The sequence below is a fragment of the Gymnogyps californianus genome, unplaced genomic scaffold (assembly GCF_018139145.2).
Source record: "Gymnogyps californianus isolate 813 unplaced genomic scaffold, ASM1813914v2 HiC_scaffold_76, whole genome shotgun sequence".
In the NCBI taxonomy this organism is placed as follows: domain Eukaryota; kingdom Metazoa; phylum Chordata; class Aves; order Accipitriformes; family Cathartidae; genus Gymnogyps; species Gymnogyps californianus.
In genome coordinates, this window is record NW_026114469.1 from 218,888 (window position 1) to 290,976 (window position 72,089).

The 72,089-nt window shown below is 45.0% G+C and overlaps 1 protein-coding gene across 3 annotated transcripts; it reads right to left on the bottom strand.

Moving 5' to 3' along the window:
* Positions 1-5,124: 5,124 nt before the first annotated feature.
* LOC127029113 (transmembrane emp24 domain-containing protein 7-like) lies at positions 5,125-41,936 on the bottom strand. Of its 3 annotated transcripts, none has more exons than XM_050914760.1 (3): positions 41,659-41,936; positions 40,253-40,498; positions 5,125-5,363 (listed from the first exon to the last, which is right to left on the bottom strand). In XM_050914760.1, exons 1-3 carry the CDS (start codon positions 41,824-41,826, stop codon positions 5,352-5,354), a joined length of 426 nt encoding a protein of 141 aa, XP_050770717.1. In that variant the 5' UTR covers positions 41,827-41,936; the 3' UTR covers positions 5,125-5,351. The 3 variants fall into 3 exon arrangements, with proteins under 3 accessions (XP_050770717.1, XP_050770716.1, XP_050770715.1); XM_050914759.1 differs by lacking the exon at positions 5,125-5,363 and adding an exon at positions 32,163-34,406 and having other exon boundaries at positions 40,253-40,309; XM_050914758.1 differs by lacking the exon at positions 5,125-5,363 and adding an exon at positions 32,163-34,406.
* Between the last annotated feature and the right edge of the window lie 30,153 nt (positions 41,937-72,089).

Consider the following 72,089-nt stretch of genomic DNA (forward strand, 5'->3'; position numbering starts at 1 on the left):
CAGTACAAGGAGTAGATCATTAAGGAATCAGAAGAAAAGAGATTATGGGGAAAATTGTGGTCTCTGTTACCTTCTCAAATATGCCATGTACACTGTTGCTGAATCACAAGTCTGTCTTATTGACAACAAGAATTTGTGAGTCTGTACTCATAAAAACATAGTATTTTGATTTTCAACATTTATTTTTTGAAATATATTTGCAAGTAAGAAGTTCAAATTAATTAGAATGTTTTTTTTTAAATGCCATTTTCCATGTTTTTCCTTTTTTAAGGCAAATTAGTGAAATAAACATGATTTGAAATGTTACAAAACATGTTTACATTACATAAATATGCTTCTACACTGCCACAACAAAGCTCAAGATATCCCAGAGCAGTGAACCATTGCAGGGTTCAATTTTTTTTCACAAGTTCTGCCAAATTTGCATGTTCACAATTTCAGACCTTGCAGACACAATGTCTTTTCTTTAGCTGCCTTCCATTGTTTCTGCAATACACAAGAGGGAGCTATTGTTTACAGCAGCTTTCCAATGCTCAGTTTTTGTTGAAAGTATACTCTGTGCTTAAGCTTTCCTTAGTATCAAATTTGCTCTTTCAATTGACTGATAAATGTATATTGCAAAGTTAAAAAAAACACTGACAGTCTTGGTCATACATAATGTAGGCATAGATCTAAGAAATGCGTTATAACACCAGTGCGTAATGCCTCAGACTTAAACACTAGTCAGGCTTCCAGTTGGTCGGTGAAATCCATGTATCTATTACTTTAGGTACCAGGACTCCCTGTATAACATGTAGGGATCTCCAAGAGTGAGATTCACAAACAGCAGCATTCCGAGCAGAGAGCTGCAAAAGCTACTCAATATGAAATGAAGAAAAAGATCATCCAGGACAAACATGGCTTGCTCTTGGCAATAGAAAGGAATTAATCTCCGATTAACATTCACAACTCTCTGTCCTCTCCTGGGGATAGGTACATACACCAGCCTTTTTTCACAGTGTGTAGTACTAGGATGAGGTGGTGGTGACTGTCCCTGAGAATTCAATTTCTTCAGGATTGGAAGGCTCAGGTAAGAAAGGCACATTCAAGTCTCTTCTCTGACTGAGGCTGGACTTCAATTGATTTTGTGAAAGGGAGAGACCTGGGGAAGGTCTAAAAAAACCTCAGAAAAAGACAGAGAATGAAAACTTGACTGCAGTGAAGTAGATATGAATAATAAAAGATAAACTGACCAGATTTTATGTAAAGAATCTAAAGCTTAGGTATACTTTCTGCATTGCTGTGGTGGGTTGACTCCCCTCTCTTGGGGGATGGGGAGAAAAATAGAAGGAAGACGAAAAGACTCGTGGATCAAGATAATGACAACTTAATAAGAAAAGCAAAAGCTGCGCACGCAAACAAAGCAAAAAGAGGTATTCATTCCCTACTTCCCATCAGCAGGCAGATGTCCAGCCACTTCCTGGGAAGCAGGACCTCAGCACACGTAAAGGTTGCTTGGGAAGACAAACACCATAACCACAAATGTCCCCCTTCCTCCTCCTTTCCCCCAGTTTTTTTTTTCCTACTCAAAGATATGCAAGCCATCGGTAGATTATTTTTTTTTTTTACAGCCTCAAGGATGATTCTCTTCTAGTTTTGTTTATAAAGAAAACCAAAGGATCTGAAAAAACATTGTCCTTAAGATTACCATTAACTTTTTGCCTCAGTTTGAAGGTCTGACCTTACCAAGTGTGCAATCACTGTAAGACACCCTCAGCTGTCACCTTTTTTTTCATATGTAAAAACCCAATTTACCCAACTGAAGTTATCACACAATTAAAATCACATTCTACTGTGCTAGTTCTACAGCAATAATTGCACTTGCACACAAAATATTTTGCTATCGGTCCTCTTTAACTGTCAGATACCAAAACCTGGTAAGGGAAAGGAAACAGCATGGGTTCTGCCATACAGTGAAGCAACTGCTGCTATTTGCACAACCCAGCACAGCAATACAGTAGCAAAATCAATAACCCTGCATGGTTATGGGATGGATGAGGAGCCAAGTAAGAGCTTATGGGTTAGGATTAAAGAGAGGACAGGTAAAGGTGGCATTGTAGTGGGTGTCTGCTATAGGCCACCTGACCAGGAAGAACAAGCGGATGAGGCCCTCTGCAGACAGATAGGAGCAGCCTCACTTTCACAGGCCCTGGTCCTCAAGAGGGACTTCAACCACCCTGATATCTGCAGGAGGAACAACACAGCAGGGCATAAGCAATCCAGGAGGTTCCTGGAGAGCATCGATGACAACTTCCTGACACAAGAGATAGAGGAGCCAAGGAAGAGAGGTGCTCTGCTGGACCTCATACTCACAGACAAGGAAGGGCTCGTTTGGGATGAGAATAGGATAGAATAGGATAGAATAGAATAGGATAGAATAGAATAGAATAGAATAGAATAGAATAGAATATTTCAGTTGGAAGAGACCTACAATGATCATCTAGTCCAACTGCCTGACCAATTCAGGGCTGACCAAAAGTTAAAGCATGTTAGTAAGGGCATTGGCCAAATGCCTCTTAAACACTGACAGGCATGGGGCATCGACCACCTCTCTAGGAAGCCTGTTCCAGTGTTTGACCACCCTCTCGGTAAAGAAATGCTTCCTAATGTCAAGTCTGAACCTCTCCTGAAGCAGCTTTGAACCATTCCCACGTGTCCTGTCACTGGATACCAGGGAGAAGAGATCAGCACCTCCCTCTCCACTTTCCCTCCTCAGGAAGCTGTAGAGAGCAATGAGGTCGCCCCTCAGCCTCTTTCTCTCCAAACTAGACAAACCCAGAGTCCTTAGCCGCTCCTCATAGGACATGCCTTCCAGCCCTTTCACCAGCTTTGTTGCCCTCCTCTGGACGCATTCAAGGACCTTAACATCCTTCTTAAATTGTGGGGCCCAGAACTGCACACAGCACTCAAGGTGAGGCCACATCAACGCTAAATACAGAGGGATAATCACCTCTTTTGACCGGCTGGTTATACTGTGATGCACCCCAGGATGCGGTTTGCCCTTTTGGCTGCCAGGGCACACTGCTGACTCATATTGAGCCTGCTGTCAACCAGCACCCCCAGATCCCTTTCTGCGGGGCTGCTCTCCAGCCACTCCTCTCCCAATCTATACTTGTGTCCAGCATTACTCCGTCCCAGGTGCAGAATCTGGCATTTGTTCTTTTTAAATTTCATGCCCCTTGTCCCTCGAGAGAGTCAACAGCACCTCCCAGTTTGGTATCATCAGCAAACTTACTGATGGTGCATTCAACTCCTGCATCCAGATCGTTGATAAATATATTGAACAGAACTGGCCCTAGAATTGAGCCCTGAGGAACACCGCTGGTGACTGATCACCAGCCAGATGTAGCCCCATTCAGGTCAAAGGCAGCCCCATGAAGGTCAAAGGCAGCCTTTTTAAAAATGGGTGCAATGTTTCCCTTTTTCCAGTCACCAGGGACTTCACCTGACTGCCATGACTTTTCAAATATCATGGAGAGTGGCTTGGCAACTACATCAGCCAATTCCCTCAGGACTCTGGGATGCATCTCGTCAGGTCTCATAAACTTATGTGTTCATCGGGGGGGTACACTTTCTTTGACCTTCCTTCTCTGGCTGACATACCTGTAGAAGCCCTTCTTATTATTCTTTGCATCCCTTGCCAAGTTCAGCTCCAGCTGCACCTTGGCCTTCCTGACCCCATCCCTACACGACTGGGCAGCGTCCCTATACTCTTCCCAGGACATCTGTCCCTGCTTCCACTGCCTGTGCATTTCCTTCTTGCCCTTTAGTTTGACCAGCAGATCTCGACTCAGCCATGCCAATCTCTTGCCTTCCTTTCCTGATTTCTTACACCTGGGGATTGAGAGCTCTTGCACTCTATGGAAAGCGTCCTTAAAGATCTGCCAGCTCTGTTCTGCTCCCTTGTCCCTGAGGGCAGTTTCCCAGGGGGGTCCTATTGACTAACTCCTTGAACAGCTGGAGTTATAAATGTTTATTCAGGTATTACAAGCAGTCAAAGAATTCTTAGTTTTATTATCTGTCTAATGTCATTCTCCTGATATCACTCTCTCATCCTGGAAGTATATTCATATAATGGATTAGGTGTATCAGCAAAGTTACATGCAATAGAATCATCTGTATCTGATATGAGATTTGTCATTCACTTTTTGTAAAGGAACCAGTAAGTGAAGAAGAACACTAGGTGTGCTCTTTATTTTATTTATATGTTTTTGTCACATATATAGAGAAGCTGTAAAGTTTGTTTTTAAATTAATTTAACTTTTGAATTATTTCACTTCAGAAATTTCAATCCTTTTTCCGTTGTGGGTCTTGAGCATGAAGAACAAAGGAAATCATGACTCCATGTCGTGGTTTAACCCCAGCTGGCAACTAAGCACCACACAGCCGCTCCCTCACTCCCCCCACCCAGTGGGATGGGGGAGAGAATCGGAAGAGTAAAAATGAGAAAACTCATGGGTTGAGATAAAGACAGTTTAATAAGTAAAGCAAAAGCCATGCATGCAAGCAAAGCAAAACAAGGAATTCATTCACCACTTCCCATTGGCAGGCAGGTGTTCAGCCATCTCCAGGAAAGCAGGGCTCCATCACGCATAACGGTTACTTGGGAAGACAAAACGCCATCACTCCAAATGTCCCCCCTTCCTCCTTCCTCCCCCCAGCTTTATATGCTGAGCATGAAATCATATGGTCTGGAATATCCCTTTGGTCAGTTGGGGTCAGCTGTCCCGGCTGTGTCCCCTCCCAACTTCTTGTGCACCCCCAGCCTCCTCGCTGGTGGGGTGGTGTGAGAAGCAGAAAAGGCCTTGACTCTGTGTAAGCACTGCTCAGCAATAACTAAAACATCCCTGTCTTATCAACACTGTTTCCAGCACAAATCCAAAACATAGCCCCATACTAGCTACTATAAAGAAAATTAACTCTATCCCATCCAAAACCAGCACATTCTCCACCCCTTATTCCGTACCATTTACATCATGCTCAGGTCCCACACTATCCAATACAACCTCATTACCCACCACCCCCCTTCCCAACCTTTGATACAATACACAGATATCATTCCATTAGTCTATGGACCACCCCTGTGAAATGTCTGTAAAATGTCCATAAATGTCCACAAATGTCCACAAAATGTCCACTGAGTTCATTTAGTCCATGACTTTGGGCTCCATCTGTTATGGTGGTCACTCAGGACAGGAGAGGTGGTGTGTTGCATGGAGTTATTGGGCACCAAAGCCAGCTCAGGTCGGGTCACTGCTGCGCTTGCACTGCTTCTTGTGAGGCTCATCCTCCATTGGTTCAGGTGGTTCCTGCTATAGTAATTCCTATAACATGCAATTCAAATCCTGGGTTACAACAATTTAAAGGTATTTCCATTACAATCTCCACCCCTGGTCCCTTTGGACCAGGTTATAGGGTTTAACATCGCAATGAGCTCCTCCCCTTGCCCCTGCTCCGGCTTGGACTTATCCACAGACTGCAGTCCCTTAGGGGAGTACCTGCTCCAAGTGGAGCCTTATCTATGAGCCACAGTCTCTTCAGGGGTATGCCTGCTGCGGCGTAGACTTATCCACAGCCACAGTCGCTTTGAGGTGCACCTGTTCCAGCGTGGCCTTCTCCTTGGGCCACAATCCTTTCAGAGGTATACCTGCTGCGGCACAGACGTAACCACGGCCACAGACGCTTCGAGATGTACCTGCTTTGGTGTGGACTTATGCATGGCCACAGATGCTTCGGGGTGTCCTGCTCCCATGTGGACTCATCCACAGGTCACAGTCCCTTTGACTCGAGTTCACACTGGAGTTCCAGCCTGTCCAGTACAGCAGCACAGAAACAGCAGCGATGCCCTGGCCATCTGCCAGCCCAGGCGCATGGCCATTGCTGTTATCAAAATGTTCCCAGGCACAGCAGAGTAAGATGATCAGCAGTACAGCAAGCAGCGAAAGCAAAAAGCAGCCACTAACGAGCACTAGACTCTAATATACAGTAAGGCAAGCAAGCCCCATGGCAAGCACAGAAGCCTGCAATTAATAGCTAAACAGCAATAACAGCTATAAATTCAATCTGGCATATTCCAATCAAATCTGTCATTATCTCGAACCCTTTGAGCCCCACATTGGGCGCCAAAAAGGACTGTCGTGGTTTAACCCCAGCTGGCAACTAAGCACCACACAGCCGCTCCCTCACTCCCCCCACCCAGTGGGATGGGGGAGAGAATCGGAAGAGTAAAAATGAGAAAACTCATGGGTTGAGATAAAGACAGTTTAATAAGTAAAGCAAAAGCCATGCACGCAAGCAAAGCAAAACAAGGAATTCATTCACCACTTCCCATTGGCAGGCAGGTGTTCAGCCATCTCCAGGAAAGCAGGGCTCCATCACGCATAACGGTTACTTGGGAAGACAAACACCATCACTCCGAACGTCCCCCCCTTCCTCCTTCCTCCCCCCAGCTTTATATGCTGAGCATGACATCATATGGTCTGGAATATCCCTTTGGTCAGTTGGGGTCAGCTGTCCCGGCTGTGTCCCCTCCCAACTTCTTGTGCACCCCCAGCCTCCTCGCTGGTGGGGTGGTGTGAGAAGCAGAAAAGGCCTTGGCACTGTGTAAGCACTGCTCAGCAATAACTAAAACATCCCTGTATTATCAACACTGTTTCCAGCACAAATCCAAAACACAGCCCCATACTAGCTACTATGAAGAAAATTAACTCTATCCCAGCCAAAACCAGCACGCTCCACAACTAAGAGGAGCAAAAATCAATTTATGAAGATAAAAAATAATCTTTGTTAGGTTATTTAAAATCTTGGTTACAGTTGGGTTTTTACTAATTGCTATTTGTCTTCAATAACAAATTATCATAATGAAAATAAAGCTTGGGGGGGGGGGGTTTAATCAACATTGTGTCCTTAGGAACTCATTATGATATCCTTTTTTCTCCCCAGTAACTGTCGAACAAGCTCCGAAGTCCAGTGTTTATATCTTAAACTTTTCAGGGTAGAATAACAGAGTGTCTTCCATTCCCATCCAAAACCTCTCTAACAATTAATTTTTCAGACATCCTCTGCATATCATATGAATGCAATATCATCAGTCATTGCCTTCCAGTACTCCATGTGTACCTAACACATCCATACAAAAGCAACCTTCCATATTGCTAGAGATCTGGTCAACGGTCATTTTTCCCTGCTAAAGTTCCAATTTGTTTCCAAGCAAACATTGTGCTCTAGCACACAAAACATGCATTTATTCTGATTAAACACTTTGGTTTTATCAGCAGGGTGTGCATAATCAAACATATTTCACTCAAATACAGAAGAATAGATTGGTTTACTAAGTTAAAAGCTTTAATCTGACAACTAGAGATTTTAGGTAGGGCTAAAGGAATCCACTGTGCTTATGGATCCTGGTTTACTTTTAGTCTCTAAAACAATACACTAAGGGTAGGCAGAGATTTTTTCATTGGCACTAATAGAGAATTTACTTCCTGAGAGCTAGAGATATGTTCTTGCCCCTAATAACTCTGCTTCTTGCCATGTTCATATGACCTTCCCTTGCTAGTCTGACAAAAATATGCTTCTAAATTATCATTATACCACACGTAACTATAAAATTCACAAGCATCACTGACTGTCTTAACTCAAGACCAAACACTAGCTGCAGGCTGTGAGACATACTCAAAAGAAATCCTGCCCTTATTCAAGCGGGCCAGGAGTTGCCTATTAGACATACCCTGGCTTTCAGATTTAATTCATTTCACTGGATGAATGAAGCCAAAAGAGGTAGTCATCAAAAAGTGTACACATATTTTTAAAATATTCCTTTAGGATGTGTTTTCTGTTCTAAGAATTATAAACAGTCAAAATACTGTGTTCCATCCAAAGAACTGCTGCAAAGGTAATATGAGATTTTTATGACCATTAACTTGAAATCAGCACAATGATTTAGCTATAATCCTCAAACTTACTGATAAATGTTTTTTCACCCAGTCAGCTTTTTGCTGGGAGGAGAAATGAGGAAAGCAAGAGATGGTTGTGTGGATGACAACGAACAAACCACTTCTTCGCGTTGAAAAACGTGTGTGCAACTGCATAAGCAAAATAGCTTTTTATATTCTGGTTGTAGCGTTTACCACTTGTTATCTTATTATTAAATTCTGTCTTATTATTTCTGTTTTCCTCCTTTATGTTAACTTAAAAACAAACCAATTATCCTCCCTGCCCAAATTTTTTTTTAAAGTGCATGCCACATTCCCAGGTGTTACAAGAAATTTAAGCATACAGATTGGTTTACTCAGGAGTTTTGGGTAACAAAGGTCAAGAGGATTGGGTTATAAATATGTAAATCATTAATTGTAGCATGTGTAACTCTGCCTTGGTGCAAGAAGGCATCTGTTCTGTTATATTGGTGTCCTGGTTTCGGCTGGGATAGAGTTAATTTTCTTCCCAGTAGCTGGTATAGTGCCACTGGGGGAGGGGGAGTGAGAAAACGGCTGTGTGTTTAGCTGCCTGCCGGGTTACACAATTGGTTGCTTCTGTCAGCTGTTTGAACAACCACAAAGAAATGGGGATTTCATTTCAATGGGGACTTCATTTACAGCCTGGATTTCACCCACAAGAGTTGGGGATGTGAAGATCAAAGGCAAGCTTGGCTGCAGTGACCATGAGATGGTGGAGTTCAGGATCCTGAGGGCAGGGAGGAGGGTGAAAAGCAAGCTCACAACCCTGGACTTCAGGAGAGCAGACTTTGGCCTCTTCAAAGATCTGCTTGGAAGAGTCCCGTGGGATAAGGCCCTGGAGGGAAGGGGGGCCCAAGAAAGCTGGTTAATACTCAAGGATCACCTCCTCCAAGCTCAAGAGCAGTCCATCCACAATGAGCAGGAATTCAGGCAAAAAAGCCAGGAGGCCTGCATGGATGAACAAGGAGCTGCTGGCCAAACTCAAACACAAAAAGGAAGCATACAGAAGGTGGAAGCAGGGACAGGTAAGCTGGGAGGAATGCAGAAACACTGTCCGAGCATCCAGGGATGAACTTAGGAAAGCCAAAGACCACCTGGAGTTAAATCTGGCGAGTTGATGTCAAGGGCAACAAGAAGGGTTTCTATAAGTACATAGGTGACAAAAGGAAGACTAGGGAAAATGTGGGCCTGCTGATGAATGGGGCAGGGGACCTGGTGACACAGGACATGGAAAAGGCTGAGGTACTGAATGCCTTCTTTACCTCAGTCTTTACTAGCAAGACCAGCCTTCAGGAATCCCAGGTCCCAGAGACCAGGGGGAAAGGCTGGAGCAAGGAAGACGTACCCTTGGCGGAAGAGGATCATGTCAGGGACTACTTAAGCAAACTGGACATAATAAGTCCACGGGCCCTGATGGGATGCACCCACGAGTGGTGAGGGAGTTGGAAGATGTCGTTGCAAGGACACTCTTGATAATCTAGGAACGATCATGGCGATTGGGAGAGGTGCCCGAAGACTGGAGGAAAGAAAATGTCCCTCCTATCTTCAAGAAAGGCAAGAAGGAGGACCCAGGGAACTACAGGTCGGTCAGCCTTACCTCGATCCCTGGGAAGGTGATGGAGCAGTGTGTTGGGTTTGTGTAGCGAGGGAGGGGCTACAGGGGTGGCTCCTGTGAGAAGCTACTAGAAGCTTCCCTGGCTCCAACCCGGACCCGCCTCTGGCCAAGGCTGAGCCAATCAGCAACGGTGGTTGTGCCTCTGTGATAGCATATTTAAGAAAGGGGAAAAAAGATTCCCGGGGGGAGAGCGTAAGATGGAGGAGGAAGAAGAGGAAGAAGAAGAACTACAGTAAAAAAAAGGAGAGGAAGAAGAAGATGGAAGAAGAAGAGGAGGAGCTCCAGTGAGGAGTGGGATGTGAGAGAAACAACCATGCACACACCAAGGTCAGTGAAGATGGAGAGGGAGGAGGTGTGCCGGAACAGAGATTCCCCTGCAGCCCGTGGAGGACCCCATGCCGGAGCAGGTGGCTGGGCCCAGAAAAGGCCATGACTCTGTGGGAGAGCCCACACTGGAGCAGTTTGCAGAGGACTGCAGTGCGTGGAAAGGACTTGAGTTGGAGAAACTCATGGAGGGCTGACCCCCGTGAGAGGGACCCCACGCTGGAGCAGGGGAAGAGTGTGAGGAGCCCTCCCCCTGTGGAAGGAGCGGCAGAGACAATGTGGGATGAACTGACCACAACCCCCATTCCCGCCCCCCTGTGCCACTGGGGGTGAGGAGGTAGAGTTATCGGGAGCAAAGCTGAGCCTGGGAAGAAAGGAGGGGCGGGGGGAAGGTGTGTTTTTTAAGATATGGTTCTATTTCTCATCATTCTACTCTGATTTGGTTGTTAACAAATTAAATTGGTTTATTTTTCCCCAAAATCGAGTCTGTTTTGCCTGTGACCATAAGTGGTGAGTGATCCCTCCCTGTCCTTGTCTCGACCCACGACCCACGAGCTTTTTTGCTGTATTTTCTCTTCCCCATCCCACCGGGGGGAAAGGAGTGAGCGAGCGGCTGCATGGTGCTTTGTTGCCGGCTGGGCTTAAACCACGACAAGCAGCTAATCCTGGGAACCATTCCAAGGCACATTAAGGACAAGAAGGTGATCAGGAATAGTCAGCATGGATTCACCAAGGGGAAGACATTCTTGACCAACTTGTTAAGCTTTTATGATGAAATGACTGGCCCAGTAGATGAGGGGAGAGCAGTGGATAATGTCAACCTAGACTTTAGGAAGGCTTTCGACGCTGTCTCCCGCGATGGGGCAGAGCGCACCCTCAGCAAGTTTGCTGATGATACAAAACTGGGAGGAGTGGCTGGTATGCCAGAGGGTTGTGCTGCCATCCAGAGAGACCTCGACAGGCTGGAGAAACGGGCCGAGAGGAACCTCATACAGTTCAACAAGGGGAAGTGCAAAGTCCTGCACCTGGGGAGGAACAATCCCAGGCACCAGTACATGCTGGGGGCCACCCAGCTGGAAAGCAGCTTGGCAGAAAGGGACCTGAGGGTCCTAGTGGACACCAAGTTGAACATGAGCCAGCAATGTGCCCTTGCTGCAAAGAGGGCAAACGGTATCCTGGGGTGCATTAGGAGGAGTGTGAGGGAGGTGATCTACTCGGGCCCTCTACTCAGCACTGGTGAAGCCCCACCTGGAATACTGTGTCCAGATCTGGGTTCCCCAGTACAAGAGAGACATGGACATACTGGAGAGAGTCCAACAAAGGGCCAATAAGATGATTAAGGGACTGGAGCATCTCTCCTATGAGGAAAGGCTGAGAGAGCTGGGACTGTTTAGCCTAGAGAAGAGAAGGCTTGGGGGAGGGGGGGAGAGATCTCATCAATGTGTGCAAATATCTGAAGGGAGGGTGGAAAGAAGACGGAGCCAGGCTCTTTTCAGTGGTGCCCAGTTGTATTGGGTCTGGCTGAGATGGAGTTAATTTTCCCCGTAGCAGCCCTCATAGTGCTGTGCTCTGTCTTGGTAGCTAGAAAGATGTTGATAACACACCAGTGTTTTGGCTACTGCTGAGCAGTGCTCACACAGCATCAAGGCTGTCTCTCCAACATTGCCCCCCCTCACCAGTAGGCTGGGGGTGGGCAAGATCTTGGGAGGGGACATAGCCAGGACAGCTGACCCAAACTGACCAAAGGGATATTCCATACCATATGATGTCTGCTCAGCAATAAAAGCTAGGAGAAGGAGGAGGAAGGGGGGGCATTTGTTATTTATGTTTGTCTTCCGGAGCAACCGCTACGCGTACTGAAGCCCTGCTTCCCGGGAAGTGGCCAGACATGGCCTGCTGATGGGAAGTAGAGAATAAAATCTTTTGTTTTTCTTTGTTTTCACGCACGACCTTTGCTTTTGCTTTATTAAACTGTCCTTATCTCGACCCACAAGCCTTTCGTTATATTTTGTCTTCCCTGTCCAGTTGAGGAGGGGGAGTGAGAGAGCGGCTTTGGTGGGCACCTGGCATCCAGCCAGGGTCAACCCACCACAGTCCTTTTTGGCGCCCAATGTGGGGCTCGACAACGGCAGTTTTGTATTAAGCGTGCTATAGCTATAGTAGTTATTAAGTGGCAAGCTCCTGTGCGGGTCATGGAGTTTGTTGGCTGCACTGCTTATCTCTTTATTTTGCTAAGCTTGGGAACATGTTAATAGAAATAATGGCTCTATGTGCTTTGCCCTGGCATTGACGGCCTTGCTGTGCTAGGGGAGCTATTTTGTGGGGAGGATGAAGGAACTTGGGAACATGCTGGTACAAACAATGGCTATGTGCTTTGCCCTGGCATTGATGGCCTTGCTGTGCTGCGGGAGCTATCTTGTGGAGAAGATGAGGGAATACATCTCCCTCTCCCTACCCGGGATTGATGTGGGTGGTTTTATTATGCAGGCTCCCGAGGTCCTTGTTCACCCTTATGTGAGCTGTTTAATACTACTAATTAATACTGTTGGCATATTATGGATTTTGTGGAATCTGGTCTCATCCTGGTGTAAGAGAAGACAACTTTTGGGTGAGGCAATATTGAAATGTGCCCTGAGGCGGCCAGTCCCTGGGTGGCAGGGTGTGTGGGAGGATTTGGGCAGATTCCTAGGACGGTTATCACCTCCCATAGCCTGGGACTTTACACCTGAACAGGCAAGCAACCCGGGCAAACTGACGCGCCACCTGATAGAAGGGTGCCTTGCCTACCCCAATGAAAACCAACAGCTTCTAGCACTGTACTGGGGCCTGGCTTGTGCCTATCAAGCCACAGTTCAGTACTCTCAGAGGACTGTGGTTGAGGCAGGGACCCAAACTGCATCTGAGAACACCATGGTTGAGATGATAGGCACCCAAACAACAACAACTACAGTAATTGCCCCCATAGTGAAAAAGAAACAGTGGACAAGGAGAACAACGGGTCCATATCATCGATGACTAAGGGAGGAGGAAGAAGAGGAAAGGTTTGATCAAGAAGCCGGTCCTTCGACAAAGAAATGGGAGGAAGGAATGAGAGAACTCAGACAGGAAGTGGAAACTACCCGGTCCCTGACCTCATCAGAACTTCAAGACATGCGGAAAGATTACAGCCGCCAGCCAGGTGAGCGGATTGCTGCCTGGCTGCTCCGATGCTGGGATAGCGGGGCTGACAGTCAGCAATTGGAAGGTAAGGAAGCCCAACAGCTGGGATCTCTTGCTAGAAACCGGGGACTTGAGAGAGGAATTGGAAAAGAGGCAGCAATTTGCAGTCTCTGGAGACGGCTCCTCTCAAGTGTGAGGGCAAGATATCCATTCAAGGAAGAGCTTGTGAACTCCCCAGGAAAATGGACTACTGCAGATGAAGGCATCCAATACCTGAGAGAATTAGCGGTGCTGAAAGTAATCTACAGTGATCTAGACGATGATGAGGTCTCCAAAGATCCAGAGGATGTCCTGTGCACATGGGCCACGTGGAGGAAGGTGATTCAAAGTGCCCCAGCGTCATATTCTAACAGCTTGGCAGCGATGTATTGCCCGGATATGGATACACCAACTGTGGAGAAAGTGTCTTCTTGGCTCCAAAACTTTGAAGAAAATCTCTGTACCTCCTCATCCCTACGGGCCAGCGCCTTGGCTGTTAGGGGCGCCCCAAGAAGTCAGTCCCCTCCTGCCCCAGTCAGAGGGAAAGGGAGCCCCAGGCGCATGCCACGTGGTGCACTCTGGTTCTTCCTGCGTGACCAGGGGGAAGACATGAGGGAGTGGGATGGTGAACCCACCTTTAAGCTGGAAGCCCATGTATGTGAACTGAGAGGGAAGAAAGCTGTTAAGAAGGGGTCACCCAAGAAGGCTGCCAGCTTAGTTGCTGTAGAGACACAAGAAGGCAATTGGCGATCTCCCAGACATAGAAGAACTGAAATCACCTCCCTTGATCCTGGTGAGGGGACTTCTGGTCTGGCACTGCAAGGGTCAGACAGTGAATACTCTGACCAGGAACAGGAATAGAGGGTCCCTGCCTTCGGCCAGGAGGAGGAAAGGGATGACCGGGTATACTGGACTGTGTGGATCCGATGGCCTGGCGCATCAGACCCACAGAAGTATAAGGCTTTGGTAGACACTGGTGCACAGTGTACGCTGGTGCCATGAGGGTATAGGGGCACAGAACCCATCTGGATCTCTGGAGTGACAGGGGGATGCCAAGAATTGTCTGTATTGGAGGCTGAGGTGAGCTTAACAGGGGACAAGTGGGAAAAGCACTCCATTGTGACTGGCCCAGAGGCCCCTTGTATCCTTGGCATAGACTACCTCAGGAGAGGGTACTTCAAGGACCCAAAGGGGTACCGATGGGCTTTTGGTGTAGCCACTGTGAACACAGAGAAGATCAAACACCTATCATCTACCCTGCCTGGCCTCTCGGAAGATCCCTTTGTTGTGGGGTTGCTGTGAGTTGAAGAACAGCAGGTGCCAATCGCTACCAGGACGGTGCATCGGCGGCAATATTGCACAAACCGAGACTCCCTGGCTCCCACCCATGAGCTGATTCATCAACTGGAGAGCCAGGGAGTGATCAGCAAGACTCACTCACCTTTTAACAGTCCCATATGGCCAGTGCAAAAGTCTGACGGAGCATGGAGGTTAACAGTAGACTATCGTGGTCTGAACGAAGTCATGCCACCACTGAGTGCTGCTGTACCAGACATGTTAGAGCTCCAATATGAACTGCAGTCGAAGGCAGCCAAGTGGTATGCTACAATTGACATCATTGCCAATGTGTTTTTCTCAATTCCTTTGGCAGCAGAGTGCAGGCCACAGTTTGCTTTCACGTGGAGGGGTGTCCAATACACCTGGAATCGACTGCCCCAGGGGTGGAAGCACAGCCCTACCATTTGTCATGGACTAATCCAAACTGCACTGGAACAGGGTGATGCCCCTGAACATCTACAATACATCAATGACATCATTGTGTGGGGCAACAAGGCAGAAGAAGTGTTTGAGAAGGGAAAAAGAGTAATTCAGATTCTTCTGAAAGCTGGTTTCGCCATAAAGAAAAGCAAGGTCAAGGGACCTGCACAGGAGATTCAGTTCTTGGGAATAAAACGGCAGGATGGATGCCATCATGGGCCTATGGATGTGGTCAACAAGATAGCAACTATGTCTCCACCAGCTAACAAGAAGGAAACACAAGCTTTCCTAGGCCTTGTGGGGTTCTGGAGAATGCATATTCCAGGTTATAGTCAGCTTGTGAGCCCTCTCTATCAAGTAACCCAAAAGAAGAACAATTTTGAGTGGGGCCTTGAGCAACAGCAAGCCTTTGAGCAGATCAAACAGGAAATAGCTCGTGCGGTAGCCCTTGGGCCTGTCTGGACAGGACCAGCTGTGCAAAATGTACTCTACACTGCAGCTGGGGAGCACGGCCTCACCTGGAGCCTCTGGCAGAAAACATCAGGAGAAACCTGAGGTCGACCATTAGGGTTTTGGAGCCGGGGGTATCGAGGATCAGAAGCCCACTACACCCCGACTGAAAAAGAGATACTAGCAGCATATGAGGGGGTTCGAGCCGCTTCAGAAGTTGTTGGTACAGAAGCACAGCTCCTCTTGGCACCACGATTGCCTGTGCTACACTGGATGTTCAAAGGAAACATCCCCTCTACACATCACGCAACCAGCGCTACATGGAGTAAGTGGGTAGCGTTGATCACACAACGAGCTTGACTGGGGAAACCCAACCACCCAGGAATCCTGGAAGAGATCGTGGACTGGCCAGAAGGCAGAGATTTTGGAGCATTGCCTGAGGAGGTGGCTCGTGCTCAAGAGGCACCACCATATAATGAGTTATCAGAAGATGAAAGGCGTTATGCTTTGTTTACTGATGGATCCTGTCGTGTGGTAGGAAACCATCGGAAATGGAAAGCTGCTGTGTGGAGTCCCACACGACAAGTCGTTGAGGCCACTGAAGGAGAAGGTGAGTCAAGTCAGTTTGCAGAAGTGAAAGCCATCCAACTAGCCCTAGAGATTGCTGAATGAGAAAAGTGGCCAGTACTCTATCTCTCTACTGACTCCTGGAGGGTGGCTAATGCCCTATGGGGGTGGCTACAGCAGTGGAAGAAGACCAATTGGCAGCGCAGGGGTAAACCCATCTGGGCTGCTGCATTATGGCAGGACATTGCTGCCCGGGTAGAAAACATGGCTCTAAAGGTACGTCATGTAGACGCTCACATGCCCAAAAGCCGCACCACTGAAGAACATCGAAACAATGAACAGGTAGACAAGGCTGCCAAAATCGAAGTAGCTCAGGTGGACCTGGACTGGGAGTGTAAGGGTGAGCTATTTGTAGCTCGATGGGCCCATGAAACATTGGGACATCTAGGGAGAGGTGCAACATACAGATGGGCTCGTGATCGAGGGGTGGACCTGACCATGGAGGCCATCACACAGGTCACTCACGAATGTGAAACATGTGCTGCAATCAAGCGAGCCACACGAGTAAAATATCCCTTGAATAGAGGGCAGTGGCTGGGTTTTCGATATGTCGAGGCCTGGCAAATTGACTATGTTGGACCACTGCCACGAACACGCCAAGGCAAGTGCTACATACTCACCATGGTGGAAGCAACTACTCGTTGGCTAGAAACATACCCTGTAAACCATGCCACTGCCCGAAACACCATCTTAGGCCTCGAAAGGCAAATTTTGTGGTGACATGATACCCCAGAAAGAATTGAGTCAGATAATGGGGCTCATTTCCGGAATAACCTCATAAACTCCTGGGCAAAGAAACACAGCATTGAGTGGGTGTATCACATCCCTTATCACCCACAAGCCTCTGGAAAGACTGAGAGATATAATGGACTGTTAAAGACTATGTTGAGAGCATTGGGCAATGGGGCATGGAAGCACTGGGATACAAATTTAGCAGAAGCCACTTGGCTAGTTAACACCAGAGGATCTGCTAACCGTCCTGGTCCTGCCCAAACAAAGCCCCTACATACTGTGGGAGGAGATAAGGTTCCCGTAGTGCACATGGGGAAGTGGCTGGGGAAGGCGGTATGGATTGCTCCTCCCATGGGAAAAGGCAAACCCATTTGTGGGATTGTCTTTGCTCAAGGACCTGGGTGTACTTGGTGGGTAATGCGGAAGGATGGGGAGACCCGGTGTGTGCCTCAAGGAGATTTAACCTTGGGGGAAAAATAACCTGTGATGTGAGTTGTATATTGTAGGAAGTAATGTAGCAGGAATGACCTGAACCAATGAAGAGTGAGTTTCACAAGGAACCAGGCAAGTGCAACGATGACCCAAACCAAGCTGATGTTGGTGCCCAACAATCAAACATACTGCTTCTCCTGTCCTGAACACCCATCTTGACAGACGGGGCCCAAGTCATAGCCTGTTTGTGAACATCTGGAGGAGTGGAAGAAGCCCATGGAATGGGAGAGGAATATCGCTCTGTTAAAGGACAGGGGATAGTAGTTAATGAGAATGTGTAAATTTGTATGTTGGGTATAAAGACGGTTTAAGTATGTACTTAAGTCGTAAGTGTTGGTAGGAAGGGATTTCAGTAATGAGAATTAAATGCAATGGGATGGTTAGAAGATATATATATGTGTGTGTGTATTAAATTATGTGGGACCTGAGCATAACGCAAATGGTATGGAATAAGGGGTGGAGATTGTACTGGGTCTGACTGAGATGGAGTTAGTTTTCCCCGTAGCAGCCCTCATAGTGCTGTGCTCTGTCTTGGTAGCTAGAAAGGTGTTGATAACACACCAGTGTTTTGGCTACTGCTGAGCAGTGCTCACACAGCATCAAGGCTGTCTCTCCAACATTGCCCCCCCTCACCAGCAGGCTGGGGGTGGGCAAGATCTTGGGAGGGGACATAGCCAGGACAGCTGACCCAAACTGACCAAAGGGATATTCCATACCATATGATGTCTGCTCAGCAATAAAAGCTAGGAGAAGGAGGAGGAAGGGGGGGCATTCGTTATTTACGTTTGTCTTCATCTCATCAATGTGTGCAAATATCTGAAGGGAGGGTGCAAAGAAGACAGAGCCAGGCTCTTTTCAGTGGTGCCCAGTGACAGGACAAGAGGCAGTGGGCTCAAACTAAACCACAGGAAACACTTTTTCACTGTGAGGGTGACTGAGCACTGGCACAGGTTGCCCAGGGAGGTTGTGGAGTCCTCCTCCTCAGAGATATTCAAAAGTCATCTAGACATAGTCCTGGGCAAGCAGCTCTAGGTGGCCCTGCTTGAGCAGGGGGGTTGAACCAGATGACCTCTGGAGGTCCCTTCCAACCTCAACCATTCTGTGATTCTGTGTTATGTGTGCTGACTTGCCCTATTAGCAGGAGTTATGAACTGGCATACACTAATCCTGTTAATGACACTAGAGTATAAATATATTCAACACAACTCCAGCAGAGAAGGGATTCTTCTAAACATCTCATGAAGAGACAGAGTAGATGAAAGTCCGAGCAAGGGGTTTTGGTGTTATAGTTACTTCTGTTATCATAAAACCCAACTCCAAGAAAATGGGTAAGTCTGAGCTTATATAAACTTTGTTTTGTTTAGAGAGGGTATTCAAAAGCAAAAATATCTTGTATTATTAAAAAACCCACCTTCATGTCATCTCAAAATGAAAACACTTTTCTCTCTCCCAGTTTTCACTGTTTAATTTAATGAAGTATTAGAAAGACATAGTTTGTTGTTAATGATTGGAGTGCTTTCCAAAAGCTAGCCAGGGATAAATTTCACAACTGCTTTAAATGCAATTATTTTTGTATTTTCCAAATTAAGAAGTTTGGCTTCCACTTTCAACTTTAGATCATTAAAGTTTAAGAGGAAAATTCAAAACCAATGCAATCATTGAAGACTCTAGCATCTGACATTGAATAGGGTATTCTTTCAACACAGTGTAGACAGACCATTATCATTCAAATAGCAAAGAGAAAAACTAAAATGAGGAAAAATAGCACAAGTACTCATAAAAAAGTATTTAAAAACTCCTAAAACTCTCATTAGCGTATCCCTTCTTCTGTGACTTAAGTAAAGAGAATAAGGATACCTTTTGCTCTACTTAACAAGATTCTCAAGGAAGCAATGACTGGACCACAATGTTCATGAAGACTCCATCACAACTGCCTATATATGTATATATAATTATATGCATATTTATATATTATATACACTTATTTATATATTAGGAGGATGCAAGTTATCCACACCCTCTGAATCATAAGGTCCCAAAAGAGGGTCTTAATAATCCCTCTGCATCCACCTTCTGGATGAAAATAATTTTTAAGTATGGTAAGGTAGTTTTGTGTGTTTTCATTTGTAGTAAATTCCTGAAGATCTTACATTGTGATTTACAAGAGACTATAAAGAAATTTTTTTTGCAAGGCATCCACCAATGCTAAAACCTGCACCTTATACTAGGATATCAAGGCCAAAACAACTCTTTTTGAAGCCCTAAAGCTGAGAATTATAGGGAAACAGAGCAGGTGCTACAAATGTTGTGCCTGAATCAAGTCACTGTTCAGGCAACTTTCCCCAGCTGACCCACACCCAGGCAGTGGGGTTGCTCCACAGCCCTACTATTGCAAAACAATTTTACACCATTTCAGGCTGAGAGGCTACAAATTAAGTTTATTAAAATGAATACCAGCTAACAACAATTTTAGGGTCTTAACGTTGCCCAGGCCATTCAGAAGCATGCCTCCTGGTGCCTGAAAGGTGACAACAAATCAGTGCAGCCGACTCTGCTCTCTTTACCATGGGAAAGCAGCCAAATGCTTGATTGCTGCTGCCTGCCAGCAAACACAGGAGGTTCTGTCTGAACATCAGGAAACATTTTTTCACTGTGAGGGTGACCGAGCACTGGAACAGGTTGCCCAGAGAGGTTGTGGAGTCTCCCTCCTTGGAGATATTCAAAAGCCATCTGGACATGGTCCTGGGCAGCCTGCTCCAGGTGGCCCTGCTTGAGCAGGGGGGATTGGACAAGATGACCTCCAGAGGTCCCTTCCAACCTCAGCCATTCCGTGATTTTGTGATTCTGTTTATAATGGCAAGGGAATTTAACCAGATTTGGGAGCCTCAAGTGACTGATCCCACAGCGTTTCTTATCACTTGGGTAGTCCCATTGAGTTCAGTGGGAATGTTTCTAAGCTTACAGTGGAGTTTGTGATTTAGTAGTTATATATTGGTTTATATCCAAATATGCAGTAAATAAAATTCTGTGTTCCAAAAATATGCTTGCAAGTTATGAGTTCAACCTTCTGCTGTACCGGTGTGGTACCCTCTGTGGCTAGATGTAAGTTGTGAGGTAAAGACCAGGGGATCTAGAGTGGATCCCAGTTTGTGAAGCTCCATGACTTTTCAAATTGCTGCCCTTAGTCACTGAGATCACTGAGCGTACAATGTTAACAAGCGTCAGGTTTGGGATGTCACTGATGGGGCAATATTGCACTCAAATGTAACATGCTCAATTTTTAAATGAAAGTTTGGACGTATTCTGGGGCTCTAAGAAAGTGCAGGCTGTTCCACTCTGAACATCTGTGGAGCTTGGGCTGAGGCAGCTTCTTAGTGGGGGCTTCAGGGGTTACAGTGTGGGTGACCGGCAAATCTGGTCTTAAGAACAGGCTTGCGCTGTACTTAACTAATATTGCAGACATATCCAGGACGTGCAACACTTGATGCATGTGCTTCCCATTGCAGAAGAGGGGACCTTCATCAACAGCTACTATTGAAGAGGAAACTTTTAGTATGCGAGATGCTTTCTTACCAGCCAGGGAGATTAGTGCTAAAGAAAAACTTGGGGAGGCAAGCGATGAAAGCTTATAGAAGAGGCAAAAATTGCAAAATATCTAGCTTTGCAGAAGAATGTGTAGAAGGCCAGTAGTTAGTGGAGCTGTACTAATGTTTTGGCATCCAAATACAGCTAGCAACTTTTGACTTTATGCTAGTTCAGCACTAGGTGTGAAACTTCTGGCAGTTTGCCTAGACTTCACAGCATTTTTAGGTCTGGAGAGAATGAGAGAGAGAGAGTGTGTGCAGAATATTCAGAAGATTTTATAAATCTATTTCTGTTTCTCTTTTCTACTTGCAAGGAACCATTTGTGTCTTATGGAGTCTACGGAGACTAACTTGCAAGAGTCAGGTTAGGGCACAAACCACATACCCCTATTTCTTTAAAGGTGGTATTTAAAAGTGTTAAACTGTATTTCATCCTCCCTTTACATGAAAATTATTAAGGAAGGAAAGATATTATCAGCTTTGATTTTTAGGAAGTTTAGTGAGCTATCCTTCTTGCTCGAAACACAGAGCTTTCTCCCCTCCCCCAAAATATCAGAACTGCTGAGAGTATCTGAAAACAAATGGTCACAGCTTCTAAAAAAATAGAAAAGGTAAAAATTTAAGAATCTTTGGTGTTTGCACAACAAATACACTGTGTCATGATGCTTAACCTGATGCCTCAACTACAATAATTTTAGATTCGTGGGGTGCTTCTCCAATTCAGTGGGATAATTTTCCTTGTGCTTTCAGGAGTGAGGTGACCCAAGTCAGATGAAAATCTTATATATATGTATTTGATGTATGATATAAAATCAGAAGTCCTCTTGCTAATCAAATAGCCTTGTTTTTAACAGTAAAACTTAATAGGAGCAAAAGTATCTTTGGGATTCTGATAATTATGGAATTTACTCAGATATCTTTCATCTGTCCACTGTTTAAGACAGTAGTCTTCCTTCAAGTCAGAAATATGTGTGGAAGGAGAACACTTATCTTAAGGGAGGGCAGAGGCAAAACCTGCTAACCTTGAGTCACTGGCATGTAAAAGGATTCCACTGACTTTTTCCTTCTTTGTTTGTACTATTATACATGTTATACACTGATTTCAGTGCTTGTAGTACCAGCTTTTATTGCCATCTGCTTTCATATTCCCCTATAGGCAGAACAACCCACATATTTGCTACTCTGGTTATTCCAGCATCACTTTGGGAACCTTAAAGAGTGCCAAACATGACTGTGCTACTTCAAAAGAGTCATCCTGCAGGAAGGTATTGTGGCAACTCTTACAGATATTACTGAGAGCAGTAGTGTATTCTACAGTCCTCTGTACTGGGTTTGCGTGGCAAGGTTTTGGTAGTGGGGGGGCTACAGGGGTGGCTTCTGTGAGAAGATGCCAGAAGCTTCCTCTATGTCTGATGATAGAGCCAATGCCAGCCAGCTCCAAGACGGACCCGCCGCTGGCCAAGGCCGAGCCAATCAGCGACGGTGGTAGTGCCTCTGTGATAACATATTTAAGAAGGGGGAAAAAGTTGCTGTGCAACAGCAATTGTAGCCAGAGAGAGGAGTGAGAGAATATGTGAGAGAAACAACTCTGCAGGCACCAAGGTCAGAGAAGAAGGAGGGGGAGGAGGCGCTCCAGGTGCCAGAGCAGAGATTCCCCTGCAGCCCGTGGTGAAGACCATGGTGAGGCAGGCTGTCCCCCTGCAGCCCATGGAGGTTAATGGTGGAGCAGATATCCACCTGCAGCCCATGGAGGACCCCACGCCAGGCTCCTGGCAGGACCTGTGGACCTGTGGAGAGAGAGGAGCCCACGCTGGAACAGGTTTGCTGGCAGGACCTGTGACCCCGTGGAAGGGACCCACGCTGGAGCAGTTCGTGAAGAACTGTAGCCTGTGGGAAGGACTCACATTGGTGACCTGGTTTCGGCTGGGACAGAGTTAACTTTCTTTTTAGATCTTTAATTGATCACAGTCAGTTACAGATTTCTTGGTTCTTTCTCCACTCTCACTGCGAGCGGTGTGGCCGACAGAGTGGAAGGGCTGATCTTACTCCTGATTCTATGAGAAGGAATTCTAATCCATTTTTACAAGTGAGTGGAGAATCCTATGACCAGGACTAGAGGGGCCCTGCCTCCAGCCAGGCGGAGGAGAGGGACAACCGGGTTTACTGGACTGTGTGGATTCGATGGCCTGGCACATCAGATCCACAGGAGTATAAAGCTCTAGTAGACACTGGTGCACAGTGTACTTTAATGCCATCAAGCTATAAAGGGGTAGAAGCTATTTGTATTTCTGGGGTGACAGGGGGATCTCAACAGCTAACTGTATTGGAGGCTGAAATAAGCCTAACTGGGAATGAGTGGCAAAAACACCCTATTGTGACTGGTCCGGAGGCTCCATGCATTCTTGGCATAGATTATCTCAGGAGAGGGTATTTCAAGGACCCAAGGGGTATCGGTGGGCCTTTGGTATAGCTGCCTTGGAGACGGAGGGAATTGAACAGCTGTCCACCTTGCCCGGACTCTCTGAGGACCCTTCTGTTGTGGGATTGCTGAGGGTCAAAGAACAACAGGTGCCAATTGCTACCACAAGGGTGCACCGGCGGCAATATCGCACCAACCGAGACTCCCTGATTCCCATCCATACGCTGATTCATCAACTGGAGAGCCAAGGAGTGATCAGCAGGACTCGCTCACCCTTTAACAGCCCCATTTGGCCAGTACGGAAGTCTAATGGAGAATGGAGACTAACAGTGGACTATCGTGGCCTGAATGAAGTCACGCCGCCACTGAGTGCTGCTGTGCCAGACATGCTAGAACTTCAATATGAACTGGAGTCAAAGGCAGCCAAGTGGTACACCACAAGTGATATTGCTAATGCATTTTTCTCAATCCCTTTGGCAGCAGAGTGCTGGCCACAGTTTGCTTTCACTTGGAGGGGCGTCCAGTACACCTGGAATCGACTGCCCCAGGGGTGGAAACACAGCCCCATCATTTGCCATGGACTAATCCAAAATGCACTGGAAAAAGGTGGAGCTCCAGAACACCTGCAGTACATTGATGACATCATCATATGGGGCAACACAGCAGAAGAAGTTTTTGAGAAAGGGGAGAAAATCCAAATCCTTCTGAAAGCTGGTTTTGCCATAAAACAGAGTAAGGTGAAGGGACCCACACAGGAGATTCAGTTTTTAGGAATAAAATGGCAAGATGGACATCGTCACATCCCAATGGATGTGATCAACAAAATAGCAGCTATGTCTCCACCGACTAGTAAACAGGAAACACAAGCTTTCTTAGGTGTTGTAGGTTTTTGGAGAATGCATATTCCAAATTACAGTCTGATTGTAAGCCCTCTCTATCAAGTGACCCGGAAGAAGAACGATTTCAAATGGGGCCCTGAGCAACAACAAGCCTTTGAACAGATTAAACGGGAGACAGTTCATGCAGTAGCCCTTGGGCCAGTCCGGGCAGGACCAGATGTGAAAAATGTGCTCTACACCGCAGCCGGGGAGAATGGCCCTACCTGGAATCTCTGGCAGAAAGCACCAGGGGAGACCCGAGGTTGACCCCTAGGGTTTTGGAGTCGGGGATACAAAGGATCTGAGGCCTGCTATACTCCACCTGAAAAGGAGATATTAGCAGCATATGAAGGAGTTCGAGCTGCCTCAGAAGTGGTTGCTACTGAAACACAGCTCCTCTTAGCACCCTGACTGCCAGTGCTGGGCTGGATGTTCAAAGGGAAGGTCTCCTCTACACATCATGCAACTGATGCTACGTGGAGTAAGTGGGTTGCACTGATCACACAATGAAGTCTAATAGGAAACCTTAGTCGCCCAGGAATTTTGGAGGTGATCATGGACTGGCCAGAAGGCAAAGACGTTGGAGTGTCACCAGAGGAGGAGGTAATGCGAGCTGAAGAGGCCCCACTGTATAATAAACTGCCAGAAAATGAGAGGCAATATGCCCTGTTCACTGATGGGTCCTGTCGCATTGTAGGAAAGCATCGGAGGTGGAAGGCTGCTGTATGGAGTCCTATGCGACAAGTTGCAGAAACTGCAGAGGGAGAAGGTGAATCGAGTCAGTTTGCAGAGGTGAAAGCCATCCAGCTGGCTGTAGACATTGCTGAACGAGGAAAATGGCCAATACTTTATCTCTATACTGACTCATGGATGGTGGCAAATGCTCTGTGGGGGTGGTTGCAGCAATGGAAGCAGAGTAACTGGCAGTTCAGAGGTAAACCCACCTGGGCTGCCGCATTGTGGCAAGATATTGCTGCCCGGCTAGAGAACCTGGTTGTGAAAGTACGTCATGTAGATGCCCACGTACCCAAGAGTCAGGCCACTGAAGAACATCAAAACAACCAACAGGTAGACAAGGCTGCTAGGATTGAAGTAGCTCAGGTAGATCTGGATTGGCAGCATAAGGGTGAATTATTTCTGGCTCAATGGGCCCATGACACCTCAGGCCATCAGGGAAGAGATGCAACATATAGATGGGCTCGCGATCGAGGGGTGGACCTGACCATGGACACTATCGCACAGGTTATCCATGAATGTGAAACATGCGCTGCAGTCAAGCAAGCCAAGCGGTTAAAGCCTCTCTGGTATGGAGGACGATGGCTGAAATACAAATATGGGGAGGCCTGGCAGATTGACTATATCACACTCCCACAAACCCACCAAGGCAAGCGCCATGTGCTTACAATGGTGGAAGCAACCACCGGCTGGCTGGAAACATATCCCGTGCCACTGCCCGGAACACTCTCCTGGGCCTTGAAAAGCAAATCTTATGGCGACACGGTACCCCAGAAAGAATTGAGTCAGACAACGGGACTCATTTCCGAAACAACCTCATAGACACCTGGGCCAAAGAGCATGGCATTGAGTGGGTATATCACATCCCCTATCATGCACCAGCCTCTGGGAAAAATCGAGCAATACAATGGATTGTTAAAGACTACATTGAGAGCAATGGGTGGTGGGACCTTTAAACATTGGGATACACATCTAGCAAAGGCCACCTGGCTAGTCAACACTAGAGGATCTGTCAATCGAGCTGGCCCTGCCCAATCAGAACTTTTATGTACTGTAGAAGGGGATAAAGTCCCTGTAGTGCACATAAAAAATATGCTAGGAAAAACAGTCTGGGTTACTCCCGCCTCAGGCAAAGGCAAACTCATTCGTGGGATTGCTTTTGCTCAAGGGCCTGGGTGCACTTGGTGGGTGATGCGGAAGGATGGGGAAGTCCGATGTGTGCCTCAAGGGGATTTGATTTTAGGTGAGAACAGCCAATAGATTAAATTGTATGCTATTAATTGCTATATAATCCTGCCACTGTATGCCATCATTATTATAATTGTTATATGCTATATTAATGGTATTACAGTAAGAATTACTTAGATTAATGAAGAATGAACTTTGACAAAACTGAGTGAAGTGCAGTAGTGATGGAACCAGGACTGACTTCAGCATGCAACAATCCAACACTACACACCATCCTCCTGCTGCACCCAATGTCACCTGCCTGCCACATCACACCGAAGCCCAATCCTGTTCTGCTGACTGAGCGGACTTTGCATCATCCCTCCTGCTCAGACAGACTGTTACGATAGATGGAGCCAAAGTCATGGACTGAATGAACTCAACAGACATTTGATAGAGATGGCCCATAGACCGTGGGAATGATATCTATATGTATATATTAAAAGACAGGAAAAGTGATGGTGATTAATTGGAAATGTATCAGAAAGTGTGGGATCTGGGCATAATGTAAATGGTATAGAATAAGGGGTGGATATTGTCCTGGTTTTGGCTGGGACAGAGTTAACTTTCTTTTTAGTAGCTGGTACAGTGCTGTGTTTTGGATTTAGTGTGAGAATGATGTTGATAACACGCTGATGTTTTAGTTGTTGCTAAGTAGCGCTTATCTTAAGCCAAGGACTTTTCAGTCTCCCATGCTCTGCCAGCAAGCAGGTGTGCAAGAAGCTGGGAGGGAGCATAGCCAGGGCAGCTGACCTGAACTAGCCAAAGGGGTATTCCATACCATGGAACGTCATGCCCAGTATATAAACAGGGGGGAGTTGGCCGGGAGGCGCGGATCGCGGTTCGGGAACTAACTGGGCATCGGTCAGTGGGTGGTGAGCAATTGCATTGTGCATCACTGTTTTTTTTCCTTCCCCCCCTTCCTTTTTTTTTTTTTTTGTTGCATTCCTTTTCATTACTATTATTATTATATTTCATTATTACTATTGTTAGTATTATATTTTACTTTAGTTATTAAACTGTTCTTATCTCAACCCATGAGTTTTACTTTTTTTTCCTTTCCTTTCCTCCTCCTCACCTCACTGGGAGGGGGAGGGGGAAACGGCTGCGTGGTGCTGAGTTGCTGACTGGGGTTAAACCACGACAGTTGGAGAAGTTCGTGGAGGACTGTAGCCTGTGGGAGGGACCCCACGCTGGAGCAGGGGAAGAGTGTGAGGAGTCCTCCCCCTGAGGAGGAAGGAGCGGCAGAAACAACATGTGATGAACTGACCGCAACCCCCATTCTCCGTCCCCCTGTGCCGCTCGGGGGGAGGAGGTAGAGAACTCAGGAGTAAAGTTAAGCCCAGGAAGAAGGGAGGGGTGGGGGAAGGTGTTTTTAAGATTTGGTTTTATTTCTCATTATCCAACTCTGATTTGATTGGTAATAAATTCAACTAATTTTTTTTCCCCAAGTCGAGTCTGTTTTGCCCGTGATGGTAATTGGTGAGTGATCTCCCTGTCCTTATCTCGACCCATGAGCCTTTCGTTATATTTTCTCTCCCCTGTCCAGCTGAGGAGGGGGAGTGATAGAGCGGCTTTGGTGGGCACCTGGCATCCAGCCAGGATCAACCCACCACATCCTCCAATACACATGACTATTTTTTCCCTTGCTGATTTTGAGGAGGAAGCAGAGCAGCTGGGACATTCATTTCGCCATGCTGACAAATCCCATATACCCTGTTTTGTACTATTCTCACTATTTTGTTCCCCTGCATGTCTTGAAAGGGATTAACAGATAGAGTTATTCCTTTAAGCACTGGTGAACTTTACTAAGATACTCAGAAACTGTGTCAGAAGTTTTAAATAGTCTCTCTCACTGGTAGGTCTTTATGGCACCATAATTTCTTGTCTTAATGGAGGCACCGACAGTTTGCCAGTGACAATTCTAGTTCTTACATCACCATCAAAGTGTGTGACATTAACTTTCAAGCCACCTGGAGGTTTTATTTCCTGTCACAGATCTCTTTAAATATTGACCTCTTTAAATGTTAAACATTCTGGACAAACACTCCAGAATCGATGATGCAGAGATTGCAAAATAAATTACTGTTTAAACCATGGGATGTGCAACATGACAATTCAGACCATTCTGTGATACCCCTGCCTGGACCCAGGTCTTCCTTCTTGCCAGCTAATCCATCTTGAAGTTTGCTAGGTATTACATATGCACACTCTCACGTACACCATGTTTGGTGGAAATATAGACAACACTGTCAACACTAGCAGTTGGCATCAGGCACATGGGCTGTGTCCCATGGTCCCGCTCCAGCCACCAGCTCTGAGCCCCTTACTCACGCTGGTCACTCCCAGTAGATGGCTTTTGGAACACACACCGTTCCTGTCCCTGTGGCTGAAGGCTGAGACCCTCACCCGCTCCAGTAGCTGGCAACGAGACTCTCATTTGCTCCAGTTGCTAGCACCACAGGTCAGGGGTGCCTACACCCCCAGTCTGACTCGAGTAGCTGGCACCAAGTCCACTCACGCCAGTCCTCCCCAGTAGTTGGCACATAGTCATTGCAGCGCGCGCACGCACACACGATAGAGTGAGATTATGCAGAGAGATAGTTAAAAAAAGGTTTAATAAGAAGACAGGACAGACTGCAGTGATCAGGTGCAGGGCTTGGTCAGAGAAGTGCACTGACCATCCCTGTTTTACATGTGACCAGTCCCTTTTATACCCCTTTCTGTCTACCCCCCTGTTTGTTCCTCCCCCATTCCCTTCCCCTGCACATTCCCTCACCTATTTGCACAGTTCCACCAACCCCCCTCCAACATCCTGGACCCTCAGGTTTGCATCCTTATCAGTTGCAAAGTCCCGGATTGCCTGCAGTTTCTTGATAGCCCATCAATTAATGTGACTGACCCGGGTTTTTTCTTGTCTTTGTGTCCGTTACATCTGCCCATCAGGTTTGTGTCTCTGTATATTTTGTTTCTTGCTTCCCACTTTTCCTTAGTATCCCATTTGACAAGGTCCTCAATCAGATAATCTTACTGAAATAAACATGCCCACATGCCACATGTCCTTACCAATTAGTGTGACTGACTAGGTTTGTTTCTCGTCACTGCCTCCCTTATCATTTGTCGGTCAGGTTTGTGTCTCTGTATGTTCTTGTTTGTGGTTTCCTTCTTTTCCTTAGTATCCCCTTTTGCATTGAGAAGGCCCTTGACCAGATAACCTTAAAGGAGCAGACGCTCTCTCCTTCCACATACCCTTACAAAGCTCAAATTAATTTGAGGCCTTGTTACCTATGGTTGTAGTAGCCATGTTTTAAATATTAAACTGCAGTGTTGAAAAAACTGCTGGGAAGCACTCAGACCTGAAGCATACAACTATTTCTCTAGTGTAACTAGGACTCTGAAGGGGCCTGGCATCACTGCTATGTGGATATTCATTGAGCATATTCATAGAGAAGAAAACAATATTTGAGAAAGCTCGCTTCAAAGGAAACGTGCAAAATAGCTCTGTTTAAACTTAGAGGCTGGAGGAAGCCTTTATCAGCTCTTGTGGTCCAGACTTTTATCCAACGTCAGCTGGAATAACAATGCTGTTTTATGCTGACCTGCAACGTTTTACATCAGTTGAGACAATGGTCCTTGTTTTAAGCTTTTTCTGGGAGTGGGTGTTTAATTCTGGTTAAATTTATTACCCGAGACTTCAGACTGTCTGGCCCTCACCAAATGTGTTTACTTGTGAGTGGAAAAGGGAATCCCTTACTACTAAAACTTTAGCATCCAGTGCTTCATGTTGACCAGGAGTATCCAGAATTAGTGGATTTTTTTTCCCCAAGTCGAGTCTGTTTTGCCTGTGACTCTAATTGGTGAGTGATCTCTCCCTGTCCTTATCTCGACCAATGAGCCTTTAGTTATATTTTCTCTCCCCTGTCCAGCTTAGGAGGAGTGATGGAGCAGCTTTGGTGGGCACCTGGCATCCACTACAGAGACCTGTTTAAGGTGGGTTGCAGTGGTCCAGAGCATGTTTCAACTTCTTCCTTGATCCACTTTTTACTTTAGATCTATCTTTTTACTTTTACTTTTTTTTTTTTTAAAGTAATTTTTTTGTTTTGGTAAGATGATCAGCTTTCAGTTGAAACATGCTCTGAACCACCTCTATTGAGTGTGTTGTGAAAGACATTGTATTTGAGGATTTAGTGATCTTGAACAAGCCCTGTCTGCTCTATTGGGCCTCATACTTGAGGCTTGAGACGCCCATGTTAGCATGAGCAGCCACTGTAAAGGAACCTGCTGGAATGCCCCATGCCAGCCTGTACTGTGCCACTGGCAGGTGTTATGACAGAGATAACATTCCAGCCTGTCAGGAGAAGATATAGGATTCTGTTTGTTACACAAAATAAGAGGCACCATGGCATGGGAGGGAGGAAGAACCTTTCCATGGATGGAATCTGTGCAGTGTGCTGCAGGAAAATCCATCTAGTGCTTCACAAACATGGGGTTCCCAGCATCCAAAGGGACATAAGATTTACTATCTATATTCCTCTTTTTATTCTATCACATTAAAACAGCTATTTAAAGCCATCTGTTGTCAGGCCTTTCTTATTGATATCCAGAAAGAACACTGCACCATCTATCTCATTTCCCCCTCACCCCCAGTGCAGCACACCACCACAATCTTAAGCTACCTTCCAATCCTGGGGTGCCAGGCACCTAAAAATACCCCACACCACTACTTGACTATAACTGTAACATGTCACAGAAAGAGTAGAATTTACCCATATTTCTAGCCAAAAAAACCTTTCTTTAATCCACTTAGTGTAAACATTCTTGAAAGATTTTGAATGTAGAGCAACCAACATAGGAGAAGAAAAAAACAGGAGGGGAAAAAGCCATTTTGGAAGGTGCCCACATACCAGTGTTGGTTACTATATCAAGTTTTTAAAACTTAAAGTTGTCAAAGTGGTATGTGCTAAGATTCAACAATAAACTACACAATATAAAATACCTCCAACCACACATCTAGCTACTATATAAGAATTACTTAAAGCTTATATCCCATCATTAGACATGACTAGATAAATCTTTCTAGGTCATCCTGTATTAACAGGAACAGATGCAATAGGTCAAGTCATTCCAGGCATCAGAGGTCAAATACTTAAAATTCCACTCCAACAGGAACAGGTTTATAATTACTATTGCATGCACTGATAATGTGCTGAGTAAAGAGCCAGTAACCACACCATCTTGCTCTAACTCGAGTTTTTCCAATGACTTTAAAGCATGTCTAATTATGAACAGCAGTCAACTTGTACAATTCTCAGTGTACAGTAATAGAAGTAAAAAAATCAAATGTCAGGTGGATTAACACTTTTGAAGGTAATGTGTTAAAATACTGGCTGACTTCTCAAATTGTTTTGTTTTCATTTGTTAGGGGAGCATTATTCTTCCAAAAAGCTTTGAATAATATATGAATGTGATCTGATTTGTTAATTTGTATTTTCCCCATACAATATTCACAGGGTCTTTTTGTCTTATTCAAACTTCCCCCCCCTTTCAAACTACAAGAACTAACATTTCAGGACATGAAAAGAAATTATGTAAACATAAAACATCCAAGGAATAGTTGAAACCTTTCACAATTTCAAACACAGTTGTATCTCATTTAACACAGGGTGATTTAGTTGCGTATCACACCACTGATTGAACTATTCTTTTCATATATGCAGCTTTAACAAAAAAATAATAAAAAAAAGAAAAAATAAAAATCACAAAGCATTTCTTCACAGTGTTGAAGTGGTAGCATGTGTTTTACTATATCCTATCCAATCACTTATTTTAAAAAAAATATATAAAATTTTTAAGTGTGTATCATGTTTTTCATAATCCCAAAATAAAGGCATTTTCAAGCTATTGCTGCATATTATACAGCATTATACCAGAGGTTTGGTTCAGATACCTAACTTAAATGCAAAATTCAAGTCCACTAAACCTCAGCAGGAATAATATTGAGCTAAACAGTCCCATTCAACACATTCAAACATTAAGAAAAATTAAAGACATGTATGTGACAGCCAGGTAATACTTTGTTTACCCCATTGTTTACCAATTTTGACAGTACACAACTGACTTAGTGGAAAAAAAATGTTTCCATTTTTGAAACAAATGTTTTTGTTGTGATTAAAGCTACTCAACAAGTGACATTCAGGCTTCAGAAGATTATAGTGGACACTATCAAAATTAAATCATGTTTTTATCTGACTCTTGCACATAAACTACACCATTTGTGTAATGAAACAAAAAATACTGACGATCAGTTGCTGAAACATAAGGATAAAGTATATAGGTACAATCAAGAATATTATGTGTAGGCATAAAAAGAAAGCACTAGCTTTTTTGTTTTCTGATCTTTGAAATTCTGTTACCATTTCAGGGAAGCTTGCACCTCAAAAATGGGACTGCAATATTGCAAGTTCAATACAAGATAGAAGGACATTATACATAATTCTGAATGTAATATACATCAGGCTTTTTAATACCCCTGTGACCTTTTAACTCATTTTTGAAGTGTTAAAGTTTTTTTTCTTCAGTTCTGAAAGAGTAGTTTATCAGTTTACAAGAGACAAGGAGTTTTTTGTTTGTTTGTTTGTTTGTTTTAAATTACCACACCATTTTAAAGTGAGGTCATCTTAGATCAATTATTCAGAGCGTCCAAGTGCCACTTGGACATGTGCATGTGTAAAACTTGTCAATTTTTTGCTGGAAATAATACAGGCAATTAATGAGGATTTAGCATTCTTTCTCTGCTTGCTGAAAACTAGTTTAAGTAGAGTCTTTTGAATTAGAGTTAGTAACTCAACAATTTTTTTTATCTTAGTTTTGTTTGTGTGCACTTAAAAACTTGTCAGAGTTCATTTATTCCTCCAGAACCATCTGAAGTTTACTCTTATTTTGACTAGCTCAATTCAATATCTTCCACATCCAAATAAAACAAGATTTTATTACAATACATAAACTAAAAGACATGAGCAATGGAAGCAATGCAGCTACAAATCTACCAAAAAGATACCCCAAAATATTTAAAACATTTCCTGACCACTAACAGAAGAGAGTGGCAATTACATGCACAAGGCCATAATGTATCAGTGCACCAAACAGGGAAATAAAGTTCACAGCACTCATGCAATGCAGTATTAGTATCAAATGGGCTTCTTAATAGGAAAACAATTTAATAAAAAGCTTTGCATGTGCCTAATGGATGCAATATAATTGTCCAGTGCTGGTGCTGTATTGCTTGATAAAAATCAAACTATCTCTGGTCTTAAATCTGACAAGCAGCAGCAGCACAAGTACAGAGATTGCACAGCTTCAGTGACAAAGTTACAAGATTCCCTATTTTATTGCATTTTTAAAAACAACTTGGAGATTTAAGTTTTTGAATAGAGAAAGCACATTTCCTGAGTAGTCTCAGTTTAGAAGTTTAGTAAAACATTGTAAAAGAGGAAATGCATTATATTTTAATGTAGAAAAGTGTGCGTTTAAGCAAATACACTCAAGTATAAAATTTAGCAGGTTTTGAAGGTGGAGATTTACCAGGCAGGTGGAGAATTTGCACCATCACATAGTATCAAGCTTGCAACAGTTTTATAGATAAGCAAAGGATATGATTGGATTTTTTTTTTTGTTACAGCAAATCAAAACAGTGCAATACATCTTGCAACTACAGTTCATCACATTAGCTTGTTTATAATCCAATACATTCAGCCTGAAAATTAAAGTCAAACCAAATTTTCATGAGTATTGTCTTTCACATCAGACGCTAGATTGTTGGGTTCTTTTAAAGCATTATACCACAGATGGGTAGTCTTATCAGTAAAGTCAAACTCAATTTGGATTAAAATCAGCAAAACCAAAGAAAGGCTGGTCGTTGCCAGATATTTAATACAAGTATCAGAAAACATTGTTTACTCTATATTTCAAATTGGGTGTCCCTTTCATAACTTTTGGGGTATGTTTTGTGATTTTAATCCACGAGGAGGGGTAGACATTTAGATTTCACATATTTAGTTCCTTTGTACCTACAATTAATTGGAGAACAGTAATTTCACAAGTGAATAGCACAATGACCTGAAGCATTATCACTACCAGTTATGATCCAACACGGGTTATTGTGGTTCTTTTATCCGAGAAGAAGCTTTTGAGGAGAAATACCTGCCCAATACTAACTACAAGAAGAATGATTGCTTCCCCTATTGACCAATAGGCTACTCTTGTGTTTAAATCCTCTGCTCTGCTGCGGCCTTGTGCTTCTCTCAACCGGAAATGAGTCTGATAATCAATGACAGACTTCAAAGCTTCATGAATTGAAACACACGCAGACTCCATCTAGAGAAGCAAACAAATACACAGCTCAGTTAAGAACCCTTCTAATGCTTGTTCTGTGAAGTTTTGTGGTTTGATATTTAAAATTAGGATTCACATAGCTTTACAGATGAAAGATTATCTCAGTCCACTGTCAGACTGAAATACTATAAATTTAACATATTAATACAAGTTTTACACACAGGAACGTGACTGACTTAAGTATCAAAGTGTGCAAAACTGCAGACCCAATAAAAAGTAATGCACTCTAAGAGCCACAAACTGAATATTAAAATTCATGCATGTTTGGGTTCAAAAGTGAATATAAACACTGTATTGAAATGTCAGTGATCCGACATCTGTTAATTCCACATACACCAGCAAAACAAGCAGTAAATCTCTCTCCAGACTTAGATAGCTAATAAGTTTCTTATATCATTAAGATGTGTGTAGTAGATATTAAAACACTTTTAGATTTCAGAAGTATGTGATTCTTCATCGCATAATTCTCAAACTTCAGTTTCACAAAAGCCTGAAATCTAGATTGCTGACCTCAACACGTTCTTTTGGCATGAGACCCTTCTATTAGTCACATATGTAAAAAGTGATTAGAGAAAGGACAACTCTTATCTTTCAGCATTCCTGGATGCTCCCTATCATATTCATATAACACTCAAGACCAAATTGCCCAACTGCACTTGTCATCTTTCATAAAAATCACATTCCCTTTTCTAACCTGAAAAATCTTAACCTTTTCAATCTATGTACTATGGGCTTTCCAAGACCTAGATCATTTTACACAAACTTCTTCCATTTTCAGTTTATCTTCTGAAAGTAAGAGTCAGTACCCATGATTGTCTTTTGACCATCAAGAAATTAATGAATATCTTCAAAATACTTAAGTTTTAGAACAACTAACCAACTGGCTATCCCCTAAAAATCAGTATTTCCTGAAAATCAAAAGCACAATCTATTATAAAAGGAAGTGTTTGACACCCTAATAAAAACCACTGTCAGTTACTTATATCTGTGTCAAATCAGCTTTTCAAGTTGATGACTTTCAGGACAGGTGTCTGAACAAGCCCAAGATATTCTTCTAAACAAAATTCAGGAAGAGATTTCATGCATTAAGTTCTGCCATTTGTTTCACTGCTAAATTATAGAGTCCTCCCCTACTCTGCAGCAGGGATCTTAAATTTAAACAAAGTCTAGCTTCAGGGATTTACCTTTTACAGTCCCTGTGAAAGTCAGCCCAAATTTGGTCATACTACAAGACTCAAGAAAATTGCAATGGAGAACCTAAAGATGTGTTATGCTTCGAAAGTTAACTTCCCCTTTCCCAAAGATCTGATTTGCATTATGTACGCTACAACCCAGTGATAAACTTTTTCTTATACCTTCTCCCACAGCCTGCAAAGATGCTGGATCTAGAATCTGCATGTTCTGTGTTCTCAATGCTCTCTACTGGTGCCAAAGTACCGACCAACAAAAACTCCCAAATATACACACACCCCCCCTCCCAATACACAAAAAAACAAAACATGTAACAGAATGCACAGAATGAAGACTAAAGAAAGTGCAGGGAGATAGGGAGCTACAGGATCAAGAATCAAAAGGCAACATAAAGCAGAAGAGAAATGTGATGAGAAGAAGAAAGAGATAAGAATTATAACTGAGTTCACAGCAAGTCACCTACTCATTACAAATCTTAAGCCGCTGCAGATTTACATGGGGTACATTCAAGTGAGCAAGATGGATATTTGGGAAGTGGCATTTCTACCATTGAGTTCAAACTAGTAAAATAGCGGCCACGTCCAGCATTTTAAAATGGTTGTTTAAAGTGAAGTTTGGTAACAGCTATTGTGTAAGAATGTTAGTGAGAATTTGTGAAGTGGCTGTTCCAAGTGAAGTTGGCTGATTTAGTTTGGGCAGAAGTGGTGTAAAACTAAAATACTGAAGAAAAAAGGAAACAGGAAAATAAGTCTGGAGCAAGAATACTGCTTTGCCACTTAAGTGTCTTATAAATGACATATCTAGAAGCCAGTTAAGTATGACTTATTTTGTTCATTTGTTTATTTTGCTAGAATTCTCTTCCCGCTTTAAAAGCTACAGTTACATAAGATATCAACCATTCAAGTCTTCCCCTCAAAAAAGACTCTAAACTATTTTAACATAAAAACAAATTGTTCTCAAAGTGTCCTGGTTTCGGCTAGGATAGAGTTAATTTTCTTCCTAGTAGCTGGTATAGTGCAGTGCTTTGGATTTAGTAGGAAAATAATGTTGATAACACACTGATGTTTTTAGTTGTTGCTAAGTAGTGTTTATACTAAGTCAAGGGTTTTTCAGCTTCTCATGCCCAGACAGCAAGAAGGCTGTCTCCACCAACTAGTAAACAGGAAACACAAGCTTTCTTAGGTGTTGTAGGTTTTTGGAGAATGCATATTCCAAATTACAGTCTGATTGTAAGCCCTCTCTATCAAGTGACCCAGAAGAAGAACGATTTTAAATGGGGCCCTGAGCAACAATAAGCCTTTGAACAGATTAAACGGGAGATAGTTCATGCAGTAGCCCTTGGGCCAGTCCGGGCAGGACCAGATGTTAAAAATGTGCTCTACACCGCAGCCGGGGAGAATGGCCCTACCTGGAGTCTCTGGCAGAAAGCACCTGGGGAGACCCGAGGTCGACCTCTAGGGTTTTGGAGTCGGGGATATCGAGGATCTGAGGCCCGCTATACTCCAACTGAAAAGGAGATATTAGCAGCATATGAAGGAGTTTGAGCTGCTTCAGAAGTGGTTGCTACTGAAACACAGCTCCTATTAGCACCCCGACTGCCAGTGCTGGGCTGGATGTTCAAAGGGAAGGTCTCCTCTACACATCATGCAACTGATGCTACGTGGAGTAAGTGGGTCGCACTGATCACACAACGAAGTCGAATAGGAAACCCCAGTCGCCCAGGAATTTTGGAGGTGATCACAGACTGGCCAGAAAGCAAAGATTTTGGAATATCGCCAGAGGAGGAGGTAATGCATGCTGAAGAGGCCCCACTGTATAATAAACTGCCAGAAAATGAGAGGCAATATGCCCTGTTCACTGATGGGTCCTGTCGCATTGTAGGAAAGCATCGGAGGTGGAAGGCTGCTGTATGGAGTCCTATACGACAAGTTGCAGAAACTGCAGAGGGAGAAGGTGAATCGAGTCAGTTTGCAGAGGTGAAAGCCATCCAGCTGGCTTTAGACATTGCTGAACGAGGAAAATGGCCAATACTTTATCCCTATACTGACTCATGGATGGTGGCAAATGCTCTGTGGGGGTGGTTGCAGCAATGGAAGCAGAGTAACTGGCAATGCAGAGGTAAACCCACCTGGGCTGCTGCATTGTGGCAAGATATTGCTGCCCGGCTAGAGAACCTGGTTGTGAAAGTATGTCATGTAGATGCCCACGTACCCAAGAGTCAGGCCACTGAAGAACATCAAAACAATCAACAGGTAGACAAGGCTGCTAGGATTGAAGTAGCTCAGGTAGATCTGGATTGGCAGCATAAGGGTGAATTATTTCTGGCTCAATGGGCCCATGACACCTCAGGTCATCAGGGAAGAGATGCAACATATAGATGGGCTCGCGATCGAGGGGTGGACCTGACCATGGACACTATCGCACAGGTTATCCATGAATGTGAAACATGCGCTGCAGTCAAGCAAGCCAAGCGGTTAAAGCCTCTCTGGTATGGAGGACGATGGCTGAAATATAAATATGGGGAGGCCTGGCAGATTGACTATATCACACTCCCACGAACCCGCCAAGGCAAGCGCCATGTGCTTACAATGGTGGAAGCAACCACCGGCTGGCTGGAAACATATCCCATGCCACTGCCCGGAACACTCTCCTGGGCCTTGAGAAGCAAATCTTATGGTGACATGGCACCCCAGAAAGAATTGAGTCAGACAATGGGACTCACTTCCGGAACAACCTCATAGACACCTGGGCCAAAGAGCATGGCATTGAGTGGGTGTATCACATCCCCTATCATGCACCAGCCTCTGGGAAAAATCGAGCGATACAATGGGTTGTTAAAGACTACATTGAGAGCAATGGGTGGTGGGACCTTCAAACATTGGGATACACATCTAGCAAAGGCCACCTGGTTAGTCAACACCAGAGGATCTGTCAATCGAGCTGGCCCTGCCCAATCAGAACTTTTACGTACTGTAGAAGGGGATAAAGTCCCTGTAGTGCACATAAAAAATATGCTAGGAAAAACAGTCTGGGTTACTCCTGCCTCAGGCAAAGGCAAACCCATTCGTGGGATTGCTTTTGCTCAAGGGCCTGGGTGCACTTGGTGGGTGATGCGGAAGGATGGGGAAGTCCGATGTGTGCCTCAAGGGGATTCGATTTTAGGTGAGAACAGCCAATAGATTAAATTGCATGATGTTGATTGCTATATAATCTTGCCACTGTATGTCATCATTATTATAATTGTTATGTGCTATATTAATGGTATTACAGTAAGAATCACCTAAATTAATGAAGAATGAACTTTGACAAAACTGAGTGAAGTGCAGTAGTGATGGAACCAGGACTGATTTCAGCATGCAACCATCCAACACCACACACCATCCTCCTGCTGCGCCCAATGTCACCCACCCAGCACACCACACCAAAGCCCAATTCTGTTCTGCCAGCTGAGCGGACTTTGCATCATCCCTCCTGCTCAGACAGACTGTTATGACAGATGGAGCCCAAAGTCATGGACTGAATGAACTCAACAGACATTTTAAAGGGACATTTTAAAGGCCTATAGATTAAGGGAATGATATCTGTGTGTATATGTATCAAAAGGCAGGAAAAGCGGTGGTGATTAATTGAAAATGCATTGGAAAGTGTGGGACCTGGACATGATGTAGATGGTATAGAATAAGGGGTGGATACTGTCCTGGTTTCGGCTAGGACAGAGTTAATTTTCTTCCTAGTAGCTGGTATAGTGCTGTGTTTTGGATTTAGTAGGAAAAGAATGCTGATAACACACTGATGTTTTTAGTTGTTGCTAAGCAGTGTTTATGCTAAGTCAAGGATTTTTCAGCTTCTCACGCCCAGCCAGCAAGAAGGCTGGAGGGGCACAAGAAGCTGGGAGGGGACACAGCCAGGACAGCTGACCCAAACTGGCCAAAGGAAAATTCCATACCATATGATGTCATGTCCAGTATATAAACTGGGGGGAATTGGCTGGGAGGGGTGGATCGCTGCTCAGGAACTAACTGGGCATCGGTCGGCAAGTGGTGAGCAATTGCATTGTGCATCACTTGTTTTGTATATTCTAATTCTTTTAGTATTATTATTGTCATTTTATTATTTTTATTATTATCATTATTTTTCCTTCCTTTCTGTCCTATTAAACTGTCTTTATCTCAACCCACGGGGTTGTTTTTTTTTTTTTCCCTGATTCTCTCCCCCATCCCACTGGGTGGGGGGAGTGAGCGAGCGGCTGCGTGGTGCTTAGTTGCCAGCTGGGGTTAAACCACGACACAAAGTTTCTGCAAAGTTCAGGAATTTTGAAAACCCTGATCCATTGGTATTTTACACTTTTTAGAATCCACACTTCCACAGACACAGAACTATGGCATAAAAAAGTTCCCTTAAACTCTAGGCCACTGTATATTTTCCTTAATTTCCACTTAAACACTTGGTAATTCCTCCTCAGCTCTGCATTCTGTAAATCCCAATTCTCAGAAAAGGTTCACTTTTAGTAACTCAGTTTATTTTGAAGAAGCTCCAACCCATTCACTTTTCAACAGTGATATAGTTATCTAATCCAGTTGAACTTGAAAAACATTCCCTCCACCTAACAGTTGCTGTCAAACACAACAATATTTTACCTGAGTAAGTGCAGTTGCTCTATTCTCACTAGGAAACAGCGGTGGATCTTCTCCAACCTGGAAATCAAAGTACACAGTTTTGTGTGTGAAAGTAGAGAACTCATTACTGAAGCAGAATTTGTATGTTCCATTTCTAGATGCAGTAAACGTGAAGCTATCATATTGTTTCTTCATCTCTTTGTACAATACAGCACCATCAGGACCTTCCAACCGACAGTCAACATCATAATGACCTCCAGTGATCACCTGAAAACAACAAGAAATTGTCTGAACCAGCACTTCCCCTCCCCAACCAACCAGCACTTCCCCTCCCCAACCAACCAGCACTTCCCCAACTGTTTTATCTGACAAATGTTTTAAAAGAAAACGCATTAATTTAAAAATCTTTCGATACAAGTTTGCAAAAGTCCTCATCCTATGGAAGACTCACAAAACAATTCAAAATAAGATCTTTTAAATTGAGGATATGTAATATCAACTATGTTTTATAACAGTTTATGAGGGAAGTTTTAGTTACTTCATTTTAAGATACTGGTACTATAGCAAAGGCTAGAGTAGACGAAATTTGGTGGGGCAAAGACATTACTGTAATAAATCAGTAATTTACTATATCCACAAGCCCATCCATGCAATTTATTCAGCAAGTTGAGATTGCCAAAATGCAATAAAACAGCTCCTTTATGTATGGCCTAAACTGTCTAACTAGCCTATTAGGTCAAGCTGCTTTATATTGCAGGAATGGCATATGTCCAGTAGAACAGGCATTACAGCCTGGCTCATTTTCATATGTGTATGTCAACAGGGCAATGTTCTAGAGGTTCTGCCGCCTCACTCCTGCACAATTAATGACAGTATTTCTTTCCAAAACCAGCACATTCAGATTATGCCTACAAGCAACTCAAAACTTCATATGATTGTCTTGAGTATTGTCAGCCTTTGATTATTGTTGGTCTATAGCACGTTGTTCTGTAGAATCAGACTAGCTATCCTATCTCCACATCAAGAGCAACTGGCAGTTTAGGTATTCATAGCTTACTATTCTGATGACTCTCAGGCTAGTAGTTAAATTTAATCCTTGCTCCAAACTTCTTGCCTTTAAGATAAAGCATCCTGAAGGATGAAGAGACTTCTATCCAAAGGCACAGCCCTTTTATATGCATACAGAAGCTTTCTAAAATAGTAGACATTTTATTTGAAATATTTAAATATCTATTCAAACATATAATGCTATAAAGATTTATTCAGAGGCGCCAAGCACCAGAAGCAACACTTCAGATAGGCTGCTCGCATAACATAGTTTCAATGCTCACCAATTTATATAGATATTAAGTTATTAAAACCCTAATATTAACGGTAAAAGTGAAATAACAAGAGATTCCCCGGGGGCCGAGGGAAGCAAAGAGTACCTGAAACTCGAGGGTGCACTTAGTGCCCTGGACAATCTCCTCGTAGAAGCATTGCTTGGCGTTGTCAGGCAGCTCGAAAGTGATCTCAGAGGCCCGTGCCGCGCAGGCCACCAGCAGCAGCGTCAGCCATCCCCACGGTCCCGCGGTTCCGGAGCCCCGTAACAGCATCACTCAGCGTGCAGAGGGGACTAATGGTAACAGAGATTGAGCCGGGCGGAAAGAGGGCAGCCCCGCGTTGGAGGCCAGCAGGCACGGAACCCAGAGGAAGATGTCTGCGGCGCCAACCGGTCACAACGGAGGAACCTAACTGAGGAAGCACACTGCACACCCGAAAGCAACCACAGCGCCTAGTACCGCCCTTATAGAAGCGCTTCCGGGTGAGCCCCCATAGTTTTATAGACGTGGTGTTCAGCGTGGAAGGGGGTGCTCCCTGCCTCTCCCGCGCGCGATTGCGCGGTTGCTACCTGGCAACGGTTGTCAGGGAGCATGACAGCCCGGCACTGCCGTGGGGCCTAGGCCCGGTCTCGGCCGCGTCCGCTACACCAGCGAGCCGAGGTGGTGTCCGCGTTCACACAGATGATCCCTCGGCACCAGAGGTACCATAGGCGCACGCGCGAGGCCCGCTCATCCCGGCTTTGTGCTGAGGGGTGCTCAGATTACATAGCTAATTTACAGATATTTAGCCAAGTACTCACACATAAGTCTCTAGAGAATTCTCCTCTTTGTCATACCTGTAAGGCACAGTCCAGGTTCCTCAACGTATCAAAACTTTTGGCTCTATTTCCATTGTATGCAATTATCCAGGGGTTAAACTGTTTTCAAATTCCTGTGAGGCATGATTTAGAGCTGAAATAGTGGACTCTATTCTCCAAATGCAAGTGAAAAGTGTCTTAAGTACTCTCTCTCTGTATATCTTCGAGTTACTGAATACACAGGGTTGAGTTTCAGAGTTGGAGTTCAACTTTATATGTCATTTAACACTCATTGCTCCAGAGATAAAGTGCAAGATCAAAATTAGATTCTGCTGATTAAAATGTTCATACTGACTGTGGGAATATCAGATTTAAGTTCTACTCCAGTAAATATTCAGTTATTTTTACAAAGTAAAACAGCTTCAGAAGAAGAAATCAAAGAAGACCCCTGTAGTGATTCTGACTGAAAAACCATTGTACATCAAGGAGTTAGTGATCCAAATAACAGGTAACCTGATGTACTGGTTTTAGCTGGGATAGAGTTAACTTTCTTAATAGTAGCTTGTATGGTGCTATGTTTTGGATTTGTGATGAAAACAGTGTTGATAACACACTGATGTTTTAGCTATTGTTGAACAGTGCTTCAAGGCATCAAGGTCTTTTCTGATTCTTACACTGCCCTGCCAGCGAGTAGGCCAGGGGTGCACAAGAAGTTGTGAGGGGAGACAGCTGGGACAGCTGACCCCAACTGACCAAAGGGATATTCCATACCATATGACATCATGCTCAGCGATAAAAACTGGAGGGGGGAAATTTTGCTGGGGCTGCTGTTGCTCGGGTACTGGCTGGGCATTGGTCAGCTGGTGGTGAGCAATTGGGGGTTTTTTGCATCACTTGTTTTTCTTGGTTTTGTTTTTATTTGTTGGGGGTTTTCTTCCTTTTTTTTCTTATTAAACTGTCTTTATCTCAGCCCATGAGTTTTTACACTTTTACCCTTCACTGTGGGGAGAGTGAGCAAGCAGTTGTGTGGTGCTTAGCTGCCTACTGGGTTTAAACCACAACACCTGAGTAGGCCCAGGCCTGTGCTCTGCTGTGCTGCACGTACAGCTTGGTCTTCAGGACTGCGTTGTGCTGCTCAAATTCCTTGGCCTCAGGATAAACTCAGCCAGTTCATTGTAACAGAGGAGCCTGAAGGCAGCTCCCACTTGGTACTGGCAATTATGCCACCTGTGTGTCCTTGCCTTTATCCAAAAGTGCAGCAAGAAGTTCTCATGTGAACATCCTTTCTATTTGACAGTAGAAATGATGAAAAGAGTCGTTTCCTTGTAAGAAAGTCCTATAATGACTTGAATGACCACAATGGGGTAACCCTGCTATGGACGGGATCTGCATGGTGTGTTGCACCCTGATTGGAGGCCTATTTGATGCTGCACAACTTGAGGTTCCCAGTATCTAAAGGAATGCAAGATTATCTATTCTATTCTCTCCTTCTTTATAGTGTTAGCCCTAATAATTAGCTTTTTAAGTTATACTTTACAGAGTCTGAATTCCTTTCTTTCTGGGATCATAATGGACCAGCACTTCCTGGTGCAAAACAACCCCCATCAGTGTATTTATTTTCCTGTGGAAATCAGGCAGAGCAGGGAAATGGGAAAACTGATATACAATCTTCCAGGTGAGAGAATGAATCTGAAATAGGGTGGGGCTGACCTTCTGTGATGGGTTGACCCTGGGCCAGCCATTAAGCACCCACCCAGACACTCACTCACTCACTCCCCCTGCAGCAGGGTGGGGGAGAGAATCAGAAGAGCAAAAGTGAGAAAACTCATGGGTCAAGATAAAGACAGTTTAATAAGTGAAGTAAAGCTGTGCATGCAAGCAAAGCAAAATAAGGGATTCATTCACTACTTCCCATTGGCAGACAGATGTTTAACCACCTCCTGGAAAGCAGGGCCTTACCACACATAACTGTTACTTGGGAAAATAAACACCATAACCACAAATGTCCCTGTAAGTGTACGTGGAAGGGAAACAATAAACAAAACATACAGAGACACAGACCTGACAAAATGAACATGGAGACAATGACAAGAAACAAGCCTGCCACTCACACTAATTGATGGACTATCAAGAAAATACAGGCACCACTTCCAAGAAGATCAACCTGGACTTTGCAACTGATAAGATTTTAAACCAGATGGGATCCCAGACTGGGAGGGGTGATGGAATCCATAGAGCTGTACAAACCCATGAGGGGATGTGATGGGTTGACCTTGGCTGGCTGCCAGGTGTCCACCAAGCTACTCTATCACTCCCCCTCCTCAACAGGACAGGGGGAGAAAAATATGATGAAATGCCCATGGGTCAAGGTAAGGACAGGGAGATCACTCACCAATTACCATCATGGGCAAAACAGACTCAACTTGGGGAATTTAATTTATTACCAATCAAATCAGAGTAGGGTAATGAGAAATAAGAACAAATCTAAAAACACCTTCCCCCCACACCTCCCTTCTTCCCAGGTGTATTGGGTTTGCATAGCAAGGTTTTAGTAGCTGGGGGGCTACAGGGGTTGCTTCTGTGAGAAGCTGCTAGAAGCTTCCCCTATGTCCGATAAAGTCAATGATGTCAGACGGCTCCAAGTCAGACCTGCCACTGGCCGAGGCCGAGCCAATATCAGCGATGGTGGTAGTGCCTCTGTGATAACATATTTAAGAAAGGGAAAAGAAGTTACGAGTAGTAGCAACTACAGCTGGAGAGAGGAGTGAGAATATGTGAGAGAAACAACAACTCTGCAGACACCAAGGTCAGTGGAGAAGGAGGGGGAGGAGGTGCTCCAGGCGCCAGAGCAGAGATTCCCCTGCAGCTCATGGTGAAGACCATGGTGAGGCAGGCTGTCCCCCTGCAGCCCATGGAGGTTAACGGTGGAGCAGATATCCACCTGCAGCACATGGAGGACCCCATGCCAGAGCAGGTGGATGCCCGAGGGAGGCTGTGACCCTGTGGGAAGCCTGTACTGGAGCAGGCTCCTGGCAGGACATGTGGAGAGAGGAGCCCACACTGGAGCAGGTTTGCTGGCAGGACTTGTGACCCCGTGGGGGACCCACGGGGGAAAGGGAATGGGGGTATTGGTCAGTTCATTACGCGTTGTCTCTGCCGCTCCTTCCTTCTCACTCTCTTCCCCTGCTCCAGTGTGGGGTCCCTCCTATGGGAGACAGTCCTCCACAAACTTCTCTAATGTGAGTCCTTCCCATGGGCTGCAGTTCTTCACGAACTGCTCCAGCATAGGTCCTTTTCACGGGGTGCATCCTTCAGGAACAGACTGCTCCAGCATGGGGCCACAGGTCCTGCCAGAAGACCTGCTCCTGTGTGGGCTCCTCTCCACAGGGCCACAGGTCCTGCCAGAAGACCTGCTCCTGTGTGGGCTCCTCTCCACAGGGCCACAGGTCCTGCCAGGAGCCTGCTCCAGCACGGGCTCTCCATGGGGTCACAGCCTCCTTCAGGGCACATCCACCTGCTCTTCCATAAGCTGCAGGTTAGATATCTGTTCCGCCATAGACCTCCATGGGCTGCAGGGGGACAGCCTGCTTCACCATGGTCTTCACCACAGACTGCAGAGGAATCTCTGCTCTGGTGCCTGGAGCACCTCCTCCCCCTCCTTCTTCACTGACCTTGGTGCCTGCAGAGTTGTTTCTCTCACATATTCTCACTCCTCTCTCCCAGCTGCTGTTGCACAGCAGTTTTTTCCCCTTTCTTAAATATGTTATCACAGAGGTGCTACCACCATCACTGATTGGCTCAGCTTTGGCCAGCAGTGGGTCCATTTTGGAGCCAGCTGGTACTGGCTCCATCCGACATGGGGGAAGCTTCTGGCATCTTCTCTCAGAAGCCACCCCTGCACCCCCCCTGCTACCAAAACCTTGTCATGCAAACACAATACAGGGGACATGCAGGGGGAAGGGGGAGCAGGGAAGAAGAAAGAGGCGGGTAGACCGAAAAGGGTATAAAACGGCACTGGTCAGTACACTTGTCTGGCTGAGCCCTGTGCCTGATCACTGCAGTCTGTCCTATCTTCTTTTTAAATCTTTTCTGAACTATCTCTCTGCCTAATTTATCCCGTGTGTATGTGTGCTGAAAGGACTAAGTGCCAGCTACTGGCAGGATCAGCATGAGTGGATTTGGTGCCAGCTACTGGAGTCAGACTGGGGGTGTAGGCACCCCTGGCCTGTGGTGTCAGCTACTGGAGGGAGTAAGGGGTCTCAGTGCCAGCTACTGGAGCAGGTGAGGGTCTCATCTGCCAGCCACTGGGGTGGGAACAGTGTGTGTCCCAAAAACCAGGTACTGGGAGTGACTGGCATGAGTGAGGCGAGTGAGGCTGGTGCGGGACTGCGGATCACAGCCTGTGTGCCTGGTGCCAGCTGCTGGGGAGGGGCTGAGTATCTGTATCATCCCCAAACCTGGTGTTTGTGGGCTGTGCATGTATATTCACTAGCAAACTTCAAGCTGGACTAGCTGGCGATTAGGAGAGCCTTGGGTCCGGGCTGGGGTATCAGGTGGGTGGGGGGTCCGTGCTGGTACGCCCAGGGGGACTTGCAAATATGGAGTGCATGAGGGACAGGTGTGTGCATGCATGCGTGCTTGCTAGTGACCATCAAGCTGGACTAGCCGTCGAGTAGGGGACCTGTGAAGCAGGTAAGAGGGCCTGGGATCCAGGCAGGGGTACTGGGCAGACGGAGGGGCTGTGCCAATACTTGAGGGATCTGTGAATGTGTGTGTGCTTGTGAGCCTAGAGCGTGTCATGTGCATGCCTTCACTAGTGATCTTCTGTCTCTGACAGCTGAAGAGTAGGAAGGGGACTTGGCTGTCTGTTGTGACGAAAGGGTTAACTGCTGAGCCTAGACTGCCAGATAACAATCCTGAGAACAGACATGAGCAGAATGCCCTAACCTGTGCAGGATGCACATTAACCTGTGTTTGGCAAGCGGAAGGGAACATCTGGACCTCTGAAGGTTGTGTTTTAACAACCAGACTGCACAGGCAGCACAACACTGGATGCCTGAGAATACTTCAAAGGAACTGAACGTGACTGGAGAGGACTAAAGTGTGTCTGTGTGCTACTGAATGATTATGCTTAGCATTTTATTTCAAGCTGTATATAAATTCTTGAAAAATCCCTATGGATGCCTTCCTTCCCTTATGGAGAGGGGGTCTCATGATCATGAAATAAACCTTTTGTAATTCTACCCTTGTGTTCCTTTCCTCCTCGATCGATGAATGTCCCACATCGCTTTTGCAACAATGTTTATGTTTTATGTCCTGTATGTAAGTGCTGTTGAAGGCAGTGCCTTGTCTGTGGCAGTCTGTGTAATTATCGGAGCAGCCATAAAGGCAACCTGGTTATAATGGGAAAAATACTGACAGAATATGTCTGCTAAAATACTGACAGAGGAAAATGTCTGCCAGCTTGGGAACTGCTAGTCTCAGAACCTGGCCTGGGAACCCAGAGCATCCTTGAAGCACAGCTGGGTACCTGAGAACCTGAGACATCCTGAGATACCCTTGATAAGCGCAAAAACAAGGAACTGCGACAACAAACTTAGCATCTGGAAAGGTGAAAAATAATCTGAAAAGGTGGAAAACAGCCTGGGAAAGCAGGAATCATCAACAGCTATTGCCTATTTGAGCTGAAAGAACAGAAAAACAGTCTGTTCTGGAAAAATAAAAATTGATCTGAGAGAATAGAAAACATAGTCATTAAACAGGAGGAGCTGGAAGCCACTAAAGCTGGAAAGCTATGATCTGATTGCTGTCACTGAAACTTGGTGAGATGAATCGCATGAATGGAGTGCTGCAATTGATGGCTATAAACTGTTCAAGAGGGACAGGCAAGGAAGGAAAGAAAAGGGGGGGGTTGCCCTCTACGTAAAAAAATGGATTGATTGCATAGAGCTGTCTGAAAAACAGCAATGAACAGGTCAGAGCTTATGGGTGAAAATTAGAGACCAAGCCAACAAAGGAAACCTCATGGTTGGTGTTTACTACAGGCCACCTGATCAAGGGGAGGATGTCGATGAAGCGTTCTTACTTCAACTACAGGAAGCATCATGCTCACAGGTACTGATCCTGCTAGGGGACTTCAACCACTATGACATCTGCTGGAAAAGTGGCACGGCAAGCTGCAAGCAGTCTAGGAGACTCTTGGAATGCACTGAGGATAATTTCTTAATCCAGGCGATAGAAAGCCTGACCAGAGGAGATGCGTTACTGGACCTGTTGCTCACCAACGCAGAGGAACTAATTAGAGAGGTCAATACTGGTGGCAGCCTGGGCTGCAGTGATCGTGCCCTGGTGGGATTCATGATCTCGAGGGATATAGGCCAGGTGAAAAGTATAGTCAAGACCCTAAACCTTAGGAAAGCGAACTTTCAGTTCTTTAAGGAATTAGTGGATGGGACTCCCTGGGAAACTACCCTCAGGGATAAAGGAGCTGAAGAGAGCTGGCAGCTCTTTAAGGACATTTTTCTTAGACTGCAAGAGCTCTCGATTCCCATGTGTAAGAAATCGGGCAAGGAAGGCAGGAGACCAGCATGGCTGAGTAAGGACCTCCTGGTCAAACTAAAACACAAGAGGGAAATGCACAGGCAGTGGAAGCAGGGACAGGTGTCCTGGGAAGAATATAGGGATATGGCCCAGATGTGTAGGGATGGGATCAGGAAAGCTAAGGCACAGATGGAGCTGAATTTGGCGAGGGATGTGAAGAATAATAAGAAGGGCTTCTACAGGTACATTGGTCAGAAAAGGAAGACAAAAGAAAATGTACCCCCCACCCCGATAAATGAGACAGGGAATCTGGTGACAACTGACATGGAGAAGGCTGAGGTATTCAACAACTTTTTTGCCTCAGTTTTCACTGGCAATTGCTCTTCACAAATCTCTCAAGTCCCTGAACCTCAAGGCAGGGACTGGGGGACCGAAGTCCCTCCCACCATAGCAGAAGACCAAGTTTGAGACCACCTGAGGAACCTGAACATACATAAGTCCATGGGACCTGACAAGACGCATCCCAGGGTCCTGAGGGAGTTGGCTGATGAAGTTGTCAAGCCACTCTCCACCATATTTGAGTGGTGTGGTTGACACGCCTGAGGGATGGGATGCCATTCAGAGGGACCTGGACAGGCTTGAGAAGAGGGCCCATGTGAACCTCATGAAGTTCAACAAGGCCAAGTGCAAGGTCCTGCACCTGGGTCGGGGCAACCCCTGGTATCAATACAGGCTGGGGGATGAAGGGATTGAGAGCAGCCCTGCAGAGAAGGACTTGGGGATATACTGGTGGATGAAAAAATGGACATGAGCCGGCAACGTGTGCTCGCAGCCCAGAAAGCCAATCATATCCTGGGCTGCATCAAAAGAAGCGTAGCCAGCAGGTTGAGTCTGCCCCTCTACTCTGCTCTCGTGAGACCCCACCTGGAGTACTGCATCCAGCTCTGGGGTCCCCAACACAGGAAAGACATGGACCTGTTGGAGCGGGTCCAGAGGAGGGCCACAAAAGTGATCAGAGGGCTGGAACACCTCTCCTATGAAGAAAGGCTGAGAGAGTTGGGGTTGTTCCAGCCTGGAGAAGGCTCTGGGGAGACCTTATTGCAGCCTTCCAAAACTTAAAGGGGGCTTATAAGAAAGATGGAGAAAGAGTTTTTACCAGGGCCTGTAGTGACAGGACAGGGGGCAAGGGTTTTAAACTGAGAGAGGGTAGGTTTAGATTGGACATAAGGAAGAATTTTTTTTATGATGAGTGGTGAGACACTGGAACAGGTTGCCCAGGGAAGTTGTGGATGCCCCATCATTGGAAGTGTTCAAAGATAGGTTGGATGGGGCTCTGAGCAACCTGATCTAGTGAAAGATGTCCCTGCCCATGGCAGGGGAGTTGGACTAGATGACCTTTAAAGGTCCCTTCCAAGCCAAACCATTCTATGATTCTATGACCTCAAAAGTGGGCCCAAAGGGGTACCAATAGGATAACAGACAGAGTCTCACTTCAAAGAGTCAGCTAGGCCTCCCCAGTGAGAGTCCATGATCTCAAAGAAAGCTCCTGTGGAGAATTCAACCTGTTTAGGAAAGGAACAGTACATGCAGCACGGGAAATTCTCAGAGAGAGAGACTCCATTTTGGATTAAAATTAAGTCCTTTTTATATCATAGAGACATAAGAGGGCATAGGACACCAGCACTTCAAGCAGCAAATAGATGCTGTTACTTTCGATTTTTCACCTGGAACAGACAATAGGTTATGATGTTTTCTGTTCTTTTAGACCAATTTTTTTTTCCCAGAGCATTTCCACTTTTTCAGATGATATATGTACCAAACATCAACAGATATGAAGTCTTGGCAGTGGACAAAACCAATGAGCAAGAGTCACAGGGAGAAACTGCACCAGCAGAACATACTAAATGCCGCAAAAGGAAGCAGCGAGCGCTAGTAGTGGGTGACTCTCTGCTGAGAGACACTGAGGCACCCATCTGCTGGCCTGATATACAGTCAAGGGAAGTTTGCTGCTTGCCAGGAGCCAAGATCTGGGATGTCCCAGAGAGACCGCCACAACTGGTTAAAAGCACAGGCTACTATCCCCTACTTCTTTTCCATGTGGGCGCCAATGACATGGTAAAGCATAGCCTGAGCAAGATCAAGCAGGACTTCAGAGCCCTGGGGGCCCAAGTGAAAGGGGCAGGTGCCCAAGTGATCTTCTCCTCTGTCTTGCCAGTCAGGGATAGAGGTGCAAGCAGAAGTCAATGCATCATGCAGATCAATACCTGTGTGACGGATGCACTCCTCCTGTTTGAACTAACTGAACTTTGGTCCAGGCAGATGCTCAACAAGTAGGCCTAACTGAAGTTAATCCTATTGTGTGAGGCTATCAGTGAGAATCCAGCACCAAAATCAAAAAAATGGTTTGGCTGGAGACTGAGCTGATAAGCGGCCAAAACTGCATGAACACAGCAGAAAATCTGACTACGAATCAACCACTTTACACTAAATATCTGCAGCCATCAGGGTCCGTTGAGCTCTGCCTCCATAGCAACTGGCTGCGTGGCGGTGATCTCCCCTTGAGTAGGGACGCCTCTCAAGGTTACCCCTTGAGGCTGAGAGATCCTTTACCTGACACCAGACATAGATGGGTTGGTAAGTGACATTTTCTGCATGCACATAACATTTAAGATACGTATAGTAAACTTATGCGATAATCTTTGTATCCCATACTAACTTTAAGTGTAGTAAATAGTATTGACCACCAATCCATCTGTACTTATTAAATATTTTACATACCTGTTGTGGTTTAACCCCAGCTGGCAATTAAGCACCACACAGCCACTCGCTCACTCCCCCCGGTGGGATGGGGGGAGAGAATCAGAAGGGTAAAAGTGAGGAAACTCATGGGTTGAGATAAAGACAGTTTAATAAGTAAAGCAAAAGTTGCGCACGCAAGGAAAGCATAACAAGGAATTCATTCACTACCTCCCATCGGCAGGCAGGTGTTCAGCCATCTCCAGGAAAGTAGGGCTCCATCATGCGTAACGGTTACTTGGGAAGACAAATGCCGTAACTCCGAACGTCCCCCCTTCCTTCTTCTTCCCCCAGCTTTATATGCTGAGCATGATGTCATATGGTATGGAATATCCCTTTGGCTAGTTTGGGTCAGCTGTCCTGGCTATGCTCCCTCCCAGCTTCTTGTACACCTGCTTGCTGGCAGAGCATGGGAAACTGAAAAATTCTTGACTTAAGATAAGCGCTACTTAGCAACAACTAAACCATCAGCATGTTATCAACATTATTCTCACACTAAATCCAAAACACAGCACTGTACCAGCTACTAAGAAGAGAGTTAACTCTGTCCCAGCCGAAACCAGGACAATACCTAAATTTTCTGATTAGAACTCAATAAACTAACTACTAGATCAGATCTGTCTGAGTGATCTCTGACTCTTCTCCTGCAACAATCTGTCTTTGTGGCTGGTGTCATTGCCAGGGCTTTAGTTTCTACGATCACGAGGCATTCTTTGATGAAGATCTATTGGGGAGAAATGGGATCCACCTATCTAGAAGAGGCAGGAGAATCTTTGCTAGCAGATTGGCTAACTAACTTAGTGAATCATGCTTTAAACTAACAAACTTGGGGGGGGGGGGTAGTGTCCAAAACTGTGACACCTGCATATTCATAAGCAACAGGTTGGATGAGCGCACCTAACAGAGTAGTGAAGAATGCTCCCTAACCCTCTCCAAAGGCAAGAACCCTAAGTCCAGCCACCTCAAGTGCATGTATAGCAACGCACATAGTCTGGGCAACAAACAGGAGGAACTGGAGCTCTGTGCCCAGCCTGAGAGTTATGATGTCATAGGAATCACAGAAACTTGGTGGGAAAACTCACATGACTGGAAGACCGCAATGGATGGCTACAAACTCTTTTGGAAAGATAGGAAGGGAAGAAGAGGAGGTGGAGTTGCACTTTACTTAAAAGAGAAATTTTAGTGTATGGAGGTGAGCTATGGAGATGATGAAAGTTCTACTGAATGCCTTTGGATCAAGATTAGAGAGATCGTCACAAAGGGGGATCTTATGGTAAGTATCTGTTACTGACCTCCCGATCAGGATGACGAGGCTGACGAAACCTTACTTCAGCTGCTCAAGGAAGTCTTGGGCCAACAGAACCTGGTCCTCATGGGTGACTTCAATTACCCAGACATTTACTGGGAAAACAACGCAGCAGTGCACAAGTTGTCCATCAGGTTCCTGGAATGCATTGAGGACTGTTTCCTGCTACAGATGCTGGACATGCCGACTAGGAACAGTGCACTGCTAGTTTTACTGCTCACAAACTGACAAGACTTACTTGACAACTGTGGTGGGTTGACCCTGGCAGGCTGTCAGGTGCCCACCAAGCCACTCTATCAGTCCTCCTCCTCCTCAACAGGACAGGAGGAGAAAATACGACGAAAGGCTCATGGGTCGAGATAAGGACAAGAAGATCACTTAACAATTACCGTCACGGGCAAAACAGACTCAACTTGGGGAAATTAATTTAATTTATTGCCAATCAAAAATCAGAGTAGGATAACGAGAAATAAGAACAAATCTAAAAATCACCTTCCCCCCACCCATCCCTTCTTCCCAGCCTCAACTTCACTCCCGACTTCTCTACCTCCTCCAGGAACGGACTGCTCCAGCATGGGTCCCCCGTGGGGCCACAGGTCCTGCCAGAAAACCTACTCCAGCGTGGGCTCCTCTCCACGGGGCCCCAGTTCCTGCCAGGAGCCTGCTCCAGCACGGGCTCTCCATGGGGTCACAGCTTCCTTCAGGGCACATCCACCTGCTCCGACATGGGGTCCTCCATGGGCTGCAGGGTGGATATCTGCTCCACCGTGGACCTCCATGGGCTGCAGGGGGACAACATGCATGTATTGGGTTTGCGTGGCAAGGTTTTGGTAGCAGGGGGCTACAGGGGTGCCTTCTGTGAGAAGATGCTAGAAACTGCCCCCATGTCCAATAGAGCCAGTGCCAGTCGGCTCCAAGACGGACCTGCTGCTGGCCAAAGCTGAGTCAATCAGCGACAGTGGTAGCGCCTCTGTGATAAAATATTTAAGAAGGGGGAAAAAACTGCTGTGCAACAGCAGCTGGGAGAGAGGAGTGAGAATATGTGAGAGAAACAACTCTGCAGACACCAAGGTCAGTGAAGAAGGAGGGGGAGGAGGTGCTCCAGGCGCCAGAGCAGAGATTCCCCTGCAGCCCGTGGTGAAGACCATGGTGAGGCAGGCTGTCCCCCTGCAGCCCATGGAGGTCCATGGTGGAGCAGATATATCCACCTGCAGCCCGTGGAGGACCCCACACCAGAGCAGGTGGATGCCCAAAGGATGCTGTGACCCCATGGGAAGCCCACGCTGGAGCAGGCTCCTGGCAGGACCTGTGGACCCATGGAGAGAGGAGCCCATGCTGGAGCAGGTTTGCTGGCAGGACTTGTGACCCCGTGGGGGACCCATGCTGGAGCAGTCTGTTTTTGAAGGGCTGCACCCCGTGGATGGGACCCATGCTGGAGCAGTTCGTGAAGAACTGCAGCCCATGGGAAGGACTCATGTTGGAGAAGTTTGTGGAGGACTGTCTCCCGTGGGAGGGACCCCACGCTGGAGCAGGGGAAGAGTGTGAGGAGTCCTCCCCCTGAGGAGGAAGGAGCAGCAGAAACAACATGTGATGAACTGACCCAAAACCCCCATTCCCTGTCCCCCTGTGCCGCTCGGGGGGGAGGAGGTAGAGAGAATTGGGAGTAAAGTTAAGCCCGGGAAGAAGGGAGGGGTGGGGGGAAGGTGTTTTTAAGATTTGGTTTTATTTCTCATTATCCTGCTCTGATTTGACTAGTAATAAACTAAACTAATTTTTCCCCAAGTCGAGTGGTTTTGCCCGTGATGGTAATTGGTGAGTGATCTCCCTGTCCTTATATCGACCCACGAGCCTTTCGTTTTATTTTCTCTCCCCTGTCCATTTGAGGAGGGGGAGTGATAGAGCGGCTTTAGTGGGCACCTGGCATCCAGCCAGAGTCAACCCACTTCAGATAGAGACATGATCATCCCACTCTACTCAGCCCTTGTCAGGCCGCACCTGGAGTACTGTGTCCAGTTCTGGTCCCCACAATTCAAGAAAGATGCAGGCAGACTGGAGAGGGTCCAAAGGAGGGCCGCAAAGATGATCAAAGGGCTGGAGAACCTGCCCTATGAAGAAAGACTGAAGGAGAAGAGAAGGCTCGGGGGGACCTCATCACAGTATTCCAGTACTTAAAGGGTGGTTGCAAAGAGGATGGAGGCTCTCTCTTCACAAGGAGCCACATGGAGAAGACAAGGGGCAACAGGTACCAGTTGCATGGGGAGAGGCTTCATCTTGACATAAGAAAGAAATTTTTTACGGTGAGAACAATCATTCACTGGAACAACCTCATCAGGGACATGGTAAAGTCCCCATCACTGGAGATTTTCAAGATGCAATTGGACAGGGTGCTAGATAACCCCATCTAGGCTCCCTTTCCCACGACAGTTTTGACGAGATGATCTTTCAAGGTCCCTTCCAACCTGGGCTATTCTATGATTCTATGATATATAGATCTGTATATTCATTTGGAATGCTAAGGATCTGACCTTTCCCCTTTTAGAAGAACCTTTTAGAAGAATATTACATATGCCTTTGTACTTGCTGATTTCATTATCATTTTCCTTGAGTTAGCCAGTTAATCATTGATAAAGCTTACAAGGAATAATAAAAATTAATCGGAAAGAATGCTCTTCTGTAGATTACTGGTGCTGCTGTTATTGCTGTTATCAGATTCTTCCCGACTTCCATTGTTCTATCTCTATGTGTAACCATCCTTTTTGAGAAAAAATAAAATTTCACACATCGTTGTCATTATTAAGCTTACTGTGCAAAGCTTACTGGCTGGCGACCAGTCACCAGCGGTGTTCCTCAGGGCTCAATTCTAGGGCCAGTTCTGTTCAATATATTTATCAACGATCTGGATGCAGGAGTTGAATGCACCATCAGTAAGTTTGCTGATGATACCAAACTGGGAGGTGCTGTTGACTCTCTCGAGGGACAAGGGGCATGAAATTTAAAAAGAACAAATGCCAGATTCTGCACCTGGGACGGAGTAATGCTGGACACAAGTATAGATTGGGAGAGGAGTGGCTGGAGAGCAGCCCCGCAGAAAGGGATCTGGGGGTGCTGGTTGACAGCAGGCTCAATATGAGTCAGCAGTGTGCCCTGGCAGCCAAAAGGGCAAACCGCATCCTGGGGTGCATTAAACACAGCATAATCAGCCGATCAAAAGAGGTGATTATCCCTCTGTATTCAGCATTGGTGCGGCCTTACCTTGAGTATTGTGTGCAGTTCTGGGCCCCACAATTTAAGAACACTGGGGTTGTCTAGTTTGGAGAAAAGGAGGCTGGGGGGCGACCTCATTGCTCTCTATAGCTTCCTGAGGAGGGAAAGTGGAGAGGCAGGTGCTGATCTCTTCTCCCTGGTATCCAGTGACAGGACACGTGGGAATGGTTCAAAGCTGCGCCAGGGGAGGTTCGGACTTGACATTAGGAAGCATTTCTTTACAGAGAGGGTGGTCAAACACTGGAACAGGCTTCCTAGAGAGGTGGTCGATGCCCCATGCCTGTCAGTGTTTAAGAGGCATTTGGCCAATGCCCTTACTAACATGCTTTAACTTTTGGTCAGCCCTGAATTGGTCAGGCAGTTGGACTAGATAATCGTTGTAGGTCCCTTCCAACTGGAACTATTCTATTTTATTCTAAGAGTATTAGAATGTTAAACCCAAAATAAGTTCAATAATCTTTTAGAGAGAGTCATATGAAGAGTTTTTGCTTCCTACTGGAAAATCTATCTAAACAGACGGAGACTCAGTTTTAGATATTATTCAGCATAGTTCTTCCTTGAAAAAATATCTTTGTCTCTTTTTCTCTGTTAGGACAGAATATTTGCAGGAGGCATTTTGAATTCCAACCTATCTATCTCAATCATACATGCATAGCTAGATAATTTTGTGTGTGTGGTTTTTTTACCTTATGTGGAAAGTTAGAAGATAGTTCTCAGTCAAAAGCTAGAAAAAACCAAAGATTCATTTTACCGTTAGATTAGTTTGACGTCAAGTTTGTAAATATATGGTGTCACTTTCTGTCTGTGAAAGATTAAAAATCTGTCAATGTCCTGGTTTCGGCTAGGATAGAGTTAATTTTCTTCCTAGTAGCTGGTATAGTGCAGTGTTTTGGATTTAGTGTGAGAATAATGTTGATAACACACTGATGTTTTTAGTTGTTGCTAAGCAGTGTTTGTACTAAGTCAAGGATTTTTCAGCTTCTCATGCCCAGCCAGCAAGAAGGCTGGAGGGGCACAAGAAGCTGGGAGGGGACACCGCCAGGACAGCTGACCCAAACTGGCCAAAGGGGTATTCCATACCATATGACATCATGCCCAGTATATAAACTGAGGGGAGTTGGCTGGGAGGGGCGGATCGCGGCTCGGGAACTAACTGGGCATCGGTCGGCGAGTGGTGAGCAATTGCCTTGTGCATCACTTGTTTTGTATAGTCTAATTCTTTTAGTATTATTATTGTCATATTATTATTATTATCATAATCATCATTATTTTTCCTTCCTTTCTGTCCTATTAAACTGTCTTTATCTCAACCCACGAGGTTTTTTTTTTTCCAATTCTCTCCCTCATCCCACTGGGGGAGGGGGAGTGAGCGAGCAGCTGCGTGGTGCTTAGTTGCCGGCTGGGGTTAAACCACGACAGTCAAACAGCAAACATTTCTTGCATGGGTTAATGAACCATGGTGGTACATGTAACAGGAACGCACGTAGAAGCAGGCACAAAAAGACTGAAGAAAGCTGCAAAGTAAAGGAAAATCAGGTGTATGTATTTCTTCTTTGCATATAGCTGAGACAAATTTCAAATCATTTGTCTTGAGGTAATTAGCAGAGACAATTTTTTACTATTATTAGAGACTGTAGATATGGATGTAATTACAGGCAGATAAAAATGAGACCTTATGATTGGAATAACATTTCCTTTTGTTTGAGTAGTAAAACAGAAAAAGCTGTTTTTCACCTTTACAGTCCTTCAACATGTAGTCCTCCCTACTGATGATTTTGATAGGTGTTTTCATAAAATTCCTTAGTCTTTGTGGTCATCATACCTTTCTAGAAATCTAATTGCATATTACAGTTAAAAATTCCACTTCACCATCATAGAATCATAGAATCATAGAATAATTTAGGTTGGAAAAGACCCTTAAGATCATTGAGTCCAACCATAAACCTAACACTGCCAAGTCCACCACTAAACCATGTCCCTAAGTACCACATCTACACATCTTTTCATCATTTAATTTTCACTTAAAGTACATTCCACAGTATGCTTTATCAAAAAGCATGATATCTTGCTGCTCAGACTCATCTAACATAGTATAGCTTCACCATTTTAATTACCTCAGCTTTAAAAAACTTTACTTGGGGCTTTGACAGATTTTACATAAAAACCAGCTCTTGATATCCAGCTAATATCAATTCTTATTTACTTACCAGTACAATGGTCAATTTTTTATAGATAAAAATGACTGAAATAATAAGCAGTTCAGGTGATAATACAAAGTCATCTTCATTTTCACTGTCCTTCATACTTGAAGAACTGGCCCTGAACAACTTTGGCACCTGTAAAACACTCAAAGGGCAATAAAGTATACTTACTACCGACACAGTTTCAGCATTATGTGATTTGTGCTAAGTCATGCTGTGGAGGAAAAAATCACCAGACTTTAAAAGCACTTGAATGTATCTTTTCTTTTAAAGTTCAGTGCATTTTCTAACCTCTGTTGTCATGTTTTCAAAACTGCAATGAACAAGAAATTAGTTTGTTTGTTTCTAAAAAGCCAGTGCACTACTGTCTATGCTCATAATAGTTGAATAAATAAAAAACAAAACACATCCAAACAAAACACCACAAGAAAACAATACAACATTTAAATAAATGTTTGGGATAAACTCCAAATTTAGCTTCTCCCAAAATTAAGCATTTACTTTATTTCCACGTGTACAGCCTCACAGAGGAAGAGATGCAGAGCTGCTGCAGTACAAGGAGTAGATCATTAAGGAATCAGAAGAAAAGAGATTATGGGGAAAATTGTGGTCTCTGTTACCTTCTCAAATATGCCATGTACACTGTTGCTGAATCACAAGTCTGTCTTATTGACAACAAGAATTTGTGAGTCTGTACTCATAAAAACATAGTATTTTGATTTTCAACATTTATTTTTTGAAATATATTTGCAAGTAAGAAGTTCAAATTAATTAGAATGTTTTTTTTTTAAATGCCATTTTCCATGTTTTTCCTTTTTTAAGGCAAATTAGTGAAATAAACATGATTTGAAATGTTACAAAACATGTTTACATTACATAAATATGCTTCTACACTGCCACAACAAAGCTCAAGATATCCCCAGAGCAGTGAACCATTGCAGGGTTCAATTTTTTTTCACAAGTTCTGCCAAATTTGCATGTTCACAATTTCAGACCTTGCAGACACAATGTCTTTTCTTTAGCTGCCTTCCATTGTTTCTGCAATACACAAGAGGGAGCTATTGTTTACAGCAGCTTTCCAATGCTCAGTTTTTGTTGAAAGTATACTCTGTGCTTAAGCTTTCCTTAGTATCAAATTTGCTCTTTCAATTGACTGATAAATGTATATTGCAAAGTTAAAAAAAACACTGACAGTCTTGGTCATACATAATGTAGGCATAGATCTAAGAAATGCGTTATAACACCAGTGCGTAATGCCTCAGACTTAAACACTAGTCAGGCTTCCAGTTGGTCGGTGAAATCCATGTATCTATTACTTTAGGTACCAGGACTCCCTGTATAACATGTAGGGATCTCCAAGAGTGAGATTCACAAACAGCAGCATTCCGAGCAGAGAGCTGCAAAAGCTACTCAATATGAAATGAAGAAAAAGATCATCCAGGACAAACATGGCTTGCTCTTGGCAATAGAAAGGAATTAATCTCCGATTAACATTCACAACTCTCTGTCCTCTCCTGGGGATAGGTACATACACCAGCCTTTTTTCACAGTGTGTAGTACTAGGATGAGGTGGTGGTGACTGTCCCTGAGAATTCAATTTCTTCAGGATTGGAAGGCTCAGGTAAGAAAGGCACATTCAAGTCTCTTCTCTGACTGAGGCTGGACTTCAATTGATTTTGTGAAAGGGAGAGACCTGGGGAAGGTCTAAAAAAACCTCAGAAAAAGACAGAGAATGAAAACTTGACTGCAGTGAAGTAGATATGAATAATAAAAGATAAACTGACCAGATTTTATGTAAAGAATCTAAAGCTTAGGTATACTTTCTGCATTGCTGTGGTGGGTTGACTCCCCTCTCTTGGGGGATGGGGAGAAAAATAGAAGGAAGACGAAAAGACTCGTGGATCAAGATAATGACAACTTAATAAGAAAAGCAAAAGCTGCGCACGCAAACAAAGCAAAAGAGGTATTCATTCCCTACTTCCCATCAGCAGGCAGATGTCCAGCCACTTCCTGGGAAGCAGGACCTCAGCACACGTAAAGGTTGCTTGGGAAGACAAACACCATAACCACAAATGTCCCCCCTTCCTCCTCCTTTCCCCCAGTTTTTTTTTTTCCTACTCAAAGATATGCAAGCCATCGGTAGATTATTTTTTTTTTTTACAGCCTCAAGGATGATTCTCTTCTAGTTTTGTTTATAAAGAAAACCAAAGGATCTGAAAAAACATTGTCCTTAAGATTACCATTAACTTTTTGCCTCAGTTTGAAGGTCTGACCTTACCAAGTGTGCAATCACTGTAAGACACCCTCAGCTGTCACCTTTTTTTTCATATGTAAAAACCCAATTTACCCAACTGAAGTTATCACACAATTAAAATCACATTCTACTGTGCTAGTTCTACAGCAATAATTGCACTTGCACACAAAATATTTTGCTATCGGTCCTCTTTAACTGTCAGATACCAAAACCTGGTAAGGGAAAGGAAACAGCATGGGTTCTGCCATACAGCGAAGCAACTGCTGCTATTTGCACAACCCAGCACAGCAATACAGTAGCAAAATCAATAACCCTGCATGGTTATGGGATGGATGAGGAGCCAAGTAAGAGCTTATGGGTTAGGATTAAAGAGAGGACAGGTAAAGGTGGCATTGTAGTGGGTGTCTGCTATAGGCCACCTGACCAGGAAGAACAAGCGGATGAGGCCCTCTGCAGACAGATAGGAGCAGCCTCACTTTCACAGGCCCTGGTCCTCAAGAGGGACTTCAACCACCCTGATATCTGCAGGAGGAACAACACAGCAGGGCATAAGCAATCCAGGAGGTTCCTGGAGAGCATCGATGACAACTTCCTGACACAAGAGATAGAGGAGCCAAGGAAGAGAGGTGCTCTGCTGGACCTCATACTCACAGACAAGGAAGGGCTCGTTTGGGATGAGAATAGGATAGAATAGGATAGAATAGAATAGGATAGAATAGAATAGAATAGAATAGAATAGAATAGAATATTTCAGTTGGAAGAGACCTACAATGATCATCTAGTCCAACTGCCTGACCAATTCAGGGCTGACCAAAAGTTAAAGCATGTTAGTAAGGGCATTGGCCAAATGCCTCTTAAACACTGACAGGCATGGGGCATCGACCACCTCTCTAGGAAGCCTGTTCCAGTGTTTGACCACCCTCTCGGTAAAGAAATGCTTCCTAATGTCAAGTCTGAACCTCTCCTGAAGCAGCTTTGAACCATTCCCACGTGTCCTGTCACTGGATACCAGGGAGAAGAGATCAGCACCTGCCTCTCCACTTTCCCTCCTCAGGAAGCTGTAGAGAGCAATGAGGTCGCCCCTCAGCCTCTTTCTCTCCAAACTAGACAAACCCAGAGTCCTTAGCCGCTCCTCATAGGACATGCCTTCCAGCCCTTTCACCAGCTTTGTTGCCCTCCTCTGGACGCATTCAAGGACCTTAACATCCTTCTTAAATTGTGGGGCCCAGAACTGCACACAGCACTCAAGGTGAGGCCACATCAACGCTAAATACAGAGGGATAATCACCTCTTTTGACCGGCTGGTTATACTGTGATGCACCCCAGGATGCGGTTTGCCCTTTTGGCTGCCAGGGCACACTGCTGACTCATATTGAGCCTGCTGTCAACCAGCACCCCCAGATCCCTTTCTGCGGGGCTGCTCTCCAGCCACTCCTCTCCCAATCTATACTTGTGTCCAGCATTACTCCGTCCCAGGTGCAGAATCTGGCATTTGTTCTTTTTAAATTTCATGCCCCTTGTCCCTCGAGAGAGTCAACAGCACCTCCCAGTTTGGTATCATCAGCAAACTTACTGATGGTGCATTCAACTCCTGCATCCAGATCGTTGATAAATATATTGAACAGAACTGGCCCTAGAATTGAGCCCTGAGGAACACCGCTGGTGACTGATCACCAGCCAGATGTAGCCCCATTCAGGTCAAAGGCAGCCCCATGAAGGTCAAAGGCAGCCTTTTTAAAAATGGGTGCAATGTTTCCCTTTTTCCAGTCACCAGGGACTTCACCTGACTGCCATGACTTTTCAAATATCATGGAGAGTGGCTTGGCAACTACATCAGCCAATTCCCTCAGGACTCTGGGATGCATCTCATCAGGTCTCATAAACTTATGTGTTCATCGGGGGGGTACACTTTCTTTGACCTTCCTTCTCTGGCTGACATACCTGTAGAAGCCCTTCTTATTATTCTTTGCATCCCTTGCCAAGTTCAGCTCCAGCTGCACCTTGGCCTTCCTGACCCCATCCCTACACGACTGGGCAGCGTCCCTATACTCTTCCCAGGACATCTGTCCCTGCTTCCACTGCCTGTGCATTTCCTTCTTGCCCTTTAGTTTGACCAGCAGATCTCGACTCAGCCATGCCAATCTCTTGCCTTCCTTTCCTGATTTCTTACACCTGGGGATTGAGAGCTCTTGCGCTCTATGGAAAGCGTCCTTAAAGATCTGCCAGCTCTGTTCTGCTCCCTTGTCCCTGAGGGCAGTTTCCCAGGGGGGTCCTATTGACTAACTCCTTGAACAGCTGGAGTTATAAATGTTTATTCAGGTATTACAAGCAGTCAAAGAATTCTTAGTTTTATTATCTGTCTAATGTCATTCTCCTGATATCACTCTCTCATCCTGGAAGTATATTCATATAATGGATTAGGTGTATCAGCAAAGTTACATGCAATAGAATCATCTGTATCTGATATGAGATTTGTCATTCACTTTTTGTAAAGGAACCAGTAAGTGAAGAAGAACACTAGGTGTGCTCTTTATTTTATTTATATGTTTTTGTCACATATATAGAGAAGCTGTAAAGTTTGTTTTTAAATTAATTTAACTTTTGAATTATTTCACTTCAGAAATTTCAATCCTTTTTCCGTTGTGGGTCTTGAGCATGAAGAACAAAGGAAATCATGACTCCATGTCGTGGTTTAACCCCAGCTGGCAACTAAGCACCACACAGCCGCTCCCTCACTCCCCCCACCCAGTGGGATGGGGGAGAGAATCGGAAGAGTAAAAATGAGAAAACTCATGGGTTGAGATAAAGACAGTTTAATAGGGAAAGCAAAAGCCATGCATGCAAGCAAAGCAAAACAAGGAATTCATTCACCACTTCCCATTGGCAGGCAGGTGTTCAGCCATCTCCAGGAAAGCAGGGCTCCATCACGCATAACGGTTACTTGGGAAGACAAAACGCCATCACTCCAAATGTCCCCCCTTCCTCCTTCTTCCCCCCAGCTTTATATGCTGAGCATGACATCATATGGTCTGGAATATCCCTTTGGTCAGTTGGGGTCAGCTGTCCCACCTGTGTCCCCTCCCAACTTCTTGTGCACCCCCAGCCTCCTCGCTGGTGGGGTGGTGTGAGAAGCAGAAAAGGCCTTGACTCTGTGTAAGCACTGCTCAGCAATAACTAAAACATCCCTGTCTTATCAACACTGTTTCCAGCACAAATCCAAAACACAGCCCCGTACTAGCTACTATGAAGAAAATTAACTCTATCCCAGCCAAAACCAGCACGCTCCACAACTAAGAGGAGCAAAAATCAATTTATGAAGATAAAAAATAATCTTTGTTAGGTTATTTAAAATCTTGGTTACAGTTGGGTTTTTACTAATTGCTATTTGTCTTCAATAACAAATTATCATAATGAAAATAAAGCTTGGGGGGGGGGGTGGTTTAATCAACATTGTGTCCTTAGGAACTCATTATGATATCCTTTTTTCTCCCCAGTAACTGTCGAACAAGCTCCGAAGTCCAGTGTTTATATCTTAAACTTTTCAGGGTAGAATAACAGAGTGTCTTCCATTCCCATCCAAAACCTCTCTAACAATTAATTTTTCAGACATCCTCTGCATATCATATGAATGCAATATCATCAGTCATTGCCTTCCAGTACTCCATGTGTACCTAACACATCCATACAAAAGCAACCTTCCATATTGCTAGAGATCTGGTCAACGGTCATTTTTCCCTGCTAAAGTTCCAATTTGTTTCCAAGCAAACATTGTGCTCTAGCACACAAAACATGCATTTATTCTGATTAAACACTTTGGTTTTATCAGCAGGGTGTGCATAATCAAACATATTTCACTCAAATACAGAAGAATAGATTGGTTTACTAAGTTAAAAGCTTTAATCTGACAACTAGAGATTTTAGGTAGGGCTAAAGGAATCCACTGTGCTTATGGATCCTGGTTTACTTTTAGTCTCTAAAACAATACACTAAGGGTAGGCAGAGATTTTTTCATTGGCACTAATAGAGAATTTACTTCCTGAGAGCTAGAGATATGTTCTTGCCCCTAATAACTCTGCTTCTTGCCATGTTCATATGACCTTCCCTTGCTAGTCTGACAAAAATATGCTTCTAAATTATCATTATACCACACGTAACTATAAAATTCACAAGCATCACTGACTGTCTTAACTCAAGACCAAACACTAGCTGCAGGCTGTGAGACATACTCAAAAGAAATCCTGCCCTTATTCAAGCGGGCCAGGAGTTGCCTATTAGACATACCCTGGCTTTCAGATTTAATTCATTTCACTGGATGAATGAAGCCAAAAGAGGTAGTCATCAAAAAGTGTACACATATTTTTAAAATATTCCTTTAGGATGTGTTTTCTGTTCTAAGAATTATAAACAGTCAAAATACTGTGTTCCATCCAAAGAACTGCTGCAAAGGTAATATGAGATTTTTATGACCATTAACTTGAAATCAGCACAATGATTTAGCTATAATCCTCAAACTTACTGATAAATGTTTTTTCACCCAGTCAGCTTTTTGCTGGGAGGAGAAATGAGGAAAGCAAGAGATGGTTGTGTGGATGACAACGAACAAACCACTTCTTCGCGTTGAAAAACGTGTGTGCAACTGCATAAGCAAAATAGCTTTTTATATTCTGGTTGTAGCGTTTACCACTTGTTATCTTATTATTAAATTCTGTCTTATTATTTCTGTTTTCCTCCTTTATGTTAACTTAAAAACAAACCAATTATCCTCCCTGCCCAAATTTTTTTTTAAAGTGCATGCCACATTCCCAGGTGTTACAAGAAATTTAAGCATACAGATTGGTTTACTCAGGAGTTTTGGGTAACAAAGGTCAAGAGGATTGGGTTATAAATATGTAAATCATTAATTGTAGCATGTGTAACTCTGCCTTGGTGCAAGAAGGCATCTGTTCTGTTATATTGGTGTCCTGGTTTCGGCTGGGATAGAGTTAATTTTCTTCCCAGTAGCTGGTATAGTGCCACTGGGGAGGGGGAGTGAGAAAACGGCTGTGTGTTTAGCTGCCTGCCGGGTTACACAATTGGTTGCTTCTGTCAGCTGTTTGAACAACCACAAAGAAATGGGGATTTCATTTCAATGGGGACTTCATTTACAGCCTGGATTTCACCCACAAGAGTTGGGGATGTGAAGATCAAAGGCAAGCTTGGCTGCAGTGACCATGAGATGGTGGAGTTCAGGATCCTGAGGGCAGGGAGGAGGGTGAAAAGCAAGCTCACAACCCTGGACTTCAGGAGAGCAGACTTTGGCCTCTTCAAAGATCTGCTTGGAAGAGTCCCGTGGGATAAGGCCCTGGAGGGAAGGGGGGCCCAAGAAAGCTGGTTAATACTCAAGGATCACCTCCTCCAAGCTCAAGAGCAGTCCATCCACAATGAGCAGGAATTCAGGCAAAAAAGCCAGGAGGCCTGCATGGATGAACAAGGAGCTGCTGGCCAAACTCAAACACAAAAAGGAAGCATACAGAAGGTGGAAGCAGGGACAGGTAAGCTGGGAGGAATGCAGAAACACTGTCCGAGCATCCAGGGATGAACTTAGGAAAGCCAAAGACCACCTGGAGTTAAATCTGGCGAGTTGATGTCAAGGGCAACAAGAAGGGTTTCTATAAGTACATAGGTGACAAAAGGAAGACTAGGGAAAATGTGGGCCTGCTGATGAATGGGGCAGGGGACCTGGTGACACAGGACATGGAAAAGGCTGAGGTACTGAATGCCTTCTTTACCTCAGTCTTTACTAGCAAGACCAGCCTTCAGGAATCCCAGGTCCCAGAGACCAGGGGGAAAGGCTGGAGCAAGGAAGACGTACCCTTGGCGGAAGAGGATCATGTCAGGGACTACTTAAGCAAACTGGACATAATAAGTCCACGGGCCCTGATGGGATGCACCCACGAGTGGTGAGGGAGTTGGAAGATGTCGTTGCAAGGACACTCTTGATAATCTAGGAACGATCATGGCGATTGGGAGAGGTGCCCGAAGACTGGAGGAAAGAAAATGTCCCTCCTATCTTCAAGAAAGGCAAGAAGGAGGACCCAGGGAACTACAGGTCGGTCAGCCTTACCTCGATCCCTGGGAAGGTGATGGAGCAGTGTGTTGGGTTTGTGTAGCGAGGGAGGGGCTACAGGGGTGGCTCCTGTGAGAAGCTACTAGAAGCTTCCCTGGCTCCAACCCGGACCCGCCTCTGGCCAAGGCTGAGCCAATCAGCAACGGTGGTTGTGCCTCTGTGATAGCATATTTAAGAAAGGGGAAAAAAGATTCCCGGGGGGAGAGCGTAAGATGGAGGAGGAAGAAGAGGAAGAAGAAGAACTACAGTAAAAAAAAGGAGAGGAAGAAGAAGATGGAAGAAGAAGAGGAGGAGCTCCAGTGAGGAGTGGGATGTGAGAGAAACAACCATGCACACACCAAGGTCAGTGAAGATGGAGAGGGAGGAGGTGTGCCGGAACAGAGATTCCCCTGCAGCCCGTGGAGGACCCCATGCCGGAGCAGGTGGCTGGGCCCAGAAAAGGCCATGACTCTGTGGGAGAGCCCACACTGGAGCAGTTTGCAGAGGACTGCAGTGCGTGGAAAGGACTTGAGTTGGAGAAACTCATGGAGGGCTGACCCCCGTGAGAGGGACCCCACGCTGGAGCAGGGGAAGAGTGTGAGGAGCCCTCCCCCTGTGGAAGGAGCGGCAGAGACAATGTGGGATGAACTGACCACAACCCCCATTCCCGCCCCCCTGTGCCACTGGGGGTGAGGAGGTAGAGGTATCGGGAGCAAAGCTGAGCCTGGGAAGAAAGGAGGGGCGGGGGGAAGGTGTGTTTTTAAGATATGGTTCTATTTCTCATCATTCTACTCTGATTTGGTTGTTAACAAATTAAATTGGTTTATTTTTCCCCAAAATCGAGTCTGTTTTGCCTGTGACCATAAGTGGTGAGTGATCCCTCCCTGTCCTTGTCTCGACCCACGACCCACGAGCTTTTTTGCTGTATTTTCTCTTCCCCATCCCACCGGGGGGAAAGGAGTGAGCGAGCGGCTGCATGGTGCTTTGTTGCCGGCTGGGCTTAAACCACGACAAGCAGCTAATCCTGGGAACCATTCCAAGGCACATTAAGGACAAGAAGGTGATCAGGAATAGTCAGCATGGATTCACCAAGGGGAAGACATTCTTGACCAACTTGTTAAGCTTTTATGATGAAATGACTGGCCCAGTAGATGAGGGGAGAGCAGTGGATAATGTCAACCTAGACTTTAGGAAGGCTTTCGACGCTGTCTCCCGCGATGGGGCAGAGCGCACCCTCAGCAAGTTTGCTGATGATACAAAACTGGGAGGAGTGGCTGGTATGCCAGAGGGTTGTGCTGCCATCCAGAGAGACCTCGACAGGCTGGAGAAACGGGCCGAGAGGAACCTCATACAGTTCAACAAGGGGAAGTGCAAAGTCCTGCACCTGGGGAGGAACAATCCCAGGCACCAGTACATGCTGGGGGCCACCCAGCTGGAAAGCAGCTTGGCAGAAAGGGACCTGAGGGTCCTAGTGGACACCAAGTTGAACATGAGCCAGCAATGTGCCCTTGCTGCAAAGAGGGCAAACGGTATCCTGGGGTGCATTAGGAGGAGTGTGAGGGAGGTGATCTACTCGGGCCCTCTACTCAGCACTGGTGAAGCCCCACCTGGAATACTGTGTCCAGATCTGGGTTCCCCAGTACAAGAGAGACATGGACATACTGGAGAGAGTCCAACAAAGGGCCAATAAGATGATTAAGGGACTGGAGCATCTCTCCTATGAGGAAAGGCTGAGAGAGCTGGGACTGTTTAGCCTAGAGAAGAGAAGGCTTGGGGGAGGGGGGGAGAGATCTCATCAATGTGTGCAAATATCTGAAGGGAGGGTGGAAAGAAGACGGAGCCAGGCTCTTTTCAGTGGTGCCCAGTTGTATTGGGTCTGGCTGAGATGGAGTTAATTTTCCCCGTAGCAGCCCTCATAGTGCTGTGCTCTGTCTTGGTAGCTAGAAAGATGTTGATAACACACCAGTGTTTTGGCTACTGCTGAGCAGTGCTCACACAGCATCAAGGCTGTCTCTCCAACATTGCCCCCCCTCACCAGTAGGCTGGGGGTGGGCAAGATCTTGGGAGGGGACATAGCCAGGACAGCTGACCCAAACTGACCAAAGGGATATTCCATACCATATGATGTCTGCTCAGCAATAAAAGCTAGGAGAAGGAGGAGGAAGGGGGGGCATTTGTTATTTATGTTTGTCTTCCGGAGCAACCGCTACGCGTACTGAAGCCCTGCTTCCCGGGAAGTGGCCAGACATGGCCTGCTGATGGGAAGTAGAGAATAAAATCTTTTGTTTTTCTTTGTTTTCACGCACGACCTTTGCTTTTGCTTTATTAAACTGTCCTTATCTCGACCCACAAGCCTTTCGTTATATTTTGTCTTCCCTGTCCAGTTGAGGAGGGGGAGTGAGAGAGCGGCTTTGGTGGGCGCCTGGCATCCAGCCAGGGTCAATCCACCACAACATGGAAGAGTGCTAAAGGGGAACCCTATCAAACCCTGCCAGATGTCCTAGCTTGGTCCCCAAAGCTGGGTTCAATATTTCTTTTCTATCCAAATACAATCTTTTGCCATTGCTCAAGAATGCAGACAACAGCCAATCTGCCTACTCTCTCTCAAAGCAAGTATTTATGTTTCAAAGTTTTGATTTCAAAAAGTCTGAGTACTTATCTTGCTTTACTTCCAGTAAGTTACAAGGTTTAAAAGTGACTTAAAATGTGATGCTTTTTGGTAGAACAGTTTAGGCAGGAAATGTTACATTTGACTTAAATTGGCTAAAAAACCCTATCTGCTTAACAATTTTCCATTGACTAGGTTACATTTACTGTCTGAAGATGCTTAACCAATAGCTAAGTTCTTATTAATCCTCTTCTCTGCACAGAATTTATGTCCTGCTGATAAAGGGACTCTTCCACCTCTCACACAACTGGATCCAGTCCACAAGAGAAGGGAAAAGGGGGTGGTGAGTAGAGCCACAGCAGCCAAATCCAATGCCATCATGAACAGATGGTAAGTTCTCAGCCTCAATTTTCCCATTTATAAAATGTGTGGATGCTTTACTGCACTTTCTTATAGAGCAGAGAAGAGAACTGCATATAAGGGAAGTGCAAGCTGAAAAACTGAATAGTATTTCAAAATATATTTTATGCCAATTCTAGATATGGATACCCCAGGAAGTGTGAGGTTGCTAGAACTCTTGTCTGTCCTGGAGAACCCTCCCAGAGCCAATGGTCTGATTAGAATAGAATAGTTCAGTTGGAAGAGACCTACAATGATCATCTAGTCCAACTGCCTGACCAATTCAGGGCTGACCAAAAGTTAAAGCATGTTAGTAAGGGCATTGGCCAAATGCCTCTTAAACACTGACAGGCATGGGGCATCGACCACCTCTCTAGGAAGCCTGTTCCAGTGTTTGACCACCCTCTCGGTAAAGAAATGCTTCCTAATGTCAAGTCTGAACCTCTCCTGAAGCAGCTTTGAGCCATTCCCATGTGTCCTGTCACTGGATACCAGGGAGAAGAGATCAGCACCTCCCTCTCCACTTCCCCTCCTCAGGAAGCTGTGGAGAGCAATGAGGTCGCCCCTCAGCCTCCTTTTCTCCAAACTAGATGAACCCAGAGTCCTCAGCCATTCCTCATAGGACATGCCTTCCAGCCCTTTCACCAGCTTTGTTGCCCTCCTCTGGACACATTCAAGGACCTTAACATCCTTCTTAAATTGTGGGGCCCAGAACTGCACACAGCACTCAAGGTGAGGCCGCACCAATGCTGAATACAGCAGGATAATCACCTCTTTTGACTGGCTGGTTATGCTGCAATTTGCACAGATGAGCGCAGTCCCTCTGTCCTGTCCCTACACGAGGCTTGGAGTCAGAGGCCTGGCAGGGAACATGTTCTCATACTTACACATAGAGTCGTTTCTCCAAACTGGCTATAGAACGTCATCTTAACTTTGTGCTTGTGTCCTTTGATCAAAGGTGTTACAGCTGTCGAAGGGTGGACTGTACAAATGCAGGCTAACAGCAGACTCCATGTGGCTTATGTTCTCCACATGGTGCAGGCCAATGGAGTCTACACAAGTGAGGACATGAAACAAAAGGTTGTATTAATAGACAGATTTAATGACTTCTCAAATGCCTGGAAAAGTGCCATCTAAGCTGAGACTCATGAACAAGCCAGTTAGGCACATCTGCACTTCTAGGGGCAATGTATAACTCAGCACAGGGAATTTGACCGCTCTTCTCTAGCACAGATTCCTAAATACGCTGGTACTTCGGAATACCTTATCACCTTCAACACTTCATGTAAGTCAATGGATTATCTACTATGGGATAAAGGCCAATAGAAATCCAAAGCAGCTTAAGGAAAGCCATGCTATCATTTACTAGCTGTCATTCCCAAATGAGTGAAAGGCTACTTTCCTAGGAGATGCTGTTGTTTTAGAAGCGGGAAGATTTGTGTTTCTAAAAATCAGCAAAGCATTTTACAGGGAAAAAGGTTTTGTATTGTTAATTATCCTTATTATTGGGCTGAGATCAATCACATTAAGAGTTAGTTACTTGTATTTGGGGCTTGAGCAGAGATATAGTTGTCTTCTACTGCAGACATCCATTTCCTAATTAATCTTTCCAATTTATTACTTTGAGGTAGGACAGTCTTTTCATTTGTGTGGTCTTTTGACTAATATGACAAATGACTAATGACTGTCATACTTCCAATCTTAACTGAATAATAAGCATAATTGAACAGGTAATAAAACAAGGCACTGTCTTGCATGGCTACTAATGAATTAATGGCATTTTCTGGGATGATGGAGTAGAAATCAAGGTAGTACATAAAAATGTAAGATATGAAGAATCAAATCCACAAAAAAAATCCATTTCCATTCTATATTGAAGCAGAGTTTGAGTTACTCAAGACAGACCTTGAATTTAAGTTTATGATTTTTGCTGTAAAAACAAGTCAGGCCTATGTACTTGAATTAGTGTTATATAATATTCGAGACTTGTATTGTGCAATGTAGGCATGGTACTCTGAGAATCATAAGTACACTCTTAACTCTGATATGTTTGAAGTGTAAACCCTAAGTGTCATTAACATAGTTTATCTAAATAAAGGATGTGGGGGGAAAAAGCCCTAAATGTATGCTCGTGTAATGGGAGAGAAATAGACTAAATTTAGTAGGTTTTAACCTTAAAATTAAGTACAACAGCAACCAAGAAACATGCAATAGAAATACAAAGGTCATTATTAAAGTAGTAAGACAATCAAATAACACATTGTTAGTGTTTTCCTTCAACTTATC

Excerpts from the sequence above, each read along its gene's own strand:
- LOC127029113 (XM_050914758.1), bottom strand. The coding sequence starts at position 41,826 with ATGCTGTTACGGGGCTCCGGAACCGCGGGACCGTGGGGATGGCTGACG. Across the intron at positions 40,499-41,658 it reads AGTGCACCCTCGAGTTTCAG|GTGATCACTGGAGGTCATTA; the intron begins GTACTCTTTGCT and ends TGTTGTTTTCAG. Across the intron at positions 34,407-40,252 it reads GAGCAACTGCACTTACTCAG|ATGGAGTCTGCGTGTGTTTC; the intron begins GTAAAATATTGT and ends TTGCTTCTCTAG.